This window comes from Anas platyrhynchos, chromosome 7 (assembly GCF_047663525.1).
Source record: "Anas platyrhynchos isolate ZD024472 breed Pekin duck chromosome 7, IASCAAS_PekinDuck_T2T, whole genome shotgun sequence".
In the NCBI taxonomy this organism is placed as follows: Eukaryota; Metazoa; Chordata; class Aves; order Anseriformes; family Anatidae; genus Anas; species Anas platyrhynchos.
Window position 1 is genome coordinate 6,869,161 of NC_092593.1, and position 60,948 is coordinate 6,930,108.

At 37.7% G+C, this 60,948-nt stretch overlaps 1 protein-coding gene across 3 annotated transcripts; it reads left to right on the forward strand.

Annotated features, from left to right (window-relative positions):
* Nucleotides 1-4,447: 4,447 nt before the first annotated feature.
* Nucleotides 4,448-52,880, forward strand: XRCC5 (X-ray repair cross complementing 5). Of its 3 annotated transcripts, XM_005030539.5 has the most exons (21): nt 7,808-7,938; nt 10,368-10,481; nt 11,018-11,201; nt 11,566-11,614; nt 12,851-12,973; nt 13,549-13,737; nt 16,208-16,322; nt 18,038-18,176; nt 20,110-20,222; nt 23,658-23,720; nt 24,379-24,516; nt 25,806-25,896; nt 27,121-27,254; nt 31,507-31,703; nt 35,913-36,006; nt 36,639-36,708; nt 42,938-43,047; nt 43,536-43,632; nt 45,674-45,741; nt 50,544-50,615; nt 51,438-52,880. In XM_005030539.5, exons 1-21 carry the CDS (start codon nt 7,924-7,926, stop codon nt 51,450-51,452), a joined length of 2,190 nt encoding a protein of 729 aa, XP_005030596.4. In that variant the 5' UTR covers nt 7,808-7,923; the 3' UTR covers nt 51,453-52,880. The 3 variants fall into 3 exon arrangements, with proteins under 3 accessions (XP_071896727.1, XP_071896726.1, XP_005030596.4); XM_072040626.1 differs by lacking the exons at nt 7,808-7,938; nt 51,438-52,880 and adding an exon at nt 4,448-4,467 and having other exon boundaries at nt 50,544-50,651; XM_072040625.1 differs by lacking the exon at nt 51,438-52,880 and having other exon boundaries at nt 7,807-7,938; nt 50,544-50,651.
* The last annotated feature ends 8,068 nt before the right edge of the window (nt 52,881-60,948 follow it).

Genomic DNA, 60,948 nt, shown 5'->3' on the forward strand with positions numbered 1-60,948 from the left:
ATCTCCTTGTTTTAGGGATCCTTTTTCCAACAACCTCTTTCAGCCAGAAATTTACCTTTCAAGATTAAAAAAAGACAAATACTGAATTTGATAACATTCTCTTCAGCAAATAGGAAGAAAACGCACCTCCTATGCAACATGTTCCCTCAGGGCTTGGTTTATTAGAAGTTCCTCCATCAGTAAGGTATATTAAAACCAATATATTTAAGGGTGCCTTTGACTGTCTTCATATATACGCCAAAATCTTTCTGCTACTACAGCGGTAAGGTAAGTGAGTCATTTATTTCGACTATAAAATAACAGCAAATCGGCTCCTTGTGACAGAACACAAATATAGCTTAATTTATTCTAGCCTGGTTATTTGAATCACCTGCAGTTGTGTTCCTAACAACCCCAAATACTGTAAGTAAACTGAATGGCTTTTATAGTGTCATTGCTGGGCACGAATCCAACAGCTCCCGGGTCAGTTGGCCAAGGGAGAACATGGCATTTGTTCAGTCTTTCTGAAATGCAAGACTTGTCCTGAACCACGGAAGCGTCCGCTTTTACTGTCTGTCACTATGATGCATTTAACTGTGTTTGTAGTGAGCTGCCCTTGTAATTACAGGCAATTACTGGAATATCCTTCCGTCATAATGCAGATTTTCCTTAATGTTTTAACCATACAAGAGTTGCACACAGAATTAATAAACACAAGTCATTTTAACCTTCATTAATTTAGTCATATGAGCTCCCCTGTGACTTAAGAAATGAGCAGAAAAGAAAGTGAAATAGAGTACACGGCATTATCCCAGGGCAAGTGTAGGGCCATTACTAAATGCCAGCTCTGCTCTCACCAAGAATGTGTCAGCAGAGCTAAAGTTAGAGACTGAAAGCAAATAATTAGGCTGACTCCTCTACAATGCAATTACTGAACGTGAATATTGAAACAGTCTCCAAAACAAGAGTTCATTTGGTAGTTGTGACTTTACCCAGCCTTGTGATCACAGCAGGATTGTTCTGAGGCTCCATTTCCACTCTAAAAATCAAGCCTCTTCTGATGGCTGAATTTGCCACTTATTTCAATAGGAAATTATTAAAAAAAAATGAACATCTGTTTTGTCTAGTACAAAACAAACAAACAAAAAAAAAAAACAGCAACCAAACAACAAATTCAACAGTTGCCATCAACTTAACTCCCTCCAAGGAATTCCCGCCAAAAACAACTGGCAGGGAAAATGTGAAATTACTCTTTCCCTGCCTCACCATCTGACACTGTCACATATCTGCTAGCGTCCTGGGCTAGCATCAATTCATGTAAATAAAAAAAATAAATAAAAATGTCTTTCTTCCATCCTATCAGACAGCAGCTCCCTTCTTTACACTGCTACTCTACCAGAAAAGCACAAACTTGAAACTCAAAAGAATTCAAAGCTTTAAAACGTGACATCATGTCCTCCATGACCACAATGCTCCATTTTTACAAGTTATTATTTCTCTAAAGCTCCAGAGCTCCATCCTTTCAGTGTGACTTCAATCTGCTTCCAGGTGCAGCTAAACAAATGGGGATTTAGAAAGGAATCCTCTCCCTCCAAGCTTGGAAAGAGCCTTGTGTAGCAGCTGAATGCTCCCTGTCCCCTCACACAAGCCGGCTGAATGGATAGGGAACAAATCCCTGTGCTACGAGGATTAAATTGGACCATTAGCTAGAGCATGTGTGGGCATACACACGTGTTGCTGGTGGGGGGGCTTCTGGGGAACAGGGAGGGTACTAAAGGCTTGTGCTGCTGCAGTCACAGAGCCAATCTGTCACGCAGTGAGTTATCTTAGCTATTTTGTCCAGAACAATGTCCCTGCAGGAAAGTGCTTTCCAAAAACACCACTGCATTGGTAACAGCAACAAACAAAAATTTACAGCACAAGAGAGGCGAGGAAGACTGTGAAACCAAGAGCATGGGGAGAGCAAGATGAGATTTGGCTTCTGAGATAACCCAATAGTAACCAATACAAGATTCCTGGGCAAAACATTGTTTTGCTACACCCTATACAGCAGCCAGTGTTTTCTCTTGCTTTTTAAGGTGCCATTTCTTTTTATTGGCATCCACTCTGTACTTTTGTACCTTTTCCTAAAAGGCTGACTTTATTATTATTATTATTATTTTCAAACATTCTTATACTTTTTTTTTTTTGCTCGTTTTTTGCTTTTCCCAACACAAGAGTATCTGACATGAATTTTCAGGTCCTCTCCAGGAACCCAGATGCTCTGGGCTCCAAACTATTTCTCTTCTGTATTTTTAGCCAAACTATTTATATTTATTTTAAAGAAAATCACGTGTACACAGCTGATAGTCTTCTAAAACACAGCAAAGAAATCATATGCTGCAACAACTAATCCAGAAAAGTCTGCCAGCCAGAATTATTTCAAGAGTAGAAACACGTCTCAGGTTTTCAGTTACTTAGCAGTGTGAAATATTTCACCTCTTGTGATACCAGGCTGAGTGGGCCTTGCATGATGTCCTTTAGAAACGCTTTGGCTAATCCAGTGATTTAGAACTCATGAAAACATCCTAAACTTAAGATTAATAGGTTTAGATGTAGGAAGAAATTTTTACATTGACTTTCAAAAAAAAAAAAAAAAAAAAAAAAAAAAAAAAAAAGGTGAAATGTAAAGATACAAACTTTTTTTTTTTTTTTTTTTAGAATATATTTATCGTCTGATTTTTGTCATACCTTTCTGCAGAAATTCCTTTTCTGACTTTGGTTGTTTTTGGCTGGGTGCTTGCTGCTGAGTTCTCCAGGCTGTGGTGCTTCATCTGCCCAGGTGACTGAGCTCATGTTGCCCTCCAGTGGCTGAACTGAAAAACAGAGGGGAAAAAAAATACAATTTTTTCTCCTGCTGTATAAATACAACCAAAAGAAATTTGTACATCGTGAAGGTACAATGGCAGATACTGAGAAGCTACATCTTGACAATTTTAACGATATCCATATAAAATTAATCCCTCCCCCCCATGTTCCTTACCGGAATGTGTCCCGAAGCAATCTTCGCTCATGAGAGTTCACGCTATACCTTCTCTGACTCATATTTTGCCAGATTTGTATTGTGGGGCATGTAAAAGCATTTAACTAGAATCCAATCCAGCATCTTGCTTAGCCCTCATATTTCAAAGCGTGGTCAAACCCCTTTTATCACAGCTCATGCAAGGCAATGTCCCAATAATACATGCCACTGTAACATCCCAAATCTTCGCATAAATACCAATTGTTTGTTTTTGGCAATAGCATGTGACATAAATCCCAATGAAGTTATATGTGGCAACAAAGGCACATGGACTTTAAAAGGCATAAATATCTTTGAAGTGCCCCTTTGAGCTAATTTTTCAGAATGCAGCTGATTTTTACTTTTTTTTTTTTTCCCCCCAGAATTTAGCATAATTTAGCATTTTCTGTGTTGAAAATAAAGCTCTTTTTGTGAACACCTGTGAGTGCTCAGCATGTTTACAGATCTGACTGATATCTCAGACTAAGCACTAAGAAAATACAACTCACATAACCAGTGCCTACTGGCAAGAAACAGGGGTGCCAGTGATTTGTAAATCAGAACATTAGCAACCTGTTGAAGGAAATCAGAGGATTTCTTTCTTCAAGCACCCTTCAGATATCACAGTCATAAGAATTTCCTCTTTCCTACTACATCTTCTAATTCCTCTAAAAAATGAGGTAAGTCCTAGGACTTCTTAGTGCACAGCACAGAACATGAACGCATATTGAACAAGGCTATGGCATTATAGGACAATAAAGTACCTGCTCCCATAGTCAAATCAGTATCACAATATATAAACGCAAAGCATTAGATTAAAGTTACAAGAGAAGTTCTAATGTCAGAATTTCTCATTTCTTGGAGCTAGGCCTCGTAACCTAAAAATTCTCTTTACTCATTAAAGAAAAAGGCACTAAAGCAATCAAAGTTAAGCAGTTGAAATTCCTTTATATCATCTCTTCCTGACATGGGTCATTAGTTGGGCTGAAGCCTTGGGATCCACAGCATAGGCTTCTGCCACTTGAGCTAATTCAATAAATCCTAAAAAGGGATTCAACAGGAAAAGAGTAAGTGGTACTTAAACAGCAGAGGTGTTCTCAGATCAGCTGAGCCAAGTGAGTTTCATTCAAGGCAAATATAAAACAGCCTAAAGCAATCTCAGTGTTAATAATGATTTTCCTTGAAAAGAGGGGGTAGGTGAGATCACAAATTTAACATCTACCTTTAAAAAGGATGGGGAGAGAATATCTGATATTGGACAATGATGCTGAACTGAGAGGGATAGCGAGCATGGTGGCAGAGATTAGAACTAAAAATAAATCTTCACAGGTTTCATAAGTGCTCTAAAAGAAAAATAGAACACAACTTGTTAGGAAAATGTGCTATTCTTTGGGAATTACTAACATCAGGTGGAAGAACTGCTGGATGGGCAGCAATTCTGCAGAATGGTACATGCATTTTACAGAAGATTGTTGTTCTCAATATGAGTCCATGGTAGTGTGAAAAGCAAATGTTGTGTGGGGAAAAATGGGTTGTAAATAGAGCTAGCTTGTGATTTCACACTTTCCTTCTCTGGGGCGCTTAATAAGGCCTCTGCTGGCATACTCCGTCCAGTGGAAGCTTTTGCTTTGCTAAAGAACTGTGCATTAACTGAGAAATCTAGGAAAGAGAAAGGGACTGGTTAAAGGGAAAGAGGAGGCTATAAATTCAGCAGCTTCTTCAGGGGGGAAGTGAGGAGGAAAAGGCACAGTCATGTCCTCTTTTGGAAGAGGAACTATGAATGTGGGGCCTCAGAACCTCTCAGTTCTGTGCAGAAGGATTTGTGGAGTCATTTGCGAAGTGTCTCCTGTCTCCCCTGTGGTGGTGTGGAACTGGGAATTTTGGGTGTGCTCCTCGGGTAGTCTGTACATCAGCGGTGATTCTTCTACTTGCCACAGTCTGGGAGCCCTTAAGCTGGAATGTACTTGGCAGGATACACTAAATCAATGCATTCTTGTTGCTTATTATATCTCCTCACTACATTTTCCTTCCCTTTCTTTTTTAAGGTGAGGCTGGATGGTATAGTACAATCCCTTCTATTTTACTTTCTAGTTTTCCTAGCACAATAATTTATCTGCATTTCCTGGTCAAATCATTTCCTTTCATTGCATGAACTAAAATGGAAATGGACTGAGCAGGTAGACCAACAGATGGGAACTGTTAAATCCCCACTTAAAAAAAAAAAAAGAATCCTTTATGAAAGGTGTAGTTCTGTAATGTGCCAAGTGTTTGTCAGTCATAGCCAGGCAGAGGACAGGCCCCGTGGACTTGCAGCAGGGTTAGAGCTTGAAGAGAAAGGCTGTTTTTTCTTAAGACTAAAACCAGTGTTTGAGATCTTTTCCCCGCAGGTGCTTCCCACAGAAGCAACTAAGCAAACTCTGTGCCTGAGGTTTGCACCTCTGAGGAAGACCATCAGCAATCACTGATCAGCCATCATAAATACCGGTGCTGGTCTGCAGCACAGATCTGGCTTGTGCCTGCAGGCGTTTGGAAAGACCTTTTGAGGGGAAGGTAACTGTGCATACCTCGTACTATTTGTGAAGCTCCAATGCAGGAAGATGATGACAGGTGCCTTGATGCTCTGTTTTGCTTTGTGTGTCGATTTCCTGCATATTTCATGTTTCAGATTGTTTCCTGAAACTGATCAGTATCACTGTCCTTGCACTCCTTCCTTTCTGCCCTTAGGAAATTCAGTTCTTAATTCCTGTTAGTGCCCACCTCTACCTATGCAGTCATTACCTATGCCTCTCCTGGTTTCAGAGTTAATTCTTCCATGGAAAGTTCTGGTTTGCATATGTATTTCAATAAAACTATTGGGCTAGATTCTAGAAAGCTACAGTATTGCCCTTTCTACCAGGTGTTTATCCAAAGTTTTACTCTGTAGGCATTGGCTCCAAGAGGGAGAAAGGCAAAGTCATCTTTCTGCTTTTACATTGAACCCATTCACGTTTGTGCAGAGCTGTCATGAGCAGCTGGGTCCCAGCTGCAACTCTCTGGATAATACAATCCTTCTTGTAACAAAACAGGGAAGCCATTTTCCTTATTATCTTGTAACATCAAGCAAAGTTAAACACAAGACAGACTCCTTGTTGCTGCTTCCTGAGAGTGTGCTCATTTTATCCAGGCTGCTTTTTGCAAGAAGAAAAGTAACCAAAAAAGAGAAAGTATAGAAATGAGCGAGAACCTCACTGGGACTGAGGTCTGGCACACTTTGTTGCAAAGGAGATTATGGTTGATCACCCTACACGCTGAGACCTTGGAGACTTCACGTATTTATTATTTATGCCCGGAGACTTCCATTCTGTAAAATGGAAATAGCCGATTAATCACAAGCATCTTTTGGCAAGCATTTACAAGCAAAGATTTTCAGGTCTTAATCCAGGCTGACAAAGCCCCAGTGTCCCCAGATGGAGTTCATTAATCAGATCTGATAACTACCTATAAGGGAGCACTTTGCAGACTTGCAAAAGTAAAAGGAAATGGGGATTAAAATTTGCCTCAGAAATTATTAGCCAGTTTTCCTTTGAATGTTGGAAATATATCTGGAGAAGTTTGGCAGTATGGAGGTGTAAAGGGGGAATGTTTGGTTTTATTGTTTGTATATTTTATCAAGAGGGTTGTAAGGCCCCATTTATGCCAGATTGAGAGCTAATGCATTAGCAGATCACAGATGGAGTTTCGTGGTTACAGGTTCATATTTACCTTAGTTTTATTCCGATTTTATAAGGGAACAAAATGCTGTACCTGGGCCAGGCGCTTCAACCTTCCTGAAAAGCATTTGCAAAAAAAAAAAAAAGTTTCCTAGTTCATGCCAGAATTAAGTTTCTTTGGGTAACATTTGCAATAACTGTGCTAGCTTTGAGAGCTTGGACCAAAGCCTGGGATCCAGCTCTTGTGTCAATGCTAGGATTCAGGGATGACTGTAAATGGGTTTGTGTCAATATTCTGCGTCGTCAGTCAGGGCTGGGCGTTTTACTTCCCAAACCTGGCATAAAATGTTTGTTCTCTGTGATGCCTTGAAAACTGTTTTCCTGTTGGTTTGTGAAAAGACCACCTCATCTGAGGTGGGAGATCGTCTAATCACTAGCCCATGGGGCTTTTAGTCTGTGGTGAGTGCTCCCAGGGCCTAAGATAGCATTGGGAATAATAATAACAGTAGGCCGACCTGATTTCCTTGGATTAATCTGAAATCTCTTTAGAGAAGTTCAGGAATACCATGGACAGCTTTCTTTTGGAGTTGCTGGCTGGTTTTCTGGCTACAGGTTTCCCATAAAATGTTTGTCACATTGCCAAGCTCCTCTGTTCCTTTGAAGAGAGAATCTCTCAATAACCACCGGTATTTATAAAGCATGCTGTGTCAGACGGTGAGGTGTGATTTTATTTATTTACTTATTTATTTTTTACTCCAGATACCATTCAACATGAAAAGGAAGTGCTTGCCTTTGTAGGGTGAGTGTTCCGGTATAAGGTTTTTAATGTGTTTGTGGGCGATTTTCGTAGCTATATTAATATAATCGCTTCGCACGCTGTTTTGAGAATAATTTTAGACAATGTGGGACTTTATTTTTCCTAAACACACTGATGATGATACTGTCACAGTCAGTGCCCGGCCCCACAGCCCCGCGCCGCCTCTCCTCAGCGGGCTCGGGCTCGGTCCCGCGCCGCGGCCAGCCCCACGGGGACATTGTGCGAGACACCGGGAATTTCCCTAGGAGGAAAAAATAAATAAATAATAATAAAACACGAAGCCTCACGGAGCCACCCGGCCCCGCCTGTCCCCTCAGCCCCGCTCCGGTCCCCGCCCGCAGCTGGGTGGCGCTGCCGGGGGCCGGGCGCTGGGCGCGGCGCAGGGCGGCCGGGACAAGATGGCGCGCAGCAAGGTGAGGGGAGAAGGGGGGGGGGGGGTGGCAGCGGCCGTGAGGTGTCTGCGGGCTTTTCGGTGGGGGCTGCCTCTGAAATCGCGGCTGCTGCTGGTGGTACGACGCTAATTCGGTGCCCTCGGAGCGCGGGTGTGGTTATAGCAGCTGCCGGTGCTCCTCCTGAAATAACAGGGAGGGTTTTTGCCGTGCTACGGAAGCGTGCGAGGGCTGTTGGAGGAGGCTGTGCTGTGGTCTCGCTTGTGGCAGCCGCCTGGTGTCTCAGTCGGTGGTGCTAAAGTGATGTAGCACTGAGAGGTTGGAGGCAAAAGGGGGTTTCTGGCACTTTGACCCGGGGTGAGGCAGACTGGTACACCTGAGCTAGCATCAGTGTGGTCCTACAGTGCCGCATCCCGAGCATCGTACAAAGGTAGCTTAGTGTCCTGCACCCGAAAATGGCAGTCCTGGATGCTCAAAGACACCCAGAGACAGATTAATAACGGATGAATAGACATACAGAGGAGGATTACTGAAAATTTCATGTGTTCAAGAGCCCTGCCCCTTCCTGAAGAAGGATTATCCATTGGGGCAGAGCTCGGCTCTCAGAAGAGCGTGCTGAGCGTTTCCTTTCTGCAAAACCATAGCTCACCAACCAGCCCCTGCTCGGCTTCTTTGCTTTCATCTTGCTAGCTGTAAAAAGCTTTGGACAGCAGGGTTAATTCACCTGTGTCTTAAGGCAGGACAGCAACAAGCAGAGTGTGTGCAGTTACTGAAGCTGGGGGAGTAGCACAGCCTCGGTTACTGCCCCTGTTCTGCTCTTGGCCTCTGCAGACCTGGCTGCCTCAGACATGAATTCCTGGCTCCCAGGCAAGCTCCCAGTGAAGGCAGAGTGAGCAATGGGGTATTGAGACAGGTATAACCTGCTAGATGACTTGTGGAGACCTGCTGCTGAGCCTTCTTTCCTTCCTCCCCGTGTCTCGTGCAGTGTATGTGAAGGGAGCTAAGGAAATGCTTATTAAAATGACAGGAGATGTATATGGTGTATTTTGGGAAAAGGAGAAAGATAAAATAGTTTGAGAGCTGCTAATGCAAAGTATTAAACAACTAAACTGGGCGAACTGTTCCTATAAAGTTCGTATTTTAAAAATGTATTTCTTTAGGGGACATAAATAATCAGGGCTAAATGTTTAAAAGGTTCCTGTGGGGCCATGCAAACTAGGTGAGGCCAACCCTTACCATCTTTTGTGGCTATTCATCCCCTCTCCAAAAGCACTTTATACGCTTCATATCTCTTGATTCTCAATTTTCTGCTTTATTGCTCACAACCTTTTTGGCAGCTTCACTTCATAGAGACTTGTATGTATTTTGTTGGAAGCCAGTTCCTTATTTTAAAATACTAGGTACTATGTAAATTTCCTGTATTCCAGCAAATGATTTTTTTTTTTTTTATAAGCAGTATAATTTAAGCTATTTGCTGTCTACTAGGTAAGATTTTGGCATGTTTTTAAAGAACCATGGTTTAATCAGTGGCAACAGATATGAGCTGGCCTGTTGTCAGTAACTTTGGAGATGCAGGGCATAGTTTTGCTGAATTCCTCTTGTAGCTTCATTTAGCTGGATTGTAAAATTACTTAGATTGAACAAGGTAAGTAGAGTCTGTTAAAACTTTAGGGGAAATTAACAAAGCTAGCTGAATGGACAACACGCTGCGGACAATGTTAATAGATGTTGAACAACAGAACTCAGAAGAATCAATTTGATTTTATTTGTATGCTAAGTTTATAAATCAGTTAAGGAGAAAACTTAGGCATGGTTGCATACAGTTCAGTTAAAGCAGTGATCAGAAATGCAAATATGTGTGCTGGCTGGTGGGATTTAAACCCCTAAGTTGAAATGGGAATTTGTTCTTGTAATGCGTTAAGAGTACTGCTGTGTGCTGCAGGCACTGGTGCTCGCTGCAGAAACACCTCCAGTAGCAATGAGTGTTCTGGCTCTTGCTGGAAACCCTGGGAGCGCATTCATTTTTGTGTTCTTGAATTAGATCAAGCAAGTTTGTATTGTGTTGTGTGGATATACTGTGTTGTGCTGGTACCACTCAAATGAAGCATCTCTGATTTATTTGCTGGTGGAGAAGAGCCTTTAGAATCTGTTATGCGTTCATGGGGTTGAATAGAATTTGCTCTTATTCGCATCTTATTGTGTAAGATAGGATTTTTTGTATTTTCCATCGAGATACCTGGAACGTGGTACAAGATTAAATGATTTGCATTTCAGTGTAGTTGTATTGGTCATGTCCTCCAGCATTGGGGCACGTTAATAGTTACTGTAAAAGGAACCAGTAGTGAAGTAGTTTGATCATTTTTATGTTTTGTATAGTCAAGGATCTGAACTAACCCCTCTATGCTTATAGTGGCCCTCTTACATTCTTATTTGCTATTGTGTTTCCTTTCTAGGCAGCCATAGTGCTGTGTCTGGATGTAGGCTTTACAATGAGTAATTCTTATCCTGGCGAGGAGTCTTCACTTGAACAAGCCAAGAAGGTTATGACAAAATTTGTGCAGCGACAGGTATTGGTGACTTTGCAGTAGTGTAATAAATAAATAAAGGGTGGGGGGAGAGAATCCACAATTAACCAACCAACCAAAACAAAAGCCTGGTAAAAAGGGAGAGGAAACAATGACATCAGTGAAGTTATTTTTCTCATTTACTAATAATTGAAATAAATGAGACATGAGCAAGAATTACTTGTTTTTCATATAGAAGTAACAGTGCTCTTTCAGCTATAGGTTGGGGATAAAAACAGCTGTTTGTCTAAAATATTTCATCATTCATTCTTAAGATTTACCACAGTGAAGACTCACCTCAAGAAATGAGTCAACCAATTTTATGTGTTTTATCCCAGACATGCTCATGTCAGTCTGTTAGCTTAATTTTATCTAAATTAGTGATCTCCCTGTAGGATTGCATTTTGGTAGGATGGAACCGAAAGGTAAATCCACTGTACTTGCTGTTATTTTAAAATCAGCTTAGCTTGCTGTCTGTTTAACATAGATGTGTATGAATCTGTGTTCTTATATCTGTATTGAATTTTCTCTCCTTCCAGGTTTTTGCTGAGAGTAAAGATGAAGTCGCTGTAGTTTTGTTTGGCACAGATGGTACTAGGAATGGCCTTGCCAGTGAAGATCAATATCAAAACATTACTGTACATAGGTCACTAATGCTACCAGATTTTGATTTGCTGGAAGACATTCAAACTGTGATTCAACCAGGCTCTCAACAAGCAGATTGTATCCTTTTGTTGTAGAGCACTTGAACTGACTCAGCTAAGTAGGAGACTGGAAGTCAGTGCTGTAAATTGGGTTCAGGTTTGCCTCCTCACTGTCAGTTAAACTCAGGTCCTGCATCAATCTTTTTCCTGTTTCATCAGATAAATGGGGAAGAGACAAGATTGCAAACCAGACAGGTCGTATAGGAACCTCTTGCACAGTAGATGTTTGAAGAGTCTGAACTCAAAGCGTTGCTTATTACCTAAAATGCATGTTTTGTCAGTGCTGGGGGAGGGAACAGTGAAAACAGAATATCGTTTCATAGATGGAACAATTTTGTGACATGATTCATGTTCTGAATGAGATTTTTCTTAATTTTGCTTAGTTCTGGATGCAATTATTGTGTGTATGGACTTGCTTCAGAAGGAAACTGTGTAAGTATGTAGTGTAAAGGCCTTTACGGAATTCCGAACTTGCAATTTGGAGTTGATCAGATTTCTTTTATTACAGTATTGTGTAAATATGGAAAATTTGTTTTGTTTTAAATTAACCAACCAAACAACACACTACACAACTCTGTCCTTGAAGAATTCCCAGGAGACACCTAGCTTCTCTGGATAATCTTTGATTCAATTGGGAGCTTTTCAGTAAGATTCATGAGATAATTAACGACATTATACAAGGCACTAATGCTTCATTTAAATAGCATTGCTTTTCTTGTGATGTTTTAATAAAAACAGTAATTCAGATGTTAAAAAGTACAGAAAAGCACTACCAAATTTATAGAGGTGGTGGCAAATCTTACAAAGAAAAAAGAAAACAAAACTAGAACGGTGCGTTCTGCCTAGCAAAATAAAGGCTGTTGGAGATAATGTAACTGTTTGTAAATACCCAGCATGTAGGAGATAAATGTGAGATAAACATTGTTTAAACTGTAGGAAAATGTTGGCACAAGAACAAGTGTTACAGAATTGTCAGCAAATGTACTTAGACTGTAACTATCAGCGGACTGGTGCTCCAATAGGAGTGCAGGGAAGGGAAGAGAGTCTTTTTCTTAAAAAAGAGATTAAAGACTGCTGATAATACTGAATGATCTAATTGTGAATGCAGAGGACTATACTCTGTGATGCAAGTTTGTATTTTTATGAATAAAGTTAATCTGCTTGGAAAGATGTATCAATCTAACAGTTAAAGTTGAGCCTTAAATTAAAATGATGGTATTTATAGCAGTGTAACCTTGAATACCTATGGAACAACTGCTTTTATTACCTTGTGGGTAAGTTAAGCAAGCCTGTTCCATTTTCACAAGGACAGATTTACAGCTGCAAAGGAAATAACCAATAAAATCAATAAATACTCTAATGCATTTTATTAGCATCGTACCTTAATTGTTGAAAATTGGTAGAATTCCACTCACTTAGAAGTAGTGATGTGCAAAGTCATAGCACAAGAGTCCTCAGTTTTGGGGGGTAAGAGTGTGCTGGGGGAATAATATGAAGGTGTAAACTTACCCTAAAATATAAGAAAAATGAAGTAGCAGCTTCTTCCTAGTAGTTGTTGTTGTTGTTACAAATATATTATTATAGTTTCATTTTTTGTAAGCAAAGAATTAAAAAAGGCCTTCTAGATAATATTTCCAACATATGTAAGTGTTCTTTTTGTCTTTTAAGAGGAAAGAAATTTGAGAAGAGACACATTGAACTGTTTACAGACCTTAATAGTCCTGTCAGTGAGGATCAGCTGGAAATTATTGTTGCTAATTTGAAGAAAACAGGAACTTCACTTCAGTTTTTGTAAGTATGGATTTAGCTGTTATACCGAATGCCAATTAAAAGGGAACTAGTTATTCTTTTTAATAATGACCTGGTGATCATTTGGTATGTTGTTTCTATAGAGGAGTACCAAAATGCAATATGCTTGTTATAAGTACTTATATGAATTACATGTACCGTGAATTCCAGTTATGAACCAAGTCCTCTTGATCAGATTGTTTCTTTCCTTTCTGCACCAGTCTCTTATATTTAGGACTGTTGCCCTCAGACACCCTTCTCTACGAGCTTTCTTCAGTTCAATTTCTCAACAGATATTGTTTTTCAATCTGCCATGTCTTTACTCTCTTATCCCTCCCTCTTGGTAGACATCTTTACTGAAGTACGATGCCCAGAATTGGTGCAGCACTCTAGTCAAGAGTTTACCAAAGCCAAGTAGACCTGAAGTATTAATTCAGGTGTTCTGCAAGCCATGCAGCTCTTTGTACTTATAACTGCAATTAGTTAGAAAATGTGAATCTTAATGCAATATTTGTTTCGTTAGTTTTCTTCTGAATTAGAATAATCAATTTTCTGATTACTACTCTTTGTGTTCTTAGTCTACCATTTCCAGTGAACGATGATGATGGAGGTGGAGATACAAGTGCCCACGTACATTCTCATTTACACCAAAATTCATTCCCAAGAAAGGGGCTAACTGAGCAGCAGAAGGAAGGAGTTGATGTGGTGACCAAATTGATGCATACTTTGGACGAAGGAGGAGGGCTAGAAGAAATTTATACTTTCAGGTAAACTTGGTTAGTCCTCTTTATCATGCTCTAAACTTACTTTATATTTTCTCCCTGGAAAGATTAAATGAGTTAAATAGCCACTTCCAGTTTCACTGAAGTTAGTGAATTTTATAACTTTGTACCTTCAGTCCCTTTCAAACAGCTTTGTCTGTAGCTCTAAAATAGATAAGAAATGCTTACAGATTTCAGTGGAAATCTGTGTTACATATCTATATTTAAAGAAGAAAACTGATTTTCCTTCATCTTCAGTGTTTGAGCATCTTTGAGGGAAGTTTTCTATAAATGAGATTTTTAAAGCATGTTTTTGGAAGAGTAGGTATTTGTGATAGGATGCATTTGCATTTAACGGTAGTCGTTGTTTCTTGGTCTGAGACTTCTTGTAACTTGCTCGTTTGTCAAGCTCCCACAACTGTTTTGATTGTTGTTATTAATCATTTTATTTGTGAAGTTTTTCTCTCACCCTGCCAAACTGATCTGGTTTGTATAACAGCAGCCAATTAAACTGTTGCTTGAACAGTAGTGTCATACTACAGGACAGCCTGAGTCTGTAGAAAAAAAGCAGGTTTTGTCATTGCATCAAAAGATTGTCTAGAAAAGCAGTATCTTTCTGGGTCCATTTATATTTTAGAATAATCCATATGCATTAAGCTACGTTGTGGCTTGCTCCCCCCCTCCTTTTTTTTTTTTATTGCAGACTTCTGCTACTTTGTAAGCTGTATTTGTGCCATGCTTTGAGGGGTAATCCAAAATCTTTGCTTAAATAGGCATTTGGCTAATAGATGCAAGCTTTAGTTGTTTAAGAATATGTGAGGTTTTCGATGCAGTTAAGTTGCTTATCAAGCTTTAAGAAGTCAGCCTTGCAAAGCTGTCATAATAATTTACCAGCTCAGATGCACTCTCTGTTTTCCTATATTAATTATTCCTGCTGGTTAAAAAAAAAAGAAAAAAAAAGTATTAAGTCTCCCTTGCATGACTGATTTATTTGCGTAAAGTAAGCAAGATAATTTTCTTGTGTTGTTTTAGGGTTTGATATTCTGGCTATCAGGCAAGAGTTCCTTCTGTTGCCTCAGTTTTTTGGAGGAAGTGTAAGGAAAGCAGGGGAAAAAACTTTTTTGAAGTACTGGTGTGCATTTACTAGTGTTATATTGGCTGAATGGTCTTCACTAATATGGAGTGTTTTTCTTCTATAAATACAAGAAATTAAAAGATAGAATTAATTAAGCTTAGTTGACTTTTTTAGGCATTTGCCAGTTTCAGGTATTTGATCTTCACATCCTGACTTGAACATGTGTTGTGGTAATTTTAATAACGTAGTCACAAATTCTTTTTAAAACTAATATATTGATGTTTCTGTTGTCTTCCTTCCCTTCCCTCCTTCCAGGGGGGAAAAAAAAAAGGGAAATTTAATGTTTGTCATTATAAAATCCCAATGTGTTTTTTCCTTTCACAGTGCTTCTGTTAGAATTTAAAACAAAAAACAAACAACACTGCTTATGCTAAGGAAGTTGAAAAATAGAAGACCAAGTGGAGCACTCTACTAATATTTTTAAGAGCTGATCTTAATTTCTGCTAGGCAAACTCTTTCAATGATGAGATGTATGTTTTGGGTTTTGTCATGATGTGAAAAAGGTGAGGTCAATGCTGTTTTGCCTTGTCACGCAATAAAAATAGCATTGTTTGAGCACTTTACACTGAAATTACATAGCAAAATAGCTAATACAGTTTGCTATTCTAGTGTGCAACAATTAAGTCTGTTTGATTTTACTATAATAGAACATAAATCACTTTTATTTCCAGCATTTAAATTTTGGACTACAGTGCTTAAATTTGAGCAATTGAATAAACACTTTTTCGTATTAATTTATTAAAGTTCCCTTTTTTATTTTTATGAACTTGCACATATGCTGTTTAGGCGAGAAATAATCAGAGTAACTTGTTTCATTCTGACTGAATGCTCTGGAAAAAATGAGTTCATTAGTACTGTATTAAAAAAAAAAAGTCAAAAGTTAATTACCACACAAACAAAATCACGTTAATTGAAACTGGATTCTTTATTTTTTCACCTCTGCTGCAGAAAACATTTCACCACCTGGAGAAGCCTTTTCTAATTTAGGTTGTTCAGCTAACTACGTGCCCTAATTGGGTGAGCACAGATAAATGTAAAATGCTTAATAAGCAATTGTGTAGTTTCCTCAGAAGACCTATAGTGCTGTCTTAAAGCCCTAATATCACACAGTCATAAAGGCTCAAGATGGGAATAATCTACTGTGCCACCTCCTTTGTTCCTTCTCTTTTCTCACAATGGTTAATGACAAGATTATTCACACAGTTTATTTTATAATGCTTTGTGCAGTTTAAGTTGAAACAATTGGGCTCCTGCATCTCCCTGAAGAGAGTATAACAAAATATTGCAGACAATACAGTTCACCAAAGAGTTCATTTCTGTTTTCTTGATTCCATCATTTAGAGAGAGCCTGGAGCGTCTTTCAATGTTTAAGAAAATAGAAAGAAGACCTGCACCTTGGTCTTGCCAGTTAACTATTGGTTCCAATTTGTCCATAAGGATTGTGGCCTACAAATCAGTAAGTTCTTAAAATCGTATGTTTTAGTGTACTTTAGCAAGCAGTTAGGTGCAGCTGCATTTTTATTTTTATTTTTTTTTAACCTTTAAGGAAAGAGACATTACACATCCAAAATAATAATGGTAGAGATCCTGTGTTTAGAAGTTAGTTCATCTGAAACTGTGGTTCCCACAGCAACTCTTAGCTGCACCACATTGTACACATATGGTAAAGAACAAAAATTCATAATGTATAGAAATAGAAGTAATTGCTGTCTACACTGCGAAGTCTAATGGTGTTTAAGTTGATGAACCTGCTCTTGTGTGAAGCTTTCCATTCAGCATAAATGAAATGTCTGCAGCTCAGTGGGACTTAATAAATATTTTCTTAACTCCTAGGCATGAGAGGAATTATGTGTGTGTGTGTGTGTAAAATGGTGGGTGTAGAAGTTTTACCAGCTATTGTTCCGAGTAACATCTATTGTTAGTTCAGACTTGAAAAAAGTTTATTTTTTTCAGCTTGCTTTATACTGTTTGACAGAGCTTATATGTCATCTGTTTCCCATGTAGTTTCTTTGGTTCCTTCACACAGTGCTAGGAAGATGTGTATTTAAGCATAAAAAAAGTGCAAAATTCCAGCAACTGAAGAATTATTAGGTAACTGTGTAGTGTGGCAGTACTGACGAATGCTGTGAGATGGAGATTGGTTGGTTTGTTACTTGAATCCAAGACTAAGAGTCTGACCAATATTGTAAGGTTTTAAGATGTATTTAGAAGTGGACGTACATGTATACTTGATTTTGAAAGATAGGTGTACTAGCCTTTAAAGAGCTCTCTGCTGCCAGCTTTCTTTTTATACTTATTCATAAATATGTTTGATCAGGATATTCTTCTAGACATGTACAAATCCACAGAGTCCCTTCCCAAAGGTGTTCACACACAAGATAAATGAAGCTTGTGAAGAAGCAACATGAACCAAGTGGCTAGTATGAGGTCATATAGCAGTTGAATGAGGGCTAGCAATAGACTTCTGATGTCTACTGCAGTAATCCATTCTATCTTTTTTTTGTGTTCTGCCCAATTCTCCATTTTTATTCTTATTCATTTACTTCTCCATCAATTTCACTTAAATAGAGAAGAAAGCATATTTCTTTCCCTGTAGTTAGGAAACATTTGCTCATTGCAGATACATTTTTCCTTCTTTCCCTTCCCAGTCCTGTAATACAGCTTGTATCTTTTTCTGATGTTTGGGGAAGTTGCAGTTACATTTTTATGCTGTAGTATTGTTATGTGACGCAAAACTTGGATAAATGCGCTTATTGAGTGTTGAGTCTTCTTTTATCATTACCATATACCTTAATATTTTGTAAAAAAAAAAAATAAAAAAATAAAAAAAAAAATGCACCTGTGTGTAGGAAGTAAAGTACCTAGTGAGCAAGTTGCATGTTAGCTTGTGACTAAAAGACTTTCACAAATGACCTAGCCATGACTTTAACAAACAACCAAGGCAAGAATGCAGTTGTTATGATATAGCTTAATGTTTGACAGCTCTCATACAGATAAAACAGTGTGCTGAAGGCACTGCAGTAGCAGTCAGGGATGTATGTTTTGGCTGTCATTATTCCTCCCTTACTGGCAAAATAATGTAGCACTTGGTCTAAGAATTTTTTTTTGTGTTGTAGTCAGCACTCTGTATCCAAATGAAATGTTCCTGTTCCTTTACATTCTTATATAAAGGTTACAGAAGAGAAGGTGAAAAAAATGTGGATGGTTGTAGATGCTAAGACCCTCAAAAAAGAAGATGTACAAAAAGAAACTGTTTACTGCTTGAATGATGACGACGAGACAGAGGTTCAGAAAGATGATACTGTTCAAGGTATGGCTCCTTTATGTGCATCCTGGAGGCAAAACAAAGATAATAGATTGTACTTTTAAATCATCTAAGTAAGTGCTTTTTAGTTGTATGGTTAGAAGTCTGTGATATTAGACTGCAAACTCTGTAAGCCATTGGAACATAGAGATAATGAGTCTTTGCATATTCTACAAATTCTTATTTTTCCTACTAATAGGACTAGCAGTAATAGTCCCACCATGTGGAAGTTGGAAGGGACTACAGCTTACTAAACTGTACTCTGGAAGACCGTCTGAATTCTGTACTCAGTATTCATTCTACCTTTACTCTTCAAATCTTCAGTTGTATGGGTAACATGAATACTTTCATAGCACTTTTTTTGTTTCCAGATAGGCAACTGTTCTAGATAAAACCATTGAAGGAAGGGGTAGTGTTGAAGAGTCTTACCTTTAAATTTCATGAGTAGTCTGATTTGAAGTAGTATTTCTTCTGCAGAGTACTTCTGTAACCTTCAGTTTCTTGCTGAGTAGATTAAGTTCATGGGAAGACTAAAGGTCCCAGAAGCATTATGAAATCTACCTTTTAAAAGTGGAGTTAATCAAATGTGTATTTTTTGTGACTATATTTTGTTACTGATTTTTTGCTATCCAGTTTACTCTTTGAGTCCCACACAAGTAGGGCAAACATTAGCTACAAAGGGCAGAACTATTCAGATAACAGTATAGAAATTGCTGTTAAAGAATAAAATAAATTGTGAAATGGAGACAAATACTGTGGTTTTTATTTAACCTCTTTGCACTTTAGCAGAGGTGTTTTACAGTAATAGCAAATTGAAAAAAATCAGTGCAGTTTTTTTTTTTTAAAAAACAGAAATAACGGGTAGCACTCTGACTTTTTTTTCTAGATTTACTAAAAGATTTGAAATTATAATATCCACTTTTAATAATGAATATTTTGAAGCCTTTGTGACTGTTCTTTGCTGATGTCCTTGAATACCCCAGCTGGTGAATTGACTGTGGGATGCTAGTAAACAGAAGCGGTGAAGAGTCCCATGTGAACAAAAGAGACCATGAATTTCTGTGTAAATATTTTTTTTTTACCTATAAAAAAATATTTTTTATAGGTAAAGAGCAGGTGATGCCTCATGGACTTCTGTGGCCATTTTGAGAATTGGCATAATTAGACAACATTTTGCATTTAGTACAGATACTAAAGTATCTTTTGGTCTGTCTGCTTCTTTGCTTTTCAGTTTACAGGGAAATTTGTTTGCGTATAGGCTTTTCATCCAGGGATTTACTTCTGTTCCTTACCTCACATGAAGATACGCCAGAGACAGTAAAATAAAATGATAATGTTACTGAGTATTATAACTTAGGGTGGGGGAATAATAAGCAGCTGGAACAGGTGATAGCTGAAAAACTAACAGGTTCCTAATTCATGCAGGTATCCCTGCAATGTAAGGCAAGGAAAGTAAAACAGAAATATATAGAAAGGCCGCTTTTCCATGCAAGGGTATTTTGATTTTCCCTCGTGTGATATCGCACTTCCACTGTTAACACATTTGTTCTGTGTTTCCCTTGTGGTGTCATTTCCTTTCCATAATTTGTGGTATGCTTTTTCTATTACACTTGTGCGGAGTGTTGTAGTTTATTTGCTTAAATCTATTCTGTGAGCATAACTTTGTTAGGCAAGATGTTCAGTTCCCTTATTTGCTTTCTTGCTCTCTATGAGGGCAGTTATGTTACATAAAATGATGTACAAGGGGTGCAAGTGCTGTTCATAAAGTACAAAACGTGTCTGTGGGGTGTGTGCTTTTTTTGTTAACAGGGAAAGTAATTTCAGTGTGTGGAGTGTAGCTGTAGGGCATGCGTGCATTGTTAAAATATTCAGAGAGCTAATTTCAGTGTTAGAATGGTAGGCCCATATGCTTACCAGATGCTCCTCTCTTGTTCTCCAGGGTTTCGCTATGGGAGCGATATCATTCCTTTTTCCAAAGAAGATGAAGAGCAAATGAAATACAAAGCTGAAGCAAAATGTTTTTCTGTTTTGGGATTCAGCAGAGCTTCTCAGGTACGTTACTAAACTTCTTTTCATTCAGCTTGCTGAGTTGTTACAGACATGTGACTTCCATTTGAATTTGCTGAAGGTGTTTTATTGTACTGGGAATGGGGCATCTGCTGTCAGGTGTGACAGGAGTGACTTTACATGTATGTAGTCTTGTGAAGAAGAGACATTAATAAATATGGACATGAGGTGTTCAAGGAAAGCAAGAGCCACTGATCTCGGATCTCTGCAAAGTGGCTGCAGATGTACTGTAGTCTCATTTCATCTGAGTAAATTAAATAGTGTTGACAACTCTGCAACAGAAGGTGGTCTCTCTTCTGTTCAGGTTATGCAGAAGCCTTCTGGGGTCTTGTCCAGTCGTGAGTGTGTTCTTTTTACTTTCTAACAGAAGAAACCTCTTCCTCAGCATTACAGAAATCTTAAAGAAAGCTTGAGAGCTAACTCCATTCATTCTTGTTTCCATAAGTATTAGTTGATGAGCTGTGCCTTTCTTTTTGCTTCTACTATAACAAAAATTAAGTGTAGAACTCTGTTCTATGTTCTTCCTACATAAGAGAGAATTTAGATGCATCACTCAAAAACTCTTCATATCCCAATAAAATCTCTTTTTTTTTTTTGTGACTGTATACACTTAGCTGTACTTCTGGTATTAATTTTGTCATCCGTTTTACCTGGAGGCTTAAAAAAAAAAACCTTCCTGAAATGGGATATATGAGGAAATATACAAACGTGAGTGCCAATAATTTCTAGAAATTATAAGCTGCCTCTACTTTCTTTTCCAGGACATTGCATAGGGTGACTGAAACTTTACTCCATCTTAGAGTGAAGTTCACCCAAAGCTTAAACAAAATCATAGGGTAACTCTGCCTTCTGTTTTAAAGGCTCCCAGACCTCCTGCTCTTCTTTGAAATGTCTCACTGCCTCTACAAAATAGAACGCTTGATAAAAGGCTGAGGAATCATTACCTTTTCCAGGAAGGAAAGGTGCTAATGAAATAGGAAGTATCTGTATAACTCCCAACTGTTTTTAACTAAATATATTTCTTTAACTAAACGTATTTTTTCTCTACAGTGTAAGTGGCACAGATAACCCTGTGTATTGCTAGATACCTTGGTAGACAATTGCAGTGTGAAGATCTAAAGCATATTGTTACCTGAGGAGCTAGGAAGTTACACTCTATTACTTAAAATTAGAAGCCAGCCTAAATGACACCTGTAACCTTACTGCTCCTTGAGGACAGTCAGGATTTAAATTTAAGTAACACAGTAACTTATGTACTGAAAATAATTGATCAAGGAAACACATCATGCTTGAGTTTATATACCCTGAATTGGCCAGGGCAGAGAGATGTAAGGGCTGCTAAACCCTGTACCAGGAACTGAGTCTAACATATGAAACTTTGTGTCTGAACTCAGGGTTTTAATGAGACAGGTGTTTTTTGTTTTGTTTTTTTATCTTTTCACATTTTACTAGTTTACAGCTGAGCCTTATTGTCATCATTTCGTTCTTTAAGATCTGTTTCACTGTGTGTGGTGCTTTCTCAGCTGGAGGCTTGCCTCCTATTTCAGCTTGAAGTCTGACTTTTATCGAAAAGAGAAACTGAGCTGAAAGCAGATGAGAAGTGCCATGCTCCTCTAAGTGAGCAGTCTTTTCATTTGCATTTTTTTCCACTGTTGGTTGGGAGTGTGGTAACACTTTCAGATTGCCTGTATATAATTTAGTGTAGGAATAGTGTTTTGATTTCACATAAATGTGCCTCAAAGAATTAAGAAATTATGTATTTTTCAATGCACAAAATATTGCTTTTGACAGTTTTTATGATGTGCTTCTCCTGTCTGGATTTGATAACAAACAGGAATGGAACTACATCCTAAACAGTGTGTGCTCTGGTCCTGTAACTGGGAGTATGAGTAATTAAGCCAAATAGTGGTTGCAAATACCTCAGTGGAATGAAGTTACTGAGGTGTTGATTGCAGGATTAAAATTACTTTGTACAGATAATGATATCAGGAGAGTATACTACTAGAATTTACAAATTTTGTGCTTTTCTTATATTTTGGCTCCTGAATTTTATTGTTTGGAGTCATAATCCTAACACTATCTGCATGTATGCTTGGTTTTATTTTTTTTTTGAACTTTGGAGAAAAGATGAGTTAACTGGAGCAGCTCCAAATGCATAATTAAAGAAGGAGTAGAACCACCTCGTATTATTTTCTTAGTTATTCATATCCCTCAGGAAAAAAAAAGATCAGAGGCCGCTTAAACTTTGATTTTTAATTTATAAGCAATGCTGTGTAAATCAAGAAATAATACTTGAAAATATTACAAAGGACCCATTTCTGTGGCAAACAGAAAAGGTGCAGTGATGCACATATCTGGGTATTTATACTGAACATAAAATGCCTCAGCTTTTTAAGACAGAAAAGCAAAGAATAATTGCAGGTAGAGTAATTTGAGTTCAAGAATTGTTCTGTAATACATAAAAGTGATCTGCTCAGGTGTAAGTTGTCACTGACTTCAACAGCATTATGGTAATTTGCTACAAAATGAAACTCCAGGTAGTTTGGAGTTGGTGTAATTTGAAGAGATTTTCTTTAACAAAGAACGTTCATTTTAACTACTGTTCTTAGTACTGTGTGGTCTTTTGTGGCTGCTCTTCATGGTCAGAGAGTGGCTTGGCTTAGAAGGGACCTTTTAAAGACCATTTAATTCCAACCCCCCCCCCTTTTCTGCTGTTGCAGTGATTCTCCGGGTGTGTCTCAGCCTCTGCAGCTCCAGCTGTTGGAGCAATGCCCATTAATGAAACTTTTTTTTTTGTCAGCCATAGAATCATTAAGGTTGGAAAAGACCTTCAAGATCATCTGGTCCAATCATCACCCTAATACCAATGTTACCCACTAAACCATGTCCCCAAGCACCAGGTCCAACCTTTCCTTAAACACCTCCAAGGACAGTGCCTTAACTCTGCTAACAGAAGTACTGAGCTAGCCCAGCCGCATATACTACCTGTTGCTGTTGAAGTAGCTTTATTAATTAAGGATGTGACTTTCTTCACGTCCTTTTTCCTTTATTTTTGCTAGCAAAATTTGATAGTATAGACACAGCATAATGTTGGTTAAGTTTAGGTGTTCTGTTAACTACTGTAGCTTTTCACACTGACTGTTGAATTATTGCAGTGGTATCCAGACTTGTAATAGCTGCAGGTACTGTAGGCTTTCATTCCTGCTCATCAGTGGGAAGGACAAGGGAATGTCCCGCAGAATATGCCTGAGTATCCATATTGAGTGAGAAATGGAGTTACTTTAGCTGATATGCACAGTAATTAAAGTTTATGGCTTCTCATTTGATTAATGCCTTGGTTGTTTAATAATTTAATTGTTCCAGGTACATTAACAACATTTGTTTTAGATCAAGCTAACCCCTGACCATTTGAATCTGTAGATTCAGAGGCACTGTTACATGGGCAACCAGGTTCTCAAGGTCTTTGCGGCAAAAGATGATGAGGTAAGGTGAATTCATGTTTAATACTGAAAGCAACTTACCGTGGAACAGAAAAGAATAGTAGTGGTGCTTGAGACTATTCCTTCTTTCCATGTTAATGCAACAGAAAGATTCTTAATGCAGCTTGCAGTATTGTTCCATTACCCATTAACATAAAAAGACTTTGGCTTAGACCCCACATGAATGCCATATCTCATGGACAATGATAAACTGGTAAATAGTATTTGTGCAAGGACATGGGGAATCTGGAATCAGTACTTAAATACATTTTCATATAGACCAAGAGTGTACCCTGTCATAGTATTGCTTAGATCACACCTCCAAATTATTTTAAACGTAAGAAGTAAAAGCTTCACTGGAGAGCTGAGATGCCTTCCCTTTAAGGGTCTGACTGCTTGTCCTTTGTCTCATAAAATTTTGGAGTTTTTCACACATAGCGGAAAAGATGGTGTGTGCAGGATCTAAAGTTTCAATGGACAAGCTATTATGTTGGGATTTGAACTTCTTTTTATTTTTTTCTTGAACATGAAAATGCTTGTGTCATTTATTGCTGAAATGGCAAGTAATTTTGACTAAGTCAGTGCCATTGAATTTGCTGTGAAAGGTGTATTTCAGCAGACTAATGAGAACTTTCATGACTACAGATTTATTTTCTTTCCAGAATGCGGCAGTTGCTTTTTCTGCCCTTGTTCATGCCTTGGATGAATTGAAAGTAGTAGCTATAGTGCGTTATGTTTATGATAGAAGATGTAACCCACAAATTGGTGTGGCTTTTCCATGTATTAAGGATGCATATGAGGTAATTTTTCACTTTTTCCTTGTTTAGAGAGCCTCCTTATTGTTACTTTGAAATGCTAATTAATGACTTATCATAATTGAACAATATGAATTGGCGGTGTTGTATAATACCAGAGGAAACCAATGTGATTGTTGTAGTAATTTTATGAAATAATACCAAGCCTTAAGATACGGAGGTAGTAAATAATTATACTGTCCTCTATGTTAGAGATTTAAGTAATTTATATTTCATTAATAATAATTTAATTTTGTAATCCTGGAAATCTGAGTCTGTTGGCATCTAAGAAAGGTACTTAGCAAGAAAAAAAATGGTAACTTGTCTGTATTACTAACTACCTTTCAGAGTACAAGCCAAAGTTGTGGTAGATTCTTTCATTGTCTTTAACTGCAGAATTATCTCTGGGTTGCTCGGTAGTGCAAAACTTGAATTTATAACTGGCATTTCAGGCACATCCAACTACATTGTTGTCATTAGGTTTCTGAGTCAATGGGGAATGAGGGAAGGAGCTAACAGCATTTAGAGCTACTGATGAAATTCATATGGAGAGTCAGGAAGACAGTAGTATATTCATTTACTTGAAAAGGTTATTTAAAAAAAATGTACAAAACTTCTAGTCTTTTTCTTAAAAAAGGAACCAACAATTGCATTTGAAATAATTTCTTTAAAAGTTCTGAGACCCAAAGTAACGTAGTTTGTAAGATTTTTTTGCTGCATGTTTCCACCAATCTTTCTTACGAGACACTATTGAAAGAGCTAAATATATATATAGCGTGGCTAAGCAATGACTAAGGTGGGGGTGGACATAAGTCTTCAGGCTTTTGAAGGTTATAAACATCAAGGATGGAAAGGAATTATTTAGGGTGGTATGAACTGGAGGAGGTATTTGAATAGAGAGAAAATTAGCATGAGAATGTTAGGAAAAAATGACTTTGAAATGCAGTAAGCTGTGATAAAGCCTCCCAGAGCTCCAATGTATGGGATATTTAAAGTGTGGCTGGTTGGAAATCTACATAAGAAAAAGGATTGGATGACCTCAAAGGTCTTTATTCAGCCTATAGAAAGATGAGAAGTGTAGCTATCGCTGTATTCTTGAATCGTCTTTTGTTTTATGCTACTTAAAACAGTGTTGCTCTATAAATATTTTACTGAATTGCTTTGATATACACTGATATTAGATCTTTTAATTTTTACTGTTTGTATTGCCCTGATAGGGCACTTTGGGATACTTTGTATTTCTTTAGGCTCAGTTGCTTCTTGATTTTTTTTTTTCTTACTTTCTTTTTGCTCAGTGTCTCATCTATGTGCAGTTACCCTACATGGAAGATGTAAGACAATACATGTTTTCATCCCTGAAAAACAAAAAAAAATTCACTCCTACAGGTAAGATAGTCCTTTCCTGCGCAACTTGACAAAGCACCTCATTGCTCTTCTTTTAAGACATTCTAAAATAGCTAGAATATTTGGCCTTCCAATGAAAACATTGTCAGTATTTGGGTTTGGAAAAAAAAAAACAGTCCTCTGGAAATAAGTTATGGTGATGTCATCTTGAAGCATGAAGCCTGTAACAAAACTTCAGCAGTTTAGTTGCAGGCTGAGCAGACTTGAGGGGTTTGCAGGCAGTTTTTTAAGGCTGTCTTGTTGAATGTGTTGTAGCTCAGATTTTATCTGATTTTAAGTCACACATCTGAGAGTTAGTCCTCCATAACCCTTGATCTTTGAACTCATTTGTAAGAGATGGCCAAATTGTATGGCATTTGCAGTATGCGATGAGTTAGCTAGGGTTAGAATAGAGGAATCAGCTCCAAACAAGCTGGTTTTGCAGCCACTTGTGTTGTGACCTATTGATGTACAAAGACAAAAAGGCTGAGCTGTGTTTTCTGTGGTGTGATATTTTTTGTGAAGCATGCACTAAATGGTGTCCAGGTTCAAGGGAGGGTGTCTTTGGAGAGCCATAGAACATGCAGCCATGTAAAGCTCGATTCACTGTTCTGTGAATTTTCTCAGTAATGAGCGTTAATGAATGTAGTTTGAAATCCACTTCCAATTCTTTAATTTGTTGTGTGATCTACTTGCACATCAGGGTATATAAAGCGTGCTGGGTTGTTTCTGAAATAGTTTCTGTATTCTTACTATAACTAGCAGTTTGAGAACAAATCTGAAATTTGTTTTTACCAAAACAATTGTTGACTATTGTGAACTGAGTTACTTCACAATCCTAACTTTTAAGATTTATTTTACTCAGTTTAGTTTATCGAATCAACTGTTCTCATTTTCTAAGTGGCCTATAAACCTTCTGTTGCAAATAAAAACATCTTGAAAAGAAGACAAATGGAAGCAGGAAGGCAGCAATAAATGAGGCCTTAAATAACAACAACAAAAAACTTTGACTTTATGTTGTAGTCCATAAACAAAGCAGGGTTTTTATTTGTGTCCACTACGCATATTCATTTTTGGCACGTCTGTATATGCAGTGTATTCTGTGACACTTAATGGTTTGGTCAGAGTCTCCCGTTATGAAGTGAATCTTCATCTGCAAATTGTTTCAAGAAATGCACTCATCTGCAAGTGTATTTGATCTTTCTTTGTATGCAATCGCTGCCTTAGCGGATCAGTTATCTGCAGTCGACTCTTTGATTGATTCTATGAATTTGGTTTATGAAGATGATGATGGAGAAACTTTTGAGGACCTGTTTAAGCCCAGCAAAATCCCAAACCCTCATTTTCAGAGGTTATATCAGGTGAGATGATGAACTGTATGACATTTTTTTTTCTTGAAGCCTTTCACCTTTCTGTCTCTCTGATCCACCTTGGAATGATCTGCATTGTGATGCATCCCATAAAAATGTTTCATATTGAAGTATGGGGTAGCTGGCAATTTCCATGTTGTCTGACACATATTTTATTCCATGTTTCCAGTAATTTCTAGTTTCCAGGAAGGAAGGGAAATTACATTTGTCCTGAGAAGTCCACAACAGCATCACTGATACTTAGGGGTACCAAGGCTAGATAAGTTAAAACTTGCTTGGTTATCTCATCTCTGTGCTGTATGGCAATGATCTATGACGCAGACAAAGACTCAGACTTCAGTTTCTGCGCAGAGAGAGAAATTACCTGACAGTCATGGAGGATTTTAGCTCCTCGTTCTGGGTCTCATCAAATCGTGAGCAGAGTCACTTCTTTATTCATTGTTTCATCTAGCAGTGGTACCAAAACAAATCAGTCTGAGGTAAACTTGATCAGTAGTAAATGGTTAACAGGGTTGACATTTAAAGTACTCCATTTGGGTGTCTGAGTTAATGTGTTTTATGGGCAAGCAGAAGAGTTCACACTTCTTGCAGTTATCATTTCAAACTGTCTACATTCTGATTCACATTCCTTTCATATCATGAAGATTTTATTTGCAACTGTCAGGATGAGAGACTTAATTATGCTTTGGAATTCAAGTGTTCAAAAAAAATGACACAGCAAATTCAAAAATAAGGAAAATTATGATGTAATTTATGCAGCTGCTGAAATATGTTGTATACAGGGCCATGGAGATTATATTGAGCGTGTGATTCCACTCTGAAAATTGACCAAAAATGGTATTATATGTTTATTATGTCTCAACAATTCAAATATATATTTTTTTCATTTCACAAGTAGAATGATGTTTTTCTTTTTTTTAAACGAAGAAAACTTACCCTAGATTCCGAAGGCCACACTGCTTCGGTATTGTCAGAAGTAACAAAGAATCTGAAGGTCATATTTATGTCTCAGGAAACATAATCCCAATGTCTTCAAATCCTACCCTGTTTGACACCTGAAGAACTCAATGTTCCCTCCAGATTCTGCCAGTCACATTGACAAGACAGTGTAAACTTAACGCAAGATTTGGTCAGCAGGAGGTTATTGCTAGGGAAGAGCTTAAAATGGATTGACCTCTGCATTACTTATATTTTAGGAAGGATCATAAAGTTTGGGTAGTATGAAACAAATACAGTTTTGCTTGCAAATGAAACATGCAGGAGATAGTATTTCCTCCTACATAGCTAGGTACACTTTTGCACTCTTAATTCAGGGGATTTTGCCTCTCACTGGAAGGTGTTTTTTCAGGCCTTACATCTGTCTTTTTGAAATAATATGGTATTGTCCTAGTGGTTGAGTCAAGTGCTGCCAGGAGAGGGTAACCACCTCACTCACACAATTTTGTTGGGGAATAATAAGACTTTGTAAGGGTGATTGCTGCTGGTAGAAAATGTATTTATTTACTGTTTCAATATTGGGTAGTATGCAGTTCTGTCCACAGTGCTTGCTGTTTACAGAGCCTTAAATTACTGGTCCTTTTAGCACTTTCTTTTACCCTCATTCAGCCCCTATGTTTTGTCGTGTTTACAGTGCTGCTTATTAACCCATACAAGTTGCAGACTTGAGAAGGAAAGACTGTTTTTTCCTTTAATTTGTTGGAAATGTGTTCCAGGTTCTTACTATTTTGCTTGTGGAACAAGTGGTACTTTTTGTTTCTTAAGATTTACAAACAAAAAATATACTTCATCTTTTGAATGTAGCCGGGAAATTGATTGGGTTGAACAGGACCTATAAATCGTTTAGAAAAACAGTCCTGAAGAAAGGATGAGCTTTCCCTTCATTTCCTCTCTCTTTTGTCTCTTGAGGATGTTTGGAATTAAAACAGAATTTAAACAGAAACGTCAAGTCAAATTATAACTCTGGAAGTAGTGGTAGGCATCAGAAGATGACAGAGTGGGTGGAAAGGAGTTGCTAATGCTTGCTGGGGTAGAAGATGAGGAATATCCTATATCCAGAGCTCTTATTTCTTGCTTCCAGAAAAGCCTAAACAAACTTCCTTAGCTTTCTTGGTGGTAGACTTCCAACCTTGTTATGTTAGTCGTTCCTCTTCAGTATGGGGATTTGAAGCAGATGAGACACTTGTCGAATGCAGTATGTTTTTTTCATACAAACAAATGGCTTATCAGAGATTGTTCGATACTGAAACAGACCTGGGGGGACACTCTGTGGGGACAGTGACTTGCAGCATTTAATAGTTCATGGGATCCAGCTGTGAAGTCCACAACTAAATGTGTCATAACTCTTTTTAGACCATGTGTAAGTGACTCTGTTGGTCTGGGCTAATTTGTAAGTTGTTGGACTTAAAGCAGAGCTGCAGGGGGACAGGAGGTACCTTGGAGTAAGTCTTTAAGGGCTTTCAGCAACAAGTAATCTTATCTGCAGTTAAATGTAGTGGGCTTATCTGCTGGAACATCATTTTGAAGTTGTCACAAACTAAGTGTGAACTGAGCTCTAAGACACTCGCGTTGGGATTCAGTTCATACATTTAGTTACCCAAAAGCTAGACAACTGATGTAAGCTGAGTTGTCCAAGCCTGATCATGATCCATATAAAAAAAAAAAAGCCTTGAGAAAATGAGTGGTCCTTCAGCTTTTGGACACCATAAGCACAAAATGGTTGTGGAGAATGAGTAGGTGACTGGCTTGGACTCAGTGCTTATCTTTTAGACAAACGAATCTCTGTCTGATGTTTTGAGGCTTTAAAAACAGTTTGGTTCCCACGGGCTTTATAGATTTGCTAAAATTTTTCTTATAAAAGTGTGTTCATAGATACTGTGTGGAAGGGAACAAGACAGAATGCTTTCTTGCAGTAAATTCTTGTCTGTTCAGGCATTTATGCCATTACTTATTATGTAGTCAATTCCTGTTTGGCATCAGAAGCTTCGGGCTAAATCTGTTCAACTTCATCTTCATTTAACACCTGAGTTCTGAAGGTACCTGCCATCTCAGAGCTGGTCAGCTGCTCTGAAAAACAGGAGCAAGTGATGGCTGTCGCTGCTGTCTGCTCAGCTTTTGCAACTCATGTAGAGATTTCAGATACAAAGCCTGAAAAACACATTCACAACAGGAAACTTAGATTTTTTGTTCAATTCAATCCACTAATGCTGTTTTTGATATTCTTTTTTGTATCACAAAAGCCATTACTGCAGCTTCCAGCAACATTTTTAGACTCTTTCAGAATAATTATGCCTTAAATCATTGCAAGTGTTTTCAAATCAGTAGCCTTGTATGACTGCATCCTTTTGAAAGTATGTTCTAATATAGATTGGAATCTTAATGGCAGCATGAAAGCACATCAGTATTGATGTGTAGCATATGGCCTGGATGTTCTTTATTGGCAGCTTTTCAGCATGAATAGAGGTTTGTTTGTTTTTTTTTTTTTTTTTAAATTAAGGTCAAGTCTGACAGCCAACGAAGGAGCAACTCTCCTCTTTTCCTGGTTTCTTGGGAAGTTACCTGACTGTGAAAGCTCCCTCTCTGTAGCTCTGGCCATCTCTTCCAACCTTTATGTTCGTCTGTCAGGGGTCTTCATTGCATTGCTCTTTCCAAAGTTCATATGCAAACATACCTATATTCCGTGCCTCACCTATGCGCTTTTAACTTCTCTCTTACTACTTGCTCTTGAATGGGTGAAGATTTCTCCTGTTACGCAAACTGAGCTTTTTTGGCCAAGAAGGGAGAGTTTCTTTGAGGGACAATAAATCACGATGGTAAATGGAATATAAGGTTGTGGTACATATCTTGCTTCCTGATTTTAGAATGTCAATAATCTCTCCCATATCACTGTGTTTTATAAGAGAACTGCTTTTTAAAGGTAAATTGAAGTTAAAAAGCTGAATAGATGCTGATGACTACTTCATTCTTGTAATTTTCTTAATAATTTTCATAGAAGTCATTACAGTGAGTGTGGGTGCACTTGTATGCATCAGTATTCTAGTTTAATATCATTATTAACCTCCGTAAACAGCTGATGATTTGATTCCACTCATCCAATCATGAGCTGGAATATTTCTCAGCATTATGAAGGTAGCTTCTTTAATATGGAAGATACTTTGCATCTACCATATGATGTTACATATACAGGCATATTACTCTAAAAGTACGTAACCTTAGAGTTTTTCTTTGCTAAAATTGTTTCTTACAGTGTTTGCAACATAAGGCTTTTCACCCCAATGAGCCACTACCGCCAATTGAACCGCACCTTCTAGAGATGCTGGAGATGCCCTGCATGGTAAAAGAAAGGTGTCAGGTTCCTCTTGAGAAAGTAAAAGCACTCTTCCCTCTAAAGGATGTTGGCAAGAAAAAAGAAGAGAAGACTGCTCAAGACATCTTTAAGGATGAGTAAGTTAGAGATTTAATATTGATTAAAAAACAAAACAAAAACAAACAAACAAAAACACTTTTTTCCACTTCAAATTAATTTTGGTGAATGTAGCAGGCTCAGGAGCATTTTAATCGATGAGTTACGTACTTAAAAAGTACTGATGGGTTGAGAACATTGTGGAACTGCACTGTCTGGGCAATTTTGGGAGTAGTGGTCTTACTACCGTGAAAGTCATGCTAGGATTAGGTCTGCCCCTCTCTGACATCATTATATGCTAATACAGAATTGCAGAATCCATCAGTTTGGAGGGGATCTCAGCAGGGCTCTCTGGTTCAACCTGCTGCACAAAGCAGTGTTACAGATCTGAACTGGTAACTCGGGGCTCCATTCAGTCTGGTTTTGGAGATATCCAAGGATGGAGGCTGCACAGCCTCTCTGGGCAACCTGTTGCAGTGCTTGACTGCCTAATAACCAAAGAGTTTGTCCTACCAGTAGTTGGACAAAATGGGTTGGATAAGCATAACAGAAGTGGATTCAGTATCAAACTTATATCAGTTTACATGAAATACCAAGGAGCTTTACACTACCTGTCAGGATGAAAATTCCATCCCAGCATACTCTATGTTCTACGGCTTTAATTTTGAATACCAAATCAAAAGGAAAGCAGCTTAATTATTATACGCTGTGCAGAAAACGTCAATGTCTTGAAAAATACTATAGACTTTTTCTGGAACATGTATATTCTCAACTGTTTTTAAACTAAAACTCTTGGCTTTTGGTAGTACATGTGCTCTGTTTACATTATCTGTGCTATAAATATGAAAAATAAATGCTTAATTGGTACTGCACTGGTACTGTTTTCCCAGCCAAGTCAATTTTGTTCAAACACTTATAAATCCAATTTATAGAATGCCTATAATAAAACTGGCTGGTCCCCTGGCATGTTGGACAGATCTCAGTTCTTCCCCTTTTTGTCATTTTTAGCTGTTTTTTTTCAGCACTAGAAGCAATGTCTTTGGGCCATTTTAAGGCCCGACTAAGCTGAGCTGTCACATATCCTTTACTTCTGTTTGGATAGAGCCTCCTGATGTTATCTTTGGGAAGACATGGCATTGGACTTCTCGGGCTGTTGCTCTGGGATAATGGCCACATTTCTGTATACAGATTGGGAAACACATTGCTTTTTGTTTTGTTCACTGCTGTGTGTGCCCGTCTTGCCTTGGTGAATTCCCACTGATTAAATTATCTTGTCCTTGCACTGTGCCCTAATCATGTGTGCTGTATATACGTACACATACAAATATTTATATATGTATATTAAAAAGTAGAGAGAAGAAAACTATAGAGCCAGGTGCAAAAAACAAAAAAACAAAAAAGCAAAAACAAACAAACAAACAAAAAAAAGCCTACAAAACTTGGGCTCAAGCAAGCCAGGAAGAGAATTTATACAAAAAGCTGTGACACATTACTGGTAGTTGCTGAAAAACATATATCCCAAAGGCTTCAATTTGATAAGCAAGAAGGAAAGTTATTTTCATTATAAACTGGCTGGCTTTAGAGGGGAGATGAAAGCGACTCTAAAAATAATTGAGATAGGAATTGGTGTGGGGTGTTATAAAATGATTTAGGGGAAAAAAGGGGTTTTGTAAGGGAGGCAAAAGAATAGAAACTCAACTATGCAAAAAAGAATGAATAACGTAATGAACAATGAAAAGATCTAAATAAAAAATGGATTAAATGTAATGAATGGGAACAGTAGTGACATTGTTTTGTGTCTGGGACAAGCTGAGTGATTTAGTTAAATCACTTGAGGAGAAAAAAGTGTCAGTACAACAGGATAAGGAAAACATTAAACAGCAGGTAACATTCACCTTTTTAAAATTGACAGGTCTAGACAATTTGCACTGAAGAGTACTGAAAAAGTTTGCTAGAAGCTCTCTTGGCTATTTTTTTTTTCTCAAACTGATTTGTACTGTTTTGGTCTCTTGTATTTGATATCCCTATCTTGCTGTTGACCTGATTTCTCTGCCTAATTCTTAAGGTCTATTTGGGACTAAGGCAACATAAATACAGGCACATCTTATTAATGCTAAAGGTTAAAAATTATATTTTTGTTTCATTTTTGTTAAGCTCTGTGTAGTTTAAAAAAAATATCACAAAATACTTTTGATTGTACTAGATCTCCTTCTTAGGATGACTTTGGAGAGGCTGTTACCTCACCCAGTTTTGCAGTATGTGAGGCCTCTGTCTAAATGTAGAAGTGGGTGTTTTAAATGAATCTTGTATTTTATTAATTTGTCTCAGAGCAGTTGCACACTTCATAGTTAAAAAAATACTGCTAATCAGGGTGTTATCAGTAACAAATTTTAAACGTCAGATTATTGGCTGGTATTAATGGGTATGGATTCATTAGTTTCAGCTGTACTGCACTACTAATAATGGCTGTAGGTTTGGTCCTAGTTAGTTAAATTCAGTTATTTTCATTTTGTTCTCTTCCTACCTCCAGTCCCAAAGCATTTGGAATCAGCAAAAATAATGCAGGAGAAAAAATATTTCAAGGCATTGCAAGGAATTACAAAGCAACTTTTGAGGGAAAAAATGAGAATTTTTGGTGTTTTTTTGCACTTATCAGTGAACCATCTCAATGTACACAAGAATTTCTGTTCAAGTAGAAGTTCTGAACTCTAGTGTTAGATAAGTTTTTCCATTATACAGACAGGGATAGTGGCTGTCCAAAACAATAAAGCAACTTGTTCAGGGTCAGCCAGAAAGTCAGCAGAGCTGGGAACAAAGCAGGGTATCCTCGTCTCCTTGTCCTAAGGCATCACCAAAGTCATCACTTCTCCTAGAGTGATAAGTAGGGTGATGTTGGATGACAGGAGTTGCTGAGGAGAAGGGCTTTCATTTCAGTAGTGACAAAATTAAGTAAAAGGAATGATGAGACTACAGAAATGAAGTGGGATTGATGTTGATTGCAAAGCAGGGGAGGAGTATGCTATAGAAAGTAAAAAGGAAGTCTGTGCTATTTCTCTTTAATAGCTGGTTGCTTCAGTAGCAGGCAACAACTTTTAAGATGAGTTGTAACTTTGAAGAATGCAGCATGGCACCTAGTCCATGATCTCTGTTTTTATCCCTGATTTATGAAGCAGTTTCTTCTTTTTATTGCAGTAGCAGGATTTTTTAGAGTAACTTTTTATTTTTGTGTTGGGATTGCTCAAAGGTAAATACTGCAGTTTAGATCATTTAGATCATAACTTTGAGTCATTCTTAAACTGAAATGTATTCTTCTGTGTAAGCCTGTTACATTAAACAACACAAAGCATAGTGTCCACTTTCCTTCCCCTTTTCTGATAAACTAGAGTTTCTTCTGTTGCCAGAACGTGATCCAAAGTTTTGTAAGATTGGAACTTAAAATGAAGCTTCTCATTTGAAGCGTTGGTTGCATACACCTTGATATGTGTGTGGGCAAAGGTAGAAAGTAGCCTAAAAACACAATTAGCTTTTTAAAAACATGTCTTTTGAAAGCATTTTGAGGGGTAGCTTAAGATTGTTCTGAGCAAATTCTTATTTGGGGTTTGCCTAGCAAGTCTGGACTGCTGGAAGTGGAAGTTTATAAAGCACTTGTGTGCTGATGGAGATTATGGGTTATGAGACTCAAAAGTCAGTGTGAGCAGATAAGTAGTAGCTATCGGTTCCAAGACAGGAACTTGCAGGTAATTTTCAAAGAGTAAATGGATTTCTTAATGTTTAAGTTTTTTATTGCAATTTTATGGAATAAAAAAGGAATCTTTTTAAAAGGAATCTGTTGAGAATACCAAATGTCACATGTGATTATTGATTTACAGTGTACAGTGAATCAGCAAGGTCAACTCAATGTACCGGTTCCAAATAAAGCAACTAGAGAGAGCCAGCCTGTATTCTGAAATGTGGTAAAGAGCTGTATGAGTAAATTCACTCCTGAAATAAGTATCAATAATCTTGTACTTTCAACAAACAGTAGCTTCCATTTATGCTAAGATAAAATTTGATTTGTCTCTATTGTCTGCTTTGTGAAGACTGTGGGAGAAATGAAGTATGGTTTGTTGTTAATTTGGGAACAACTGTATAATGAATTTTGGTCCAGTGTTCAGTGTATACTTTGCAAATTTACTGACTTCTTATTGAGTAGGCAGAGCAGTTTACTTTGATTTAGTGTTTCTGTTCATTTTTGTCATCCTCATTTGCAGCAATGAAGATGGACACAATCCTAAGAAACAAAAAATTGAAGATGAGGAAGATAGCTTTAGCATCATAAAACTTGCTGAAGGCAATGTCACCTCCGTAAGTATATTTTTACAACAGCTTTGATTTCTGACAGGAAATGGTAAGCACGGTAAATTTTCATTCTGAGATTATTGTATCCATTTTTTAGTAGACATTTATATTTGCTGTGGTTTTAGTTCTTTTGTAAGGTTTCTGTACGTGTATGCCCATTTAGAACTTCATCTTTAAGATGTTAGAGTGGGCCAGGAGAGGTGAATGAACTGAGTATGAGCTTTTAATTTTGAGCTTCCTATTGGCTTGCCAAGCCAAAGATTCTGTACCCACATGCCCGGGGGCTCCCGTTAAGAGTCCCATTCCTCATTAATTGTCTGTCAAGATTAGTAAGAGGTCTGTTTCAGAGCTGAACTAACAGCCTGAATTACTGTGCTCTGACCTCTTAAACCCCAGAGAATATAGTTGGCCTATAAGAGTGCAGTGTTGTAAGTGTAATTCATCTGGCTAGTGTCATAACTAACCTTTGCTAGGAGTAGTGCATGGTTTAACACACATCGTGTTTTTTGTATCTGCATGCAGAGAAGTGTAGAGGTTCTGTTTCCATGTTAAAAAGAAATCTAAAGGTCCCTATTGCCTCACAAGAAGAAAGAGATGGATATTGACAGACATTTCTGTTCATTTTGGACCTTTTGTAGGTTGGCAGTGTTAACCCAGCAGAAGACTTCCGAATTCTGGTGAGGCAGAAAAATGCTGACTTCAAAGATGGTAAATGACTTTTATCTATCTTAACTATATTTAGCAGCATCTTCAGAGCTAAAGTGATCCATTTTCCTAAAAACAGGTTTCTGGTGCTATGTGAGATACTTTGGACTATACTGCCTAGGTTCCAGTGCTGCTTAATGAGGGGTAGCACTTGTAAGCCTCAAATACCCTTGTTTGTGTTAAGATGGCACTAGACAGCTACACTGAGGCGTCTGAGTAACAACTTAGCTGTTTCAAACAGGAGATCCTTTCACACTGACTACCTTATTCAAACTGTTTATCAGCTTCTCGTCTGACTATATGTGATCTTTCTAGCTTGAAGTGGAGGCTTGTTGAATGGGCATTGTGTTGACAGTCCTGTCTTCTGCCTACTTAATCTTGTTTTATGGAGAAATAAGAATCAGATGTCTGGGCTTTAAATATTTACATGCAAAAATAATTTGTTACTGCTTGTGAGCAAAGTAAAATGTGTAGAAGGGATGTAATAACCAGCTAGCACCTCAAGAGGTGTGAGCAGGCTCTGTATGCACTAAATCTATCGCTCAGCACACGGAAAGATGGGGTTTTGATGCAGAGACGAGGAAGAATAAAAAGCTCAGGTCAGCCACGGTCTTATTGGTCTGGCATCCTCTAAGTCTGAAAGTGCAAAGGAATTACTGTTTGCATAGTATTTTCCTAGTGGAGTATCTATACAGAGATGTATGTAATCCAAAGCTATCTTAAAAAGGGTGTACAAGGTGAGTGGGGTCCTTTTTCCTCATAAATGCTGATTTGAAGGTTGTGGCAAGGTAAATCTCATCTGCCCAATAGCCACTAATGTACAATTTCTTTTCAAAGGAAATATTTGAAGGGGTTCTGAAGAAGACAGGTGCTGGTTATTTCAGCTATGCCTTTGCTCCTTTTGGACTTAGTTTGAGGAGTATGTTAAGTAATATATTATTTTACAATAGCCTTGTAAAGCTTATATAGTTATTTCTCTTCAGATTTTCCAGAACTATCAGGCAGGTAACCAGCTATGTGCATGGATTTAGCAGTACCAATCATGTTTATTGGGAAAAAATGTTGGGAATTGTGTTCTTGTGTCTCAGATATATTAAGATGTAGTAAAAAGCATTGTACAAGGCACTAAAATACTGAAACTGAAAAAAATGACTACTTTTTATAGTAATTAGTTTTATCACGTAGGAGAGTTTTAAGGCAGAAATAAATGTAGTGATTACCAGTGAAGATCATTTAAGTGAAGAGTGCTTAAATATGTCCACTCAGCAGCTGTTCTGGACATAACTGCAGTACATGTTGGGATAGCTTCTGAAATTTTGAGAAATCTGCTTTTATACATACGATCTATTACATATAAATATATATCTAGACAAAATGTAGTGCAGTCACCCATTTAAAGGAGAGAGAGAAGTCAATATAAATCAAAACATGCTCTGCATATGATTTTTCTCTTCTGCATAATCCTTTTTCTTCTTCAGAGCTTTTTAGTTGGCTTAGTACATAAAACATTGCAGGCATGTTTTTAATGGCTTGCTGTATGACATTCTGGTTATGTAAATAGTAAATTATGTTTTAAAACTATTCAGTGGTTCTAACAGAGTTTTTCTTAAATATAGTTTTATATCAAATTTAATGAGGAAACTCTTTTAACCCTGCTAGAGCATGTAAAATTTAAAATGTCCTTTCAGGAAAGGGTAATCTATTGCAGGCATTCTAGTAGTTTATTGTAGTCAGTAGTTTATACGTAGCAGTTTTATGTGTCAAGATGCAGACAGGTTGTACCCTGTTTTGTTTCTTTGCAATATAAAAAGATGATCCAGTGTAGTCTTCAAACTGGTTAGAACCCACGTTCTCATTTGAAAAAAGGCAGCAGTTCCTTCTTCCTTCCCCCCCTGAAAAACAGCAACAGAATCCCTCCGTGGAACAGTGGAAGCCAATAAAATTGAGGGATACGGGAAAAAGTTGACTTCAAAATTTTTTATAGATTTATTCAGAAGACAGAGGCCTTTTAACTGTTTGCATGGAAGTGGATGAAGGTTGTGGGTGTTTTTTTGTTTGGTAGATAGAGAAGTTGTAGCAACAGGAAGAATTGTAGTTTAGAGACTGTCAGCAAGGATCTTAATTAAGCTGTGAGTTACCATCTGCTGCAGTGGCCTCACTGGTATTTGATGGTCAGGGCTTCTGCCATTCATAGGAGAAGCCAAAGTGCAGCTTGCACAGTGTCTATGTGCTGCACAGCAGACCAGAGCAGGAGAAATGGCGTATTTATTCCTAGCAAGTAGAGTAATGTCTGTTTTGGTAACATGTTAATACATTCTCTAGAAAAATGAAGAATTTCATATTGGCAAGGGTCTCGGGGTAGGTTTTCGGAGACTAGCAGCTCAAATTCTGAACTCAAAATTCTATCAACTTCATTTTTAATTGACATCTGTGTGTATTATAGTAGGGACACACTCAGAGTTCATGTGATGAGTTGTGTGTGAGGGTGCCAACGTACAGGTTCGTGTTCATTGCTCATGTAAGGAGCACTGAGTTTCCTCTCTAGATGTTTTTACTTCCTCGTTTGCATGCGTGGCCACAGATCTGTCATTTTATGCAGGTCTTCTTTTGAACAGGTTACAAGTGCGCAGTCATCACAAAGAGCAGTTTTCTGATAACTACTCCTGACATTTTTATCAATGAATGCAAATGAAATAGATGAGTGTGCCTGAGTAGAATCTTTATTCTCATGGCTGTACGATGAACTTCTTCACTGTTGTGCCTGCAGAGAAGACTCTCAAATGCTGTGACTGTTTGCCACCTTCATAGTGTGGAAGAAATAGCCCCATGACTACTATTTCAATCCTGTTGGCCTATTTACAGATTTCCATTCATGTCTGTATTTCTGGGAAGCAGATAACGTCTGGTATAGGGTGTGGTGTTTTCATACAATTCTGTAGAAGATAGAATGGCTTTAAGTAAAGAGATAGTGACACACATGTAGCATTTTCTTTGGTTTCTAAATGTTATGTGGAAGTTATAGGTCAGATATTGTTGGCACTTACAGGACTACTCTCTGAGAACATGATGTTTGTAGCTGAAAGAGCTTTTTTTTGTTTTTACTGATTGCCAGAGATAAATCTGCAGTGATAACTGTACAGTTCATGGATGTTAGAAAAGTGTCCAGAGAGAAATTGCACCTGACTCTGTTTTTATGTTTGCAGTAAGTTTGTCAATATTTTTTTTTCCTAGGCATTTTTTGGAAAATAAGGTTGAGTCAGTCAGCAATTGCATGTGTAGATTTTGGTAAATACTCCATCTTGCCTGAGGTGACACTCTTGCCATGGCATGTTGATCATTTCCTAGTAAAATTTGTAACCAGAGCATTTCACACTGGATGCTTCATGTGCAGAAAAGAATTGTGTATAACAGATTTGCAATGGAAACTTATTAGACAGATACTTTATTTACAGACTTTCTCTAGGAAGGTGTTCAGTTAGCTACCTTTCTAGACCAAAGATACATTTAAAACAAAACACTAGTGTTTGCTTTTTATTGGCATGTGTCTTTGCTGCTTGTCTCTATTTTTATCTGGATATATTTGTATATAGCAGAGTATTCATACGCTATTGCTAAGTTAGCCCAAGTGCAATGACTGGTTTAATGGAAGCGATTCAGTCATTAGAAGAATGTGACCAAATACTTGAGTATAAAAAAAAAATCACTGAAATTTTCTCTGTCTGCTTCATGGAGAAGATGAAGCCAGACTTTTCTTTGAAGGGCATAGGAATTGGGTGACACACAGAGCTCTGAGTAGCAACAAACAGAATTTGGATTAGGTATAGGGTTGAAAAATCATGGTAGTCAAACATGAAAAGAGGGGCCTGGACAACTTGGAGACTCCATTTTTAGAGCTACTTGAAACTAAATTGCTTGGAGCACTGAACCACCTGGTTCACCATGACCCTGATCTGAGTGGGGTTTGGGCCAAACGTCCTTTGGATATCCAGTCTTAAATCATCCTGATCCATACCCACAGTTACTGGCCATTTAGAGAGACCATCCCAAAGCTAAGCAGTACCTTACAGCACACTGCAGTAGCTTAGCAGCTCTTGGTAAGGGCCTTATTTCTTGACTTAAAGATGAAGGAAATCCTTACAAATTAGGACACTTTTCTGTTTAGAAACTGTTTCTTCTTGTCAGGTACTAAAAGATCATCCTCACAGAGCAGCTGTTTAAAGTCCATTATCAGGTAGTTTAACTCATTTGTCAGTGACTCTTACTTTAAACACTGTCCATTAATACAAATCAGTATCACCACCACTGGATAAGTCAAAAGGTTGCTAATAATAGGAGTCATTTGTCTACAGAAGGAGCTATGTTTTTAACAAGGAATCACCTTGGAATTAAAGGTACCAACAAGGAATTGAACCTGGACAATAACACAGTCTCAACTATTATTAAGCTGCATTCTGTTTGGCATAGTAATCAAGACCACAAATTGAAGAAATGTGAGAATATAACTACGCTTTTGTACCGTAACTATTCAGATAACAAGTGAATATAATTGTTCATGGCATATTTCACAAGAAGTAACAGCACTGATGAATATATTTTAGAGTACGAAATGTGCTTCAGTGCCAGTGGGCAGTGATTAATTTCTGAATGAATTAAGATCTTCTACTGAAGTATTTTTACTTGTAGTTCTCCACTCTGTACTCACTTTTTGCATCACCCAAAAGCAAATACTCACACTAATGGAAAGGCAGATGATAGGTAGCAGAAGAAAGGGAAGAAAAAAATTCTCAGACCTGTAGGTGTAATGGTACAAAGTCCACTTTGGAGAAGTTCCAGTTATAATCCTGTTCTGCTGTCTCCAGTATTTTCTCTGTCCCCCTGCAGTAATTTGGTAGTTTTGTGCTCGTCAATCATTGGTCTTTCATTTAGTGCAGGCCCAGTGGACAGACCCAATTTTAGCCAAGTTGTTTCAAGACATTAAAAGAATCTGACTTATTGTTGCCATGTTTTCTGCATAATTTTGATGTTTCGTTGCCTATTAAAATACTGCAGGGCTTTTTTTTTTTGTTTGTTTCAGATTTGGAAACAGATTTCAAAAAGGAGCTCACAGGCAGTAGCAAGAAACAGTGTTCTTCTGATGCCTGCCAGGGCAATCAAATAGAAAAGGTTTCTTACAAAAAAAAAAAAAAAGTAATGCAAAAGAAGTAGAGGATCTGATAATTCCAAGCAGTTCGCTGGAATCATTCTGACAATAAAGACTTTTATTGCACCCTGGTAGCGCCTGCGGTTTTAATTTAACACATCAATGAAAAGGCAGCATTTAAAAAAAACAAACCAAAAAACAAAAAAACACAACAACCCACCACCAGCAGCAGGACTTGCTTTTATTAGTGCAATTCGTAAGAAATTAGAACATTTAATGAGAAAATCGTTAACCATGAAAAAAATGGACTGACTTAACTCGAGGAGCTTAAGTAGTGAGACTTCAATTTAGTTTGTCAGCTACTGGTAATATAAATAAAGAGTGAGTTGATCACCTCTGGAGCAGTAGGCAATTTAGCACACTTTCTTGTGTGATAGCTGCTGTTGGACAGACGCGCTGTCTGCCTCCTTTTCTAGCAACTCACTAGAGTCAAAAGCTAGTGGGAGAATATCAAACACTTCTTGTTTCACTCATCTCTTCAGAGGTGGTATCCTTCAGATCCAGTTCAGTTAGGCATTTAATAGAAAACAGTAAGTACTGGCTGTTACATCCATGATTATGGTAAGCATGGTGGAATACAGCGATTGCTTTGATGTTATTACACCTTCATTGTAAATTTAATCCTTTCATTGAAATAAGCATGTATTTCAAAGGGTGTTTTTGGGCTCTGTTTTTTAGAGTTGTAAAATATAACATCGCTCAGCTTTAGGATCCCAAATATTCTAGTTTTACTTCCTGTGAAAAAAGTTAGGCCAGTGCTTTTCTCTTGGCTTTTAGGTTTGGAATTTTACCTTGGCTGTGCTTGAGCTTCTTCCCAGTATATCTAGCTTTTTCAAGGAGGCTGCAGTAATTGTCAGTAGCTTAGATACTGTCAATTATGAAATTGAGTTGTTTGAGGCAGTATGGGTGTGATTAACTCTTTTGATGCCTGTCAAGGTAGAATAGAAAGAGATGCAAATGAATTTATTTATTTATTTTGCTGAGGAATTGTACATTATGTAGTTTGCTTATTTATTCCTCTTTGTCTTTCAGTGAGTCAGCAGCTGATAAACCGCATTGATCAGTTTCTGGAACATAAAAGTTCACAGTACTACATGAAAGGGATCAATTGTATCAGAGTTTTCAGAGAGGAGTCCATAAAGGTAATGTTAATATGTGAAAACTCTTCCAAATGGAAGATACGATGGGCCTATTTGCTATATTGAAAATGTGGTAATTTATTGCTACAGGAGAAGTAGATTAAAAAGATTTTAATCGCTTTTGCTGTTTGAAAGTTTAAAGAAACACAAATGGAAATATGTTTCTATTCTTAACTTGAATAAAGACTAGATTCTGTGATGTTACACACTGTTATTTTTGTTCTTTGAAACATAAAATCACAAGGCCTGTGGCCTGATGTTTATAAAAGAAAAATATGCTATTGCACAAAGTTCTATTAAAACAAGTTTCAAAAAGCTACAGAGATTTGTAGTTCTGTTTTTTTGTGGCTCACTTTTCCTTAGAACTCTTGGTTCTAGTAGAATTAAAATGTGTAATGATTTATGCTCACCATTTTATATGACTTCATGAAGAATTAACGTTTGCAGCTATTTCTATATTGTCCTGTAATCATGGCTGTTATTTTTTTCAGCTGTCCAAGGTGCGGTGCTTTAATGATTTTCTGCAGGCCCTGAAATCAAAGGTGGAAGACAAAGCCTTAGTTGATTTCTGGGAGATTGTGGTACAAGGTATGATGGCATTTCACTTTTTAAAGTATTTCTACTTTTATTATTCGTTATGTAGGAGAAAACCTTATGTTAGCAATGGGACACTGAAACTAAACCTAGAGCAACATTTTGATTTAGGTCATTCCCGCAGCCTCTGTAAAAGGAAAAAAAATTAAACAATCACAACAGCAACATCCATTTCTTTCACATTACAGCTTCCTTTTTTTGTCCTAATTGTTTCCTACCAGTAAGATTTCATAATGTCTTGCCAAGTCGTGTTGAAATAGTAAACGAATTGTGTAAGAAAAGAGACAAATTAAATGTCACAAGGTAAGGAGAACGAGATAGGATTTCAGGTGAATTTGAAGATAAGTGGAAAAACTTGTGCAGCTTATATATAAAAAGATGCTTCCAAATTAAGCCTCAAAAAAGGCATGAATAACTTTGAAACATGTCACTGATTGTTTTGTATTTAAGCAACTTGAAGAACCAAATACGTGGTAATATGACACCTACCTATGATTAAACTGGGAGATACAGGGCAATGCGATTCCAAAAGAGCTTCAGAGACTACGCAAGTGATAAATAAAGGAACATTTTCACAAATATGAAGCGTGGTGGGCTATAAAAAACATCTTTTACATCATACTCTTGTTTTTAATTGGAATCAGTGCTAGGAAAATCTGTTAAATGCCCAACTGTGTATTTAAGGGTGCATGCTATAAAATGCAATTATATGCTTTTATACAGCACCTCTCAAAATGAAGGACTCCAGACTGTGTTTAATGCCTGCTTTATCTAACTATTTCAAAATATAGGATGGGAATTTGTTTATTAACCAAAACCAACAGCACAAGGCAACTCTCAAAGGCTATTGTAGGGTACTGTCTCTGAACAAATCTGAAGAGGAAAAAAAAAAAAACAACAAAACACACAAAAAAAACCCTTTGGAAGTAGGAAACTTGGATCTTTTTAAGTCATGCTTAGAATACTGTTTTAATATTTTTAGTTGGTTCAAACCAGAGTTTTCAACAAATTGGACTATATTTCTCAGAAAATAATTAAATACAAACAGGGATGATATTTTCATACAAAGCAGATTATCTTCTGAGAAGATGATAAAATCATGATGCTTTATGGATAATCCAACTAGCTGGTCTTGCTGAGTAGCTGAAATTGCTTTTCATTTGCTGCTATCAAAAGCAGAAGTCCTGTTTTCCCTGCTTTTTGTGACATAACACATGCCCTTTTTTTCCCTCTAAATGTGGCATTGGGCCTTGTTACGAGCCACTGCAATCACCAAGAGGATGGATGTGAGTTAATGAGTTAGTGATTCTTGGAGCAGGAGCAAGGCAGATCTATTTGATAAGCTCACTCATCTCGTGAAACCCTGCTGTGTAGCTCTGTGGGCATGTTAAGGTGGCATTAAACTTGTGATGCTGCTAAACCTTTCTGAACCTACTGTTCTTTCCTCTCACACCCACAGATTCTTAATTTGGCAACAAGCGTTTGTGTAGCCAAGTGATGACTAGATTGGGAAAATAATTGGGATGAAAAGTAATTGAGTGTTTTTCTTTTGTTTTTGTGGGTCACTGCACAGGATGGTGGTGCAGACACAACCAGGGCAGGACCAGCACTTTGGTGTAGTCATTCTGTAGAACCACAGCATCAGTGTTTGTATGGTAGGAGTTAATTTTTGTAAGGCTGTTAAGGACTGAAGAGCATGCTGTGAATGACTAAAAGTGTAATTTCTGATAGATTTTCAGCATTTCATCTGTGATCTATGATTTCAGTGTCTCATTAGTTTGATTGTCATAATATTAACAGTTTCCTAAATGGATACTTCCACAAGCTTATGAATATTCTCATTAATTTATTTTTATATCATAGTTGACTCATTTATGCAAGTCACATCTTCCTTTGAGCGATATTTTTTTATTTTTGGTGGTGGTGATGATGACACATTGAGAAGTTGAAATTTGGAGGACTTATTTCATTTCTAATGTTAAGTCTGGTTTTGGGAAGCCTTCTAATGATACTTTTATATCTTTTATTTTTTTAGACAGAATTTCTTTGATCACTAAAGATGAAGCAGAGGGAAGTTCTGTGACTAGTGAAGAAGCTGAAAAGGTATCATTTTTTAATGAGCATCTATTTGTGTAGAGCCCTAGCTGTGGAACAGAAAATTCTTTATGATGTGTATAAATCTTTAGGTGAATGAAATAGGATCCTTATGAAGGAAGAATATTGTCCTTTTGCTGTAGAATTAATACTACCCTATTCTAGAGCAAAAATAATTCCATAGCATGTACCACAGCATTATATTTTAATTGGTCTTTAGAAAGTAGCATGTACATCATTATCTGAAAATATCCTTTCTGAAGAACAGGAATTTCAGGAGCTCAGTTTAATGGAACAGCAATAAATTTTATATGCAAGATTGCAATTTGAACTTTGTATAAAGAGCTGTGATCTCGTTGTTAACATACTAGTTCAAAAATCACGATTTTTTTGGTCTAAAAGCTTTGCTAACTCTAGCAATATAAAGCTGTCATAGCTTGTTTTCATCATATATGCAGTGATAGCAGTAATTTCTACTTTATTGAGGTCTTGTGGATTGGACATCATATATTATGCTATTATTATTGGTCATCGTATTGGCTTCTTTCAGAAAAAGAAATTTGGGGTATTTGCAGGTATTCTTCCTACAGAAATAAAGCATTTCAGTAACTGCAGTGATGAATGAAGGATGCTACAGTTACAGAGCAGTGACTTATAAAAGACAGAATGGTGCCTGTTTGAAAGAAGATATAATTCAGATTTGCTGTCAAAAATTGTGTTTGCATAGAGAGGATAAGATGGGCATTTTTGTATCAGGCTGCTGCTTGCCATATGACTTTGAAGAGTTTAGAAGAAGGGAGGTCTCAATGTTACAGACCCCTCAACGTAAACGTAGGTAAAATCCTTGTACTTTGCAAAGAAGCAGCTTTGTTAAAAGATGCTATATTGATTTTTACAGCTTCTGGGCCTTACATTAGCAATAACAAGGGGCTTGAAGTAGGTTCTCCATGAATGAATTAAAGAGTAGGTATGAAGTTTTATTTTAGAAACTGTTTTTTAATCTGTAACAATTTATCTAGAGGTAAAGAAGACGAATGAAAATGTAAACAAGCTCCTAAGAACCCCAAATCTAAACTCATATACAGAGTGCAAATGTCAGAGTGACTTTTTGTTGTACACGTGAAGGACCTACTGGTTGTTTCTCATCATGCATAACTGTATAGAACATTCTTCTGTTCTTTAAAACCAGCAGTTTTAAAGAATATCAGGTTTTGTTACATATTCTGAGTGCTGAGTTTACTTTGAAACTTCACAAGACCATTTGTTTCTTGAACTTCACTTTTTAGTCTGAAACTGTCATTGGTGTTCAAAATGCGATAAAGCTGCATGAAATAGCCTCTATTCCTGAAGGAAATCTCTACTAGCCATAAAGACCTTACAGGGCACAGATCTCTGAACTATGATCTTATGGTGGCTAAGAAATACTGTGTCTGCATAGGAATGCAGCAGAAATTATGAAGAGTAGCAAGGAGCAGAGTTACAGCTGTCAGGCTAAGCTGGAACAAAACATTGTAGACTGACTTTAGAAGGACTTTTCTTTTTAACATCATCCTGCAGTCAGCCAGGTGTTGCAATAAAGGAAGAAATTCTTCTGTGATTGATTGAAGGTCTTGTGACAGCCATAACTTCCCTTTAAAGTAAGGGAATAACAAAGATTGCATGGAATCAGCTCTGGGCTGCTGAGAGTGCAAGAGTTCGCTAATGTGACAGATAACCTTGCATTTCAGAATAAATGGCTTGCATCCCTCTGCTTAACTAGGCTGTTGGCAGTCCCAGTTATTTACTAGATAACCTCCCCACTCTCCAGAGCCAAAACCAGAACCCTTAAGGAACTGTCATTTTCTGTCAAGGGTTTGTATGACTTTTAACATATGAAACTGGAAGACTGTATGTTGTTGGAATAAGTTCTAGAGAGTGAAATTTTGTCTTTCAGTTTGAGGCTGATATTATGTCTAGTCTTGGTCTAGTTAAACTGTGCTGCAAGTTTGCTGTGGCGTGTGAAGGCAGCATTTTCCTAGATCTATAGCAGATTGCTAAAAAGGTTCATTTGTTTTCTGTGATGAAGGCCATACCCTCCATTAAAGGGTTACACTGGATCTTTTAAAATATCACGTATAAGATTAAATTTTTCTTCAGCTCTGTAATAGGTCAAATACTCATAATTCCAAGTTTGTAGGTCCAGGGATTCACTGTCAGTGTGGTCTTCCGTGACACAGAAGCCTTTGAAACCTTTTCTCATATGTGAAAGTCACTAGCTGGTAGCTTTTTCAGGTGTGTATTGGATATAAGGCTCATAGTTCATAGAATTACTGTTTTGTAATAAAAACTTAACTTTAAAGGCTGTTTATTAGAGAGGTAACGTAAATTTTTTTTTGCTTTTTTTGTTTTGGTTGAGCTAGGTTATCTGTGCATGTTTTCCTTTCTTCATATCATTGAGAAAAATAGTTCTGTGTAGGCCTTTTTTTTTTTTTTTACCCTGTAATAGTAGTACACTCTTATTAGAGTGTAAGGATGATAGGTTAAAAAAGCAGCAACGTCAAGTGCTTTTGGTGATTAATTTGGGAAAGATAATGGATTTCAACACAACTAGTACATACATGTACAATCTGTTTTTGCATTAATGCAAAACAGATTTTGTTTAAAAAAAAAGTTTTAAATGTATAGAATTTGATGGAAACTTCAGGTTACAAATTTTCACTTGACATTTTTTTTTTTTAGCTTTTGACTTTCTTTACCTAATTTAGTGCTAGAAAGCTAATTTTGAAAGCTTCAAAAATGTGCTACTTTTGGAAATATCATTTGACTCTTAATTAAGTGCGTAAAATGAAATTTGGTTTGGCACAAAATGCCTTTCAGAGCTGACAATGTCACTAGCTTTTAGTTTCATAATACGTGCTTTGTATTACTACGAGATTGAGAACTTTTCCAGCAAAAAAGACAGACAAGCATGCGACATCTTAAAATTCTAATTTGTTCCATCCTTGTTAGTGCAGCTACAAAACTTGTAAGATAAGATGAAGTTAACATTAAAACATGAGTGGTGTCTGTGCAGCAAGTTTTCTGCCGCGCTCCAGGTTATTGCTCTTCAGGATGTAGAAAAGATTTGACCTTTGGCTAATGAGACAACGAGGCAGACATTGTCTGTATCCTTCATCTTTGGTGTTAACCAAATGCATTATATTTGCTTTTTGTCCTATTGGATGTTTTATTTGGTTCTTTCCTACAACATTAATTTATTGATGCTCTACCTAGCAGAGGGAGCTGGAGAGAATGCCTTCTCCAGTGATTCAAACTGCGAACTCAGGCATTAAAGCATTAGATCACAACTTGATATGATGGGAGAATGTGGCAGGCAACTTCTCGGTGTTTTACCCGCTGTCTAAAGCTGACACTGCTCTAGAACAGGATCAGAACCATTTAAGTAAAATAACATTTAAGCTTTTTACAGTCCGAGTACGTTGTCTTGGAGATGAGTAGCACTGATGGGGATCCCAGGGCCTTTTACATGACCTCCATGTTTGTAAAAGCTAAGTCCTCAGGTAAACAGTAATTTGCTTTCAGAAACCAGTTGTTTCCACAGAAAAGAAAAATGTTACCTAAGCTCAAAACCAATATTCATAGCCTGTTTAATATCGTTATTTTATAACCAGAGATTTTCTATTTTCTATCCTGTTAAAGAGACTACAACTAAAACTTGTAGACAACTGGACACTTTTCAGGAGGCACATATTTGTATTGTTTTTTGTTTTTTTTTTTTACTATTATAGCTAAATTACTATTTTTTTTTCCACTGTTAGGTTAAAATAAAAATAATTTGTAGGTGGTTGTACTCCAGATATTGTCTGTGTGTTTGATTTCAGTAGTTACAGTATCTAAGCAAGTTAGCTTTATCTTCTGTTTATTGATGCTGTGCTTTAAATGAAGGGCATATGGTGTGTTTGTATCAGCAGCTACTGCAAAAGAATTTTACATAATGACTGTTCTATTTTTAAAGACCAGCATTCGAACCATCTTGCATGTTTGAGAGTGTTTTTTAAATTCATGTCTTTGTTCATCTATTAAATGTTCATTGAATTAAGTGAAAAGCTTCTACTGAGTTCCACACGGAACTAGGTTGTCATACTTAAGATCTTTACTAAACAAGTTGTTAGTCAACTTACATATGTATTAATAATAATAGGGACATATTTTTTTGTCCCTGTCCTGGCAGCTTGTAGCTATGCGTGATATTGCTTTTAAAATTACCTTTTTAAGAACATAAAAATGGCCATACTCTGAACAAAATTTCCATGTAGCCCATGGCTCCAGCCACTGACATCTCAAGTACTTCCTGTGCTTGAGGCTGTTTCTTTGGACTTCAAAGTATTTCTCTCCTATGAACTTTCCCCATCTCCTCTGAGACTAAGTACTAATATTTGCAGTATCCTTACTAAATAGCATTCTGCAGCTTAACTGTGCATTGTCTTAAGAACCACATTCCTTGTCAGTTTTTAACAATCTGCTATAAAATCCCTTAAAAGCAAGACTTAGGAAATTCCCTGTTTTTTTTTTGTGTGTGGTTTTGAAGGGTGGAAACCAGAATGGACTTGCTGATGATTTTTCATTATAGGCAGATTAGTTTTGATATGGAAAGGACACGTTCTGTCCACAGAATTACAGAATCATCTAGGTTGGAAGAGACCTCAAGATCATCGAGTCCAACCTCTAACCTAACAGTAACAAGTTCTCCACTAAACCATATCACGAAGTTCATTTAACATTGAGTCAGAGTTTCGTCAGTCTAACTAACGTAAGAAAACTTGTATTTTCAGTTCTTGGCTCCAAAAGAAAAGAAAAATGAACCTCTGCCTGCTACAGATGAAGGTGGTGATGTTGATGACTTGGTGAGTACAATAAAGACATGATGTGGCTGTAGAATTCAGTTGTAGCTGAAAGTTGCAGTAAGAAAAAGCTTCTTAAAGCAGTAGATCACATGTCTTAGAAAACACCTCAGGGAACTGAGTCAGAAAAGAGCCATGTGAAATTACTTGTTTACTATTGTAAAACACAACCAGATGTGTAATTTTATGATGGCAAATAGAAGGCTGTGTAGTAACATGGGTGTTTATATAGATTAGTTGTGTCCTCTTGTATATTTAAAAGACCCAATGAGGCTGCGTGTTTGATAGCAGATTATAATTTACTATAATAGCAATAGCATTTAACAAAGTTTGTAGATCTAGAACAGCTATTTATGTGGGTTGAAACCTAAAAGTCATTTAAAATTAAAAGATGCTTTAATCTTCTCAGTTAACCTTCTTTTATACTAACTTGCTTAAATTCAAGGATTTCAAGAGGGTTTTTTTAATAAACATTTTAGCCATTTCTGTACAGGCTGAGTCATTACAAATCTGTCTCTGAAGCTTAAATTGATGGTGTAGACAGTTCTAATGAAGTTTCAATAGCAGGCATATTTTTACTTTTGGACTGTACTTCTTTTTTTAAGTCTCCAAATTGCACATATGATTATGTGAAGATGAGATTTAAGGTTTGTTTTTGTACTTTTAGTGTTAAGTTCCATGTGGTCCACTTATGTTGGATTTCTTATTTCTTATGTCGGAACCCTTACAAGGATTTCTGAGTTTGCTTTATTTTCTAAGCTGTAAACACAAGAAATTACTTGAATTCAATACCTTTTCTTCTAAATCTGTTGCTTCTGTTTGCAGCTGGACATGATGTGACTGCATGATACATTGGGATTGAATAAACGAAGTTATGGAAGAGATCTCCCTGTAAGATGGCACACAAATAGGATGCTAATGAGAAGACTGTATAGCCATCTTTATTTTCTCAAATGAGAGCAGAAGTCCAAGACATTTTCAGTTGGTGTAAATGTCATCTGACTTTTTAAAACTAGAACAGAGGATTGATATCTTTAAGGGGTCTCTCTTTTTTTCTTTAGCACCGAGAATCTGGTTTATCTGTGGAACTGCTTCTAGTTAAACGCCACTAAATTTAATGAGAGCCTGTGTTTGTGCCTGAAATTCTTGTTATATTCCCTGAGAAGGAAGACAGAAATGTCACAGCGAGGTTACCGGGTAATATAGAATCTTTAGTGGATGTAACTCCATAGCATTATTGCTGCAGAAGGAGAAAGGTTGTATTTTCATGCCTTTTCCCTGCAGAGAGGAAAAAAAAAAAGGGGGGGGGGTGGTATTGAAAAAATGTTAGGCCAGGGATTCACAAAGTAATGGTTTGAAATGAACAGCAGAAGCTAAAACATACAACAAAGCCAAGTGTACTGATCTTGTGACGCTGTACCCAAATCAACAATTGTGGTCATCTTTCTGTGCTCCAAGTTCTCTTTCATGTCAGCTCAACAGCAGAGTTAAAGATCCTCAAAATTATTTTATTTTTTTTAAAGACTTTTACCTGTGATTCCTGTAGTACTCCTGGTGCTAAAAGGATAAAAGACTCTGTTATATGCCTATTTAATACAATGCTGGTAATGCAGAGCAGAGGAATACGTGAAAGCTGTACACTGACACTTGTGATAGATAACTGATGATAGTTAACATTGGTAACCAAAATGGTGTACTATCTACACAAAGCAATCCAAAGTTGTCAAATACAACTTAGAAAGAGATTCTCAAATTTGATTTACAGATCTGAAGAGAAACTAATGACAGCTTCACAGATGCTTGTTACTGCCAGATTAATTCCTTTAAAAGCTGTTCTTTATTATTGCAAATGTACAAAAGTACTGTGCAAAGTGGTGGTAGTATCATATAAAAAAAAATCATGAGCTAAATTAAAAGATGTTTTGGAATATCTGCCCTTTATACTGAACAGCTCCTGTGTGTGAAACAGCAGTTGCTTTTCCCCACATTTCCCTACACAGAGACTTGCTCTCTTCTTTCTTTTGTCTTACCTTGATTGAGTTCATGCAGACTTTGAAGAGATCTCTCAAGTGTAGAAGGCAGGCAGTAGGTAACGTTTCCAGGCCTTTAGATCATTTGTTTCATGTAAAGTTATTTTTCTGAATTGTAAATAAGAAATTGTTGGTAACTCCATGGTTTTGACCATCTATTTTTAGGCTGATTTATGGAGTGTAACACTGGTGGTTTTTTATTTTTTTAATTAGTTTGATTAATAAAATACTTAATGGATTGCTTTTGTTTTCTTTGTAACCATGTTTGCTAAAGTCAGATCATTAACTACCTATGCAGTACCTAGGTGAGACTACTGAAAAACCCTTTTCCAGGCATGCAGTGAAAACATTCAACATTGAAAGCCTTCCACAGGAGTTGAACGTAATTACTTTTTCTATATTTTACAAACACGAAACTTCACAACACCCCCAATAAAATCATTTTTATTATTTTGCAGAGATGAGTCGTGGTCAAGACCGGACAAGACATAGAATTACTTTGCACTCAAAACAAGGATTAGAGCTTTCAATTTCTTCTGAACTAGTTGGCCGCATTTTTAGAGTGTATTGTTTCTGTCAAGCAATAAGCATTTAGGAGTGCGCAGAGTATTTCATATGTCTTCTTGATGCCTATAAAGCGCATTTAGGCTCAGTATAGTAACTGAGTTGATAGGACTGAAGAGGGCAATGGGAATTTGAATTGTAGTTAAATTAAGTGAAAGTGAATTCTCAGAAGGCAAGCAAAATATCTTTAATTCTGCCCAGCCTTCCAGGCATCAGTCATCAGAAGCTTACGATATGCATTAGTGAGAGTTTATCATATAGCAACCTGATTTTATACTTGTTCTGTGCCAAAGAATCAGCTTTCAACTGAAAAAGTTAAATGACTGGAAGATATCTTCCACTCAGTCTATGCTCACATTTTCAGTTATGAATTCTGACATAGTTACTTACTGTTTTACGCTGAAGATGCTCATTCTGAATTGCAATACTGACCGGTCTTCAAAACTTCAAAAGCAATAGAGCTGTTAGTCACCCACTCAAAACCAAACATGCAGAAAACACCATGCAAATCTCTTGCAAGCAGTGTAACATTCCCTGTCCTGTACTTCATAGCTGTAGGAATTATCAAGGCATCTTTCTAAAAAAGAGATGATGGCTGTGACTTTTGCTTTATGTTACGGAATTACATTTTCTTGGAAGGAGTAGTTCTGGAAAGTTCTGGTAATAATAATAATAATATGGGACAACAACCTTGGTTAGCTTTTTTTTTGGCCAAAAGATCAAAGCTTGTGATTGTGTTGCATCTTTGTTATCTACCACTCTGATATGACTTTAACTTAATGGACAGTATCAGTCAGCTTCAACAGAGAGGCAGTGATTTCGGTATGATATAACTAAAAAAAGGTTTTATGAAAGTTAATGCTATGAAGAGGTGGAAGAGAAAGAAATGAAATTCTCAGCCTTTATTCCCTGTTTGGCTGGCCTTACAGCTGAGAGTATCAGCTAGCAGGCTAATCATCACGTTGCATCAGCAGTATCATATGTTGCCTACTCTGCAGGTCCTCTCCTCCTCTTTTTCCCCAATTAGATGAGGAACTTGGACTCAAAAAGATATTTTGCAGGGTGGACTTCGGGAAGTGGAAAGTATTCAGAGGTATTAAACCAGGAGGTGTAATGAGTATGGGAGGGAACTGGGGGTGCAGCCTGGAACTGTGAATACAGAAAGGACAGCAGAGTGTTTTTGGGAGCCACAGAGGCAAAGCAAGGTTCTTCCAGTAGCAGTGTAGGAGGAATGGGACATGAATCTATTAGCAACCAGGCTTATATTAGTTCTGCTGTTAATGAAACAGGTTGCTCTGTCACTGAGGAGTGGGGTCTGCTGACTCTGTAATGCGCTTCTTGTCTTGCTTTCTTTATTCAATGCTCAGAAATCCATTTTGTGCTCACAGTTGTGAAAATTTCACATAAAGTATGACACACGCTATCAAAGCACCCGAAATGGGAGGAGATCCTATACTACCGCACTATGGTCACTTGGTTGCAGGGGTAGATTTTCTTCTTCATGACTTCTGTGATGCTTTGTTTTTGACAGAACGGTCTGTTCGGTGTTGGGGTAGATCTTATGGCATTAGATAATTAGGAAGGAAATTCAGAAATTATTCAGGCTGTGAATTCTTTAACCAAGGCCCATCTTTACATTCTGCATTTGAAGTAGTAGATCCTGCTTTTGCCTGAGACTGCAGGACTGTTGCAAGTCAGATGATATAATGGGCTCAGCTGGGTTGGGGGCTGTTTGGAAAGAGGAAGACTTTGGGGTGGTATTTTCTTAAGCTGACAAATATACTGGTGGATATTCCCGTTGTGCCTATAAGCAATGTGGGGTTTTAGATTTATTTTTTTGTTTTTCCTAAAAGAAGTAAGCTGTTAACTTCAGCTGTTTGTTTGTGACAGAGGAAAACTCATTTCCACCAAGCTTTCAGCTTTGATTCCTTCTCACTTTATTCTTCATTTCTTCTCGTAGTACCAGGGCAGCACAAGACATGGAATGCAGCGTATAGCAACGTGAACCAGAACAAATATCACTCATAGAAAATCTCCAAGTTCATCCTGCTTTTGAAACTCAGGTTAAAAAGATGTTTAAAATACCCAAATTCCCAGCACTGGCAGGGGACTGTAGGGTCCCATCTAGGCTTGTGTTTCTAAATTCTTTGAAGAACTACTGCCTAGAAAAGAACGGTTGTCTTTGTAAACCCTACCAATGGCAAGGTGCTGGTCAGTGAAGACACTGACTTCTGCAAGAGGTTGCTTGTCCTTTTAGATGGTGTTTATGTATGTAGCATATCTGTGCACTGTTAGAAAGGCAGAGTTGTCCCTTGGGTGAGCTAAATGTCCTGCCAAGCAGCTTTGGGAGAAGCTCTGTATCAGCTTGTGCTCTTTTTTTTTTTTTTTTTTTTTGTAGCTATTGAACCTGAAACTTTAGAGGAATAGATTACCATATAATAAGAAAAAAAAATAGCTGAAATTTTCTTTTGTAGTACTGTCATAGTCACATATGAATAACTAAAATACATATATTAAGAGGTCAAAGCATGTTTTTTTTAACCTGTTACCCTTCACAAAGGATGAACAAACTCTGAACTCCACATAAAAATTTGGCATAGAGGCAGAGGTACTTTGTCCTTACTGTACAAGGAACTTAGAAAACATTTGAATATATTTTAGGTTAAAGTTTTACTATATTCACAGAATTACAGAATCATCTAGGTTGGAAGAGACCTCCAAGATCATCAAGTCCAACCTCTGACCTAACATTAACAAGTCCTCCACTAAACCATATCACTAAGCTGTTTTTCCATGTAGCAAGCTTTAAGTTGAAAAATTAGTTCTCCACCCTGCCCTCACCCCCATGTTTTACTGTATTGGAATAGTGCTTACATTTATGAAAATGAGAGAACTAAACAAGAACTAGAAAACCTGTCCCTTTCTCTAGTTTTTACAGACCAGACATAATTTCAGTGCATCTTTGAGCTGAATGTCTTAAAATTGTCCCTTCACTCACCTGACTTTTTCAGCGTATGCTTACAGTGCTTCACTGATTTAAGTTGGACAGAAATTAATCTGCTGCTTCTTCCCAGAAACTTTGTGAAGCCAACAGAACTAAGACCATGCAGTGAATCCTGTTCCTTCTGTGCCTCACCATACACTCCTCAGCTTTTGACTGTCAAAAGTATCTCCTTTACCAGCAGCCTGGAGTACTCACAGATGAGCTGTCGGAAAGAACCTCCTTTATTTACCTCCTTTTTTTTTTCCTGTGGTATGTTGCTCAAGGTAGAGATGAGCTGAGCTTGGCTCCACGCTCAGAGGCACGCTGACAAACAAGCAGCTTTACAAAACAAAAGGAATAGCTCCACTCCTAGTAGCCTAAATACACGCTCTGTGTGAATAAGAGAATCTGCTTTTTGCTGTTACCAAATCAGGAATTATTTCACAGCACTGAAATGTACGTAAATTTGGTCATATGTACATTTGCTGGGGGTACTAATTCTTAGGACCCCTGTGTATACACCAAGTCAGCTGTATGAACTCATGTACTGGAAAGTTTTGGAAGACTGTGATGGAATTGGTAGGTTGACCGTAGAAATACTTTTGATGTTGTTTTCAATGTATCAAGCCAAAGGATTTTTTCTTCTTACTCAATTCTAATCTTGTCTTATGCTTTCTTCCTATTTTGATGGGCAGTAATAGCTAGTAATAACTGTCATTTCCTCTTCCTTCAGAAGGGAGTGAATGTTGCAGCTTTCAAGATATAACAGAAAGCAGAAATATCTCCAGTGTAGGCTATAGCTAGAAACATTTTCTATCTGCTGTCTGAGACAACGCATAAAGGGAGCACAAGCCCCTGAGGAGACCAACTATGATGCAGATACTTTTGCCTGAAGCATGTGGATCAGAAATAATGCTAGGTAAAATAAGGTAAAGTAGCTGTAAGCACCTGATTGTTGGGAGTTTTATATAGGTTGGATGTGTGAGAATTCCTTTGCCAGCTTGCTAATGCAGGTAGTCAAATTATAAATGCTCTCTCCCCATGGAGTAAGGTACATCCATAATGTGAAGAAATAGCATATAGACCTCTGCACTTCGGTGGATTTTCCCAAGAATTACAGCAGCTTTATCAGAATTCTTAGGGACCCTTTACTTACCAAAAAAAGAGGGGAAAAGGTTTTTTAATTTGGTCCCAGGCAGGCCAGTATGGAAAGCCCTAATCTGAATGCATAAGAGTTGACCCAAAGTTTTTCCCTCTCATCCCTTAGCGCGGTGTGTGAATCCTATGTGAACTTCATCTTCTAGTCCTTAGCCTTCCAGAATTCCCATGGAATGACACATCTCTGTGGATAAGTATCCTACAGAGGATAAAAAATAAAAATTTTTCATCTTAGCAAAGCTGAGATGAAAAACTACATGACCCTCTTTGTCAGTGATTTGGGATGTAGGTTATTCACCCTACTGTACCCTCACAATGAGTCCTTTCCTCTTTCCTTTTCCTCTGTCAAATTTTAATGGATATTCCCCATTTCACAGTCCCTTCTGTACGCTGTAAACCTACCTGACTGACTTGGATCTTGGGACAAATAGAACCACAGTGGAAATGGTAATTGTGATTTGGAGCATCTCTGTTGTTGGGTGTCCACCTTGAATTTTTTTCTTAGGGAGTGGTTTCCAGCTATTATCAAGTGTAATAATTCTATGTTTGAGCCCATCCCCAAGGTTTGGAAGTCTGTCTGCTGTCCAGGAAGAATGTAACATAAGCAATATTGATGCATCTTTTACCAAATTGTGGTGGGTAGTGTAAAAAATTATGTATCACCAGAGTCTCACCTTGGATCAACATTCAGATTCTCTAGAAGCCAGGCTTGCTGCTTTACTTCATTGTCTTGTTGGAGGTTTTAACAAGGATAACAACCAGTGTTTTAAAGAAGTCTGTGGATCTATTAAGACAGATCAAAATGGATGATTCGCAACTTGCTGAGATTTGGTGGTCAGGCTTCTTAGAAGATCAAGGAGGTACTCTGCACAGGGTATTTTCTGTAACAGGCAGAATATTTGAGTGATGTAGGTAATACTCAGTCAGCCTGAAGGCTGAAGAATCAGAGAAACAGTTTGTGTGTCCATTAGCTTTAGTAAAAACAAAACAAACAAAAAAAATGACTTGCTTCATAAGAAGGCATGATGGCTGCTCTTGTGATTCACTCTTGGGGGACAGCAACAGCAGGATTACTGCCAAAGACCGGTCTGGGGCCACTTATTCAGCCTGTCTGCCCCTTGATTACCTTTCCTTTTCAAATGGGGAAGTTGATTACTCATGCTGTCTTGTAGAGAAGGTAGTTGAAAGAGTTTTGAGAGACCTGGGTTGAATAAAGACTTCATATAGAGAAGGATATGTGAGTGCAAAAGGTTAGTGGAGAAAGAGTTGGGGGGGGGGGGAAGGAAATGAAGACAAAAAGCAAGTTATCGTGGTGCTCCCTGGGACATGAGGGGAACACGATCATTAGTCTTGAGAAGTGGAGCAGAGGGAATTCCAGTAAGTGTCTTGCAGGCAGCAGGAATATATGCGAGGCAGACATTAAACAGACAAGACCAAGGTATTATTGAGAAATAACAATCAGTTACTTCCCTTAATGACTTTGAAAAGCAAGGAGAGGAAACAGATGAGGTTTCAAAGCTTATTATGAGGAGGGATAGGCTTGCTATATCTCTTTCACAATCCAGAAAGAGTGAGCTATTTTACACAATGAACGTCTACTTAGTCTTCTCCCGGACGCACATTGACCTATTTAAAAATGCAAATAGTTACAAAGTTCCCTTCAGGCAGTGACAAAATCATTGTAGGAGGAATAGAGTTAACCCAGAAAGACGATGTAATGTAATTGGGTTGTAGCTTGTCCAGGAGAGATTTTTCTGCAATTCTCAGAAGATGGGAGTGATAGAGGCTTTGACATTTGAATGACTCTCAGCTCTAGGTTTACCCATGAGATTGTGTATAATCCCCATTAACCCAATGCTGATGATGACTCAGATATCCTCCATCACACAGCAGTTCTGATATTTGGAAGAACAAATGTGAAGGGAGAAAAGCGTGCAGGAATGACCATTTTTTACAACAGGTCTCTGTAACTTGAAAGACAAGAGGTGTGATGCATACCCAGGGAGATTTTCTGTGGGGTAAAGAAAATAAAAAAGCAGGTTCCAGCTACGTGAAAAAGTCTGTGTTGGGTCCTCAAAGGTAATCGTCTCTTTCTCTTAAGTTTAACTGCTTAAGTTTTTGTGAAGGAATTCAATGTGATGCGATCTGGTCTTTACGTTTCCAGTATGCATTCCTAAAAATGACTCTAGGCCAGACTGTGAACGGTTCCAGACTAGTACGAAAACCGTGGAAGCAATGGAACGAAAGAAAATAAGCAATTGTGATTCTCTTGCTTGCTACAGAATAACAAGAATTGATGGGTGCAATTCTGTATTTTGCTTGGTTTTAGAGAAACAACCAACTCCACCTCCCATATCCTAGAAGAGCAGATGAATCTGAAGATAATTTATCCACGTTTGTAGTCTTCATTGTACAAAAATATCTATGAAGATTTCCCGTGTGCCCTCAGAAGTGTTGTGAAACCCTCTGTCTGGGCACATGTTACAACTTCATTGCACCACAGTTATCTTGGGCATCTTTCCCCTCCCCTAGGTAGCATTCATTCACAGAGAAAACTGAGAAAGGCACAAAGGCAGAATCACCAGCTATGCCCAGAATTTGCAGTCCAGTTGCTCCCATTCAAAATGCTCTGGCATCAATGTTCAGGGAAGCTTGGGCAGCTGCTTTGAATTCTATTCTGCTGCACTTGTGTTGGCATTTGGGGGATACCCAGCAATCCAGCTGCATCTGTGGAGCACAATCCCTCTCCTATATGCAAGGGGATTGGGAAAGGAGGAAAAGTGAAAGGTAACTTCAACCATATACACGCAGGGATCACAAATTAACTGAAAAATAGTGTTTCAAGACAAGGAGGGAAGAAATTGATAAGAAGGGAAGGAATTGAATAGATGAGGGCATAATATTTACTATAAGTAGGCAAATCGTTTAAGCAAGTACGTCTCCCTTAAGATTCATTTAAATGGATGCACTCAGGCCCTAGGGAGTACAGTACTGCAGAAAATAATAATAATAAAAAAATAATAAAAAAGCTTTCTTGGGTTTTGTGTGGCTTTCAAGATTTAGCTGTATGTCATCAACTCAAAATACTACTTGGTGACAGAAGTCTTGCAGCTGCTATGCATGGAGCTTGTCAATATTTGCAATGTATAAACCAGTCTGTATTAATGCACATTAGCTGTTTGTAGATGACACCCGTCTGTCCTAGAGCTGCAGTCCTTTAATGGGATGCTTTTAACAACGATTACCCAGCTTGGATTGCTTGCTAAGGGCATTTTGCATAGAAGCGACGACATAAAGCTCCACAGTTTCTGTAATCCATCAGTCTTTTCCTAAATGGGCCATACAGCTCCATTGTCCTGCATTTGTCCACTTGGCTAATTCAAGGCAAGATTGTCCCTTCTGCTGGTATTGCTGCAGAAACCCTAAAAGGTGTAGGTGGCTTGTCTGTATGCAGGTATGGGGATCCACGGTCAGGGTACCAGAGCCAAGGGATCCTCTAGCTCTGTGTTGTGGTACTGGCCTGCTGCCCTCAGCATGGTTGTTCTTCCTATAGAGTACACAACATTCCGTGTCCTATAGAGCACACAACAGAAACTGACAT

What these genes read in the sequence shown, in the direction of transcription:
- XRCC5 (XM_072040625.1), top strand. An exon ending in ATTTTCAGAGGTTATATCAG is followed by an intron (nt 27,255 to 31,506) that starts GTGAGATGATGA and finishes TGTTTCTTACAG; the next exon opens with TGTTTGCAACATAAGGCTTT. An exon ending in AAATGCTGACTTCAAAGATG is followed by an intron (nt 36,709 to 42,937) that starts GTAAATGACTTT and finishes TTTGTCTTTCAG; the next exon opens with TGAGTCAGCAGCTGATAAAC.